Source organism: Lytechinus pictus, chromosome 13 (genome assembly GCF_037042905.1).
Source record: "Lytechinus pictus isolate F3 Inbred chromosome 13, Lp3.0, whole genome shotgun sequence".
NCBI classification, from domain to species: Eukaryota; Metazoa; Echinodermata; class Echinoidea; order Temnopleuroida; family Toxopneustidae; genus Lytechinus; species Lytechinus pictus.
In genome coordinates this window covers 26029964-26090911 of record NC_087257.1, presented here as the reverse complement: position 1 = coordinate 26090911, position 60948 = coordinate 26029964, and the positions used below count along the sequence as shown (strand labels likewise).

The following is a 60948-nucleotide window of genomic DNA, read 5'->3' as shown; positions in this document are numbered from 1 at the left end:
GATAGATATATTGATTGATATATAGATTGATAGATATATAGATATTCAGCATGTTCAGTCAGGTGAATTAAAAGAAAGGTACACATAATAGGCGTTGAATAGTTTGAAAGATATTAATGCAAACAAAAATCCCAAACCCCTGAACATAATGAATAATTATGATAAAGTTAGCAAACGCGAAAATTAAAAAAAAATCTTAATAAGAGAGAATATAATAAATGGGACTCATTGTGCAGAGAACTTTTTCTTTGATATATTTTAATATTTTTTAACAAATTACGACAGAAGTTGATTTCATTGGACCATGTATCGGACTATAACATATTTTTTTTGTATTTACATTTTATACAATATATTGTTTTCTGCCTGATACTCAGCGTGATATAAAATATACAATAATGACACATTTATAATTCTGCATAATATATACAACATGTACAAACATATATGATTTGGTTTAGGGCGCCCCGGCATTGATGACGTGCAAAACCGGCGTACAAATTAAATAATTGATACAAAACTAAACACAACTGTTTCTTTCTTTGTTCTGGAATAGACCCATTATGAAGTTCAAATTGTATATTTTCTAGATTAATTTAACTTCGCAGTTACTTTTATAAAAAGCTGCAGGTTGAAGAGTCTGGTATGAAAGACAATCTGTTTGGTCATTCGAAATAATACGCACTCTGTATATTTCAGCACGAGCTACAAATTTTTCTGGGTTACTGTCCTATTGAAATGCAATATTACTTTTAGACTGGATGTAATCTTTATCGATGTTGGTGGTTTCTTTTGGAAAAGCCATCAAATAATTCGTCCATAAAATTGATCAATGCTGCAATAATTATGCTTAATTCTGTCAACGTATACAAAGCTTGACATCAAACTTTGCGCATGCCGATTTCAGTTTATGACGAGTCAAAATAAATCACAACGAAACAACACTGTGAAATAATTCACGTCAGGGGTGGCGCCAGGATGTTTGATAGTGTTAATGGGGAGGGGGCGGGGGTGGTTAAAACAACCTAATCGCGAGGTTATTATCTTCTCAATTCAGTACTAGGGGTATTATAAAATCAAATATCTAAACCCGTCCCTTTTCTCCCTTATTCCGTTTGGTGAAAAAAAAGAAAACTACATGAGCATTATTGGGGGCGGGTCACCCCTTGCCCCCACCCCTTGCGGCACCCCCCCCCCGATCTACACCATCGTCATTTGCAAATTCTAATGCAAACAGACAAGTAATTGACAATATTTTGCACTCTTCTTCACCCTGCCCCCCTGGTAAGGTGTTTTATTAACCCTATAGCCCGGGCTATTTTGAAATTGCATAGCCGGGGAGGGTGTCAAAAACAGCCCCCTCAGATCTCGGCCGTAGATCGAACTGAAAAATGGCACGCACGTCACCCACGATGAGATATCCACAATTCAATTGTCAATTGTACCAACATTAGACAAATTTAGTTTTAATTAATTAATAATGCTAATTAATGCATAAAATATTTTTTCCAGTAAATTTCTAAACACAGTCTCCAATTTGCTAGATTTTGATTTTTGTTCTCATGTACTTTTTTCGACTTAAGGCCTATGTTTATCATTGTTTTCTTCGATTGAAATCGTCGGCAACACTTTTTCAGTCATAAATGACATGAAATCTATAGATTTTAATCAGTAAAATAAAAATAATGATACATTATACAGAACAGCTTTGGATTGTACTTTAAATCACTTTTTTGAACAATTTCGGGTCTGATATGCACTTAAAAAATGTTATGTAAGTTTGGAACCACGTGTACCCCTGCGTCGCGAAACGTCGCGGCGCGATCTTTTCGCGTTACAAATTTATGGCAAAGAATGTCGGGGAGGGGGGGGGTTGTTTTGGCCCCCATACCTGACTGGATAGGGTTCAGCCGCTCGTAAAGTTTTGCACGACTTTACGCAAGACTGGAACATGTTCTTAGGTCATAAATCAATTATACAGGGATATTACATAGCACAAAAAAGGATCACCAGTCGTGCGTACTGTCATTCGTATATTACGAACATGCAGCTTTATGAAAGGTCGAATAATTTGCTATATAGGAGGTAAAGTGCACGTGTGCCTGACAAGTAATTGAATGGCTGCACCCTCTTTTTATAAAATTTTACTAAAAAAGGAGCGCTTAAACAAAAACAAAATGTGATGTGCACACATGTAATAAGACATCTGGGTGGTCGTGTTAAAATGAATTAGTTATATATACACCGGCTGTGTCGATTTAACACCAGGGGTAGCGTGCGGTGTGTACCTAACATTTGGTAAAACGGAATTAAGGTATAATATAGGCCTATATACGTCTGACACAACACACACACACACACGCACAAAACATATTTGGAAGAAATTGACGTTTAGAGGGTGCGTCCATCAGCTCCGTAAAGTTGAATGTCCCCCTTGAAAATAATCATGCATACTTCACTATAAAAAGGATTCCCATCCCTCGTTATGGGTACCATGGGTGACTATAACTACATTGTTCTGAAATCGAATTCATCTGAACACAAAATACTTCCATTAACATATACTCTCAAGTTGTCATCCTTGTACTGGAACCATGAAGGGCGCCACCACATTCAAAACATGGTATATTTGATCAGATGATGACATGACAGAAACTGAATTATCAGCAGAAAACAAGAGGTGATCAACAATAGAGTACCGAAGTGTGACGTCACGATGTCATGACAACGAATCGACTGGTTCTAAACTGAGTCGCAGCTGCTGCATGATCGTCTATACACATTTGTATTTGCAAAAATGGCGATGTGTTTTGTCCCTGGTTGTTACCATCATTCTGAGAGTCATAAGAGGGCGCCGTTTCATAAGAGCGACTTTAAGAATGACTGGTGGTCCTTTCTTGTGGTAAACGGTATGATAAATTGGCGATGGTTGAGTCCGTAAGAAAGGATCACCAGTCTTAAAGTATAGCTCCTAACTTACGGACAGCTTTATGAAACTGCCCCCTGGTTTTAGAACCAGGCCGCCATGACACCATGACAACTGACGTCATCGCTTCGATACTCTATTGATACAAATTTTACATCCGACATTTGTTTGTAACTTTCGTGGAATTCAGACAGACAGGCAACCCCTCCAACGCTGGCACCTTGACGATGCTGACTAGTAGTGGCGTTCAAATAACCTCGTAGAAATCCCAAGAGCGATTGGAGATGCAGCTTGAAAAAACGGTCAGAGCCTTTAAATGACATGCTTACCGACATGTTCAAATTTAATGCATACCTTTCAAACAAAGGCAATTCTTGACAGATCTTTCAACATGTTCAATAGGCTTGCCAGTCACGCGAAATGTACCCCAAAACAAGAACAAATAAACGAAAATGAATTTGAAGCACAGGAATTCATTCATTACCAACAGGTTAAAGGATTACCTCGTTACAAGGTAAGGAATCTGTGTAAATTTGTATCACTCAGTAAACTTAATGAATGGTATTTGTATAGACCATCTCTCGGATAGCTGCTTTATTGCGGGATATCTAAAGCTTTGGCAGGGGGTAAAAATCTGAATTATATTGGTGTATCATACGAATTCAGTAAGTGTTGAAAATTATGTTTTTCACCCGTCGACTCTTTGTGAAAATTGTGATCAGTATGAAAATGTTTAAAGATTGATCCAAAATTGTGTAGATAAGATATTTGAAGTTAGATCAATCTCAATTAAAAATCTATCGGAACTCTTTGTAAAACAGGGCCCTGGTCCACTCAGATGATGGAAAAACATTACTGTTGTTGACACATATATAGGCCTATATGAAGAATTTTAAAATACGATTAATTTCAAAAGTTGAGATTGATTAAAGCAATCGCATCTTCTGGTAGATGGACCTTAGATTGGGCCTTATATAAAAAGAAAACTAGATACATTTATAGAAATTTTGTGAGAGTAGATATTGGAGTAACAACGGATGATTTTTTTTTTATAGCACATTGCAATTATTTGAACTGGAGTTAACACTTCAATGACAATATAAACAGGACATGACGATGCCGGATAGTAATTTCAACGTTCAATAACTTTTTTTTTCTTCAGCCAAGGTTTATGTAGATGAAAGTGCAATAAAATCTGACCACGCTGCTGGCAGGTGCTTATATACACCCGAACCTAGCATTAGTTTGTCTCATTTTTTTTTATATTTCTTTCTCGCAGCCAGTGCAAGAGTTGTTCGAGGGTTCAGTGTTATTTGTACAAGAATAAACATTTAATCCTTTCTATCAGCTAACACGTGATATGATGAGTGGTTAGGTGCTGCGTTTCATTTGATTTCAACTGATTGTTATCATCATCAACACATCTATCCTTGTCCGTGTCTCTATTTCCAATGTGAGGACTACCGTTGCTGTTCGTCTTCGGAGCTTGCCTGGCGCCCTCTACGTTCTTGTCCTCCAAAAGGGGCATTCCTTCCTGAGGTGGCAGGATATGCTTACCAGCCACACAGTCGCCATCTTTACCGATGTCTCCTTTCTCCGGCAGGGCTCCGAGTTCGTAATTCTCGAATTCGTCTGACTTTTCCTGGTTGGTAGACCGCTGCGGTAGTGACGTTACGGTCTGCGTGGTTGGTTTGTCGCTCGTTCCAACACCGCCGTTCAACGTTGCAGCCAGATCGGAATTGATTCGCCCGTTTGGGTTTGGGTTCCGAGAAGGACTCGATCGCAACGAGCTCAAGCAAGTGTTCTCGTCCGTAAACCACCTTGAGTAGGATGAATTTCTCTGGCGATTCGCTGCTAATCTTCGCCTCATGCAAGGGCAGTCCTGCTTTCTCATTATCTTCACTGTTGTGCGTCTGATAGAGCCTTTGACCTAATACAGAATGTGAGCATAATATCAATATACAGATCAAGATGGCAGCCATATTCATAGTGCTTGAAGGTGTATCAAGTGAAATCATGGTCTAAAACACTGATAATGGTACTCCAAATTGACACGAAAACGTTTCTTATTTTCGTTGCCCCAACTGATCAAGACGTCCAAAACAAACACAGATAAAACAAAGGCCGGAAATCGCAAAAAAAAAAAGATTTGCAAAATTCAGCTATAGTTGGACTACCGATGTACACAATGGTTTTTAAAAATGCCACCTTTGTGAATGGGGCCAACGGGTCTACAGGAGGTCCGATCTAAAGATATCTACTTGATTAACGTTGTTATAATAACATCTTATTATTAGAAATGGGAAAAAACGAAATTTGAATAAAATCTTATTTAAATGAAGCCTCGCTCCCAAATGTTCATCGTGCGTTCCTTTTCAAACACAAATATGAAATTTGTAAGCCTTATTTGCAAGAAATGAATCAATGAAGACAGTTAACGAATTGATAATGTCTATATTTGTCTGCATTTTTAATTAAATAGACTGTTAAGCAATAACTAATAGAATGAACAATACATTTTATTTTTCGATTATGACGGTGGAGTGAGTCATAGGCTATCAAACCTGGCGCATTGTATGAAAATAGTCATCGATATTTTTGTATTCAATAGTGATATCATTGTTTCGAGAAATTCACGATACGACAGATAAACACAATTTTTTTTTGTCACAACGTAAGTTTTGTCAATTTTTTTAAAAATTGCTAACAAATGCAACAGATTAAGATTTCTAATTCTAATATGATTTTCAAAGCCCTTGAAATGTTTAGAAAAAAATCTTAACATCTCTTATCAAATATTATTTCGTTTAGTGTTTTCGGAAACAACTTTATTTCTCAGACCTTTGAATAATTATTATGATTATTAAGACCCGACAATCTCTTAATGAATCAGAAATAATAAAACATGTAAAAACAAATAAAGAATAAATAAAACTACTAGGCAAGAGATTAATAAATTATTAATAAACACGGAATATGAAAAAATAAATAAGTAATATTGAATAAGATCAATTAACATAAATACCAAATTGGATGCTGAAGATAGCACAGAGGCCGATCTTAAGGCATTTTGATAAGTAAGCTTCAGACAGGAAAAAAAAGTATATAAATAGTGTAATACTATAACTTCGCAATAATTCCGATATTTCGTCAGAAAAAAAAGGAAATCACACAAAAAATTACATCAGACGTCAACTCATGCATCACGGCAAACCTATATAAACATCGAATATTACTCGCCAATACAAAATTTAGAAAAATATCAGTGGCGTATCCGTAAAGAATATATCTAGGGGCGGAAGGGGGAGGGTGGCTGGGAGATTTTTTTGCTACGAAAATGTCGCTTTAGAACTAAAACTATGCAATATCAAATGCATGCACCCAAGTGTTATAGTCAGGTAGTGCACATTCGTGGCCTATACTATTGTAATCTAGACCGGCAATTGAGGACGGATAGAAAGGGGTGGGTTGGGGAGGGGCTTGTCATCGACTCCGCCCCCAATGAATAGATACGTCACTGATTTTAAGAACTTAAGGTGTGTTAGTAATTGTGAAGGGGAATAATAGTTAACCATGTTATAACAAAAGTGTTAGTATGATATTGATAATCAGAAAATATTTAAAATCAAACGTCTAAACATGAAAATTAGTATTTTTTATTGACGATTTGTCACGTTAAAGGGGACAGGGTGTATAATCATGTGAGTTCATCAAGATGATTATGATGATGACGATGATGATGAGAAGAAATAAAGATGGATGCCAGTATAGTAATGGTTATATAACAGTACAGACATTTCGATTTGCACGTCCAGAAGCCTACGTCAGAATAGGAAGTTTTCGCATCGCGACGCAGAATGCTTTCGAAATCATAGATAATGTATTGTCAAATACCCTTCAAAACAACGAACAATTTGTAGAAAATTGGTGAATCAAAACGGCAGTTTTGTCCTGGACTCTGGGCAAACGACATTTGCAATTTGAAACTCAGGACGAACTGCTGTTCCGGTTCACAATTTTTTTGACAAAGACCGCTCAGTTGTTTATTGTCATTTGAAGGGCATTTTTCAATCCATTCCATGATTGTGTTCTTGAATTTGTTCTGCGACGCGGTGCAACAACTCGCTATTATCGTACTTCGTGATCACGTGATACAAATGCGATAAGGTGAAGCAACGCGCAACAATAAGCATGCCCAAACAGGGCTCCGTAACACAAAGGTTTGCGATGAATTGCAAATATGAAAGAACCGCGCTCATTGGCTCCCAGTCAGTATTTTAAACAGAGTGCGCATGCAACGATGATCTTGATTGGTCATTGGTATTTAGCGATTGATTGCAAACCTTTGTGTTACGGAGCCCTGGTCAGGGGTTTCCTGACATATCAACTGTGTCTTTCGACGGGGTAGTGGACAAGCAGCCTGAGATTGCGCATGCTCTCTGTGACGCGGTGCTTCTTTGTATACCGTGAACACAAGGCAGACGATAATGACGTGCTTACGTCACGTCCGTCCACTAGTGGCACGTGCAAGTCGAAAAGTCCCGAATGATGGAGATGGTGATGGTGGTGGCACTACGTCATGAACACATGCATGATGCTTGGTTTTTATGAAGAATACAGGAGACGAATTCAACACCATATGGACAAGAAAAATCTTACCAACTTTATGCCAATTTCGCATAGGCTTCCAAATATGACCATAAAGAGGTTTCATAATGACACGTAGCTATTCATATAATTTTAGTATAGTGTTAGAAAATAAAGTATCGATAACTCATTTGCACAGTTCAAATAGGGAAAATAATTTACTCGGTGAAAACATTGCGAAATCTAAAAAATACTTTGCCCCGAAACTTAGCATGGGCTTACAGAAGAAATGAAATTAGAATGATCATGATGATTACTGAAACATTTTTTTTTCATCTGATGCGATTTTAAATGACACCAGAAATAGTGGCATGTAAGCGCGTTGTGCCCTTATACGGATATTGAATTCATATCTAAGAGCATAATCCCGATTATAAAGAATTTTGATATAATATTCTTAAGAAGTAGTTTATAGTCACAATTCTTTCCAAGAGGTATGTATTACGTTCAGTTTTATGTGCATGTGTTCTTATTAAAACTAGCATTTTGATGGGGGGGGGGGGGGCATGGAGTACTTGCCCCTAAAACGGTTTAAGACTAAGAAAACGAAGGAAAAGTGACAAGAAAGAAAGAAATGAATAAATAAAGAAAAATAAATAAATAAAAGGAAAATCAAATAGGTTATGGTATCATTATTTTGAATACCATGCCAAAATCCTATCACATTAACATTATCATGTTAAGCAGGGCCCGCTGGTAGAACAATTTTCAGAACTGAAGTGGCTCCCCTGTGTATGACGTTATTATTATTATTACATAATTTTATTTTCATTTTATAAACTTAAGTTTAAATCGCTCGCTCGCTTGCGTCTTAAAAATGCTCCAAAATAATGTTCTATCCCCTCAATTTTTGGAGGGTGTGTGTGTGTATGGGGGGGGGGGTATTCACACCATTGACTGTGATAATTATGTGTGAGTGCTCGCGCTTGTTAGAGGGTTTATAAGATAGCGGTGTGGTGGTGAATGTATTATTACGTATACAAAATATGAATGATTCAGCCCCCCTGGTGTAATATTGGTGTAAGAGTGTATTGCCGTTGTCTCGGCCTATGGTCTTGGCAGAGAAGTTTTTACTATAGATTTCCAACTTTTATCATTATTAACTCACTGATTAAACAGTGCTTCCTAAACTACACAAACGGGGAACTTAAGTCGAAACAGTCAACATATAGGGAATAGAAAAAACATTGAATTATTTCGTCCAAGAGTTTGTAAAGTCGTCGTGTTAAAACGTTATTGTTTTGTTTTTACTTGAGAAACACAATCGCACGTTTGGGGCACCATGCCGCTTTTGTAAATATACACTGGCGCCATAAATTTGATTGCAAATGCCTTCCATCTTAGATATAGCAGTGATAACGCGAGGAATATTTTGTAGTCTGCACATTGATCATAATATTTCAATAACACAATAATAGTGAAAGTAAATAAATAATTGAATAAATGTGTCAATACGCAGTTAGAAATCAGCGGAAATTTTCACGTTATGAGCTAAGTAACCATGAAGAGAGGATGGAAAATAGGTATAGGGAAAGGATGTAAATCGCGTCCATAATTAATATCATGTAACACTGATGTGAAAAAGCGCTGTGGAGAATAGAAGCCAAAAGCTGCACGAACGTTCATACTACTGAAATTGCTATATGGTTATTGATGGTGGATGAAAAAAGCAAAATGAAAGGAAAAAGTGGCGACGATTCTTACGACCATAGCGAGAACAGACCACTGATAGCTACTGATAAGAGATGCCATGTTTGAAATGTATGGTCATGAATTAATACCCTGTTAATTGGAACTGCATGGTGGCAGCGGGGTAGTTAAGCAGCCGGGTTGTGTGCGAGTTTTTAGAGAAGCGTTGTGGACCGACCCGGATTCGGTCTACGAAGGCTTTGTCGTACCTCGCTGTTTAGGAACACGTAGATGACAGAGACTTGGATGCCCTGGGTGCTGGTGAGGAAGGTGTTGATATACTGGAGCACGAGCGTGACGGTGATCGGGAGCTGGGACTCGACGATGGGGACGATGATGAGGAAGACGACGTAGTGGACGCCAAGGAGAACCACGAGGACCATCGTGGCCTTGGCGCCCCTCCTGTGAACAAAGGGGGGGGGGGGGGGAAGAAAAGACAATCAATGGGTATATCGGAAAGCGGATCTGACTTTACTTAGAAGAACGACATAGGCAATTCGTCAAAAGTCTGCCTCGTCTTTTAACAGGAATCTAGCGATCGGGATGCGCTGTCTTTCAATTGCAGCTTTCCTGCAGTCTTAATTGTTTTTGTATGATGAAATGTGAGAATTGGTAGATGAAAAGCCGCTTAGATGATTCCATCAGGAAAGATGTGGCTCTGACTTTTAACAAGTCGCCTAATAAATCATACAATCTCACAATAAAACGCTGTTTCATTTTTTAATACAACGCTGTATGGACTTTAAACTTCGTTCCCACTGTCATGACTGTCGTGCTATCTTTTAAGAAAGCCACGATTGGCCTTTCGTAACTGATCGCGAAAAATTGTGAACCATTCAAAGTTTTTAAGATCAATATACGATTGCCACGGTTGATCTGATATGATCTGATACGATCTTATAAGATCCCTACGATTACTCCACGATTAAGTACGACGCTTGGATCGTGGCGCAAATCATGAAAGTGGGAACTAGGTTTTACAGTAGATGTTAAACAGTCGAACAAAGAAAAATATTAAACAAAAGAAGTTGATTTTTTTAATATTTAAACTTCACTAAATTAAGAATGACTGTTTAAATGACATTTTGCCTCCGACGAAGATTCTGCTAGGATCGAAAGCTTAGGCCCCTTTTGACTTTCAGTTTAAAAGAATGTAAGTTATTGTTTCTCCATATCCTCGACAAGAAAATAACTCGAGTTCGTAATAAAAGAAAAACAGTGAGAACTTTACAATACTCAGAAGAGAAGAAGGTAAGCGATTGAAATCACTTGAAACTCAAATCAAAACCAATACTTACCACGATTGTTGTTCCTCGTTTCTCATTTGTTCTCGAAGTTTTTTACACAAGCAGCGCATGATGTTAAAGAGGAATATACAATTAATCTGTAGAAAAAATGAAGAAACGTAATAATCGAGGAAAAACAGCTCATCAGAAAATACTCCCCTATTCTCAAGCACTCTCTCTCTTTTTCATCGAATTGAGTCGAAAGAGAAAGAGGTGATTATAAAAGCCTTACATCATCTACTATACCGATTCCAAGTACACGTCGCTCTAAAACGAAAAAAAGCAAGACATCGTAAGTACTTTAGACGTTGCTGCATAATTCTCGAAAAAAAATTAAGTTAAGAACAGCTTATGGCAATACTCATTAAAACAAATCGAACATGAACGTAAAATATACCAGAAAATCATGATTCTATTGTCATTAGTAATGTCTTAGTGTTAGTGTAAATAGATATATCTATATTTTAGCGCTTCAAAACGAACGGTTTTGTCAATAATTGATTTAACTGATGGGAGATTACTCGAATTTAAGCACAATGGGTATGCCTAATCTTAAATGATATACTTACAAATAAAGCCACTCCAATTGGTCCTATAAAGCAGATATAATCTTGAACACTCCCATTTTCTGATAACGGATTGGCGAATCCTCTGCAAGAGAAAAACGGAGGAGGTAATTCCAGGCTACTGTCTCTAAAAAAAAAAATACAAGTCCGATTCATTGCTACATCCCTTGTGTGACGATGTTCATAGGTTGTGAGCTTTGGGAGAGGGAAGCTGATATTTGAATATAACTTGATTTTTTCCGAAAAAAAAAAATTCTGTTTCATCAAAAACTTTTCAATATTTTGTAGGCAATAGATGGGGAATCGGATATGCTTCAATTGATTTCCAGATTCTCCTCACAAACAACATTCATACGTTTTTCATTTCTGTATTTTCATCTTGACTGAAAATTTGGATAGTAGTTTTATGTCCGATATTGGACTTTTCTTCAGTTAGTTTCATTTGGTGACGGGAAATGGCGTCGTGATTGACATCGACGCACCACACGGTGCTTCAGATAGATAACATCCGGGGAGCAGTTCATGAAGCGAATAGACAAAGATTTCTACCGACTAACTTACTCTCAGCCAATCAGATGCAAGAATGTCGGTAGCTTTTAACAACAGTCAGCGAAAATCGCTAAAACATTTGGCTCATGAAATACTCCCAAGTAGTGTATTTACTTCAACGTCGATCGGCAACCGTGAACCCCGCCACTATCTCAGCCGAATTTAAACCTGTAAGATTATCATAAATTTTTTTTGGGAATGAAACATATATAGTCTTATCCAAATGTCTAGATTTGTTTTTCATATTCTATTTGATTGCTTTTCCTGGATGAATCGGAATTAACGTCAATATTTATATAGTATAGATGTTTACCATTACCACTTAATATTCGAATGTATCATCTTTCATTTTTTTATGGACGAAGATAATGCTTAATCAGTCTCACCCTCTTGTTAAAGACGACACAATAGCCCACAGCGTCACAAAAACTGCTGGTAATACTGTAAAGAAAAGAATAGACACAAAATGCTAAAATAAAGTTACTTGGGTAAATAATTTTTTATTGAAAAAGAAAACAATGAACATCAATAGATTTACCCATTATTATCATTCATTATTGTTATTATCATTATATTATTATTGTTAGTAGTAGTATTAGTAGTAGTAGTAGTAGCAGCAGTAGTAGTAGCAGTAGCAGTAGTAGTAGTAGTAGTAGTAGTAGTAGTAAAAGTAGCCCAGTCGATCTCATAATCTTTTTTCGAGGGGCAAGACGCATACAAAATAACTAAAAAAAAGATAGAAAGAAGAAGTAAAGCAACTGAGCTTGTCACGGGGGTACTTATGCATATTCTAGACTGAAACTGAAGGGTTCAGTGCACACTTCGGTTAAAAAAAAAAAAATCAGTATAAAAATGTAAATATTCAAAATTTCGGGGGGGGGGGGCAACTGTCCCCGCCCCCTTTTTAAGGCCACGATTAGTAGTTGTTGGATTAGTAGTAGCAGCAGTAGTAGTAGTAGGAGGAGGAGGACGAGGAGAAGCATTATAGTAATGATTATGGGAGTGGTGTAACTGTTAATATCATGATAGCAGGAACAGCATACCAAGAGGGAAGATTGACCTCAATACTTACTCCATCCGATAAAGACGTAAATGAGAAAACTGATTCTGTTAGCGTCCACTCTGAGCGCAAAGACCACCAAGGTATGTAGATAAAGGCCCTCTACGAGCATCCAGAAATAGTTGGTCATCAAGGCGTAGAAATAGAGTGTATCAAGAAGGTTTTCTAACCACTATATGGAGTGACAGAAACATAAAAATAATAAATGGCGTACCTGGAAAATCTTATCAGGAGGGGCAAAAAGAAAATAAAATTATCCAAAAGATAATATCCATTTCCAGAAACATTTTCCCGTCAATAATATTCTGACCACTTAAAGAAAATGTCTTCTTGTTTTTTCAAAAAGCACGATCCTGTGAAAAAAAAGGATATAAGTTGAAAAGAAAAGAGAGGTGAAACGTCGCCGTCTTTTTTGGAATTAATTTCCCGTCGAAATCTGACAACTTGAAACAAAGATACACTAGTCTTTTTGAAATATGGAATGATATCACCAACAGATAGATAGATAACACTATACTCCTCGACATTTACCACGAATCTTCTATACAATTGGTCGACAGTTAATCATCGTTTTGCATATTAATCATTGAATATGCTTGAGTGTGATGAACCATGTAAAGTTCGTTCCACCGTCTACAAATGGGATATTACGAGAAACTATGTTCTCAATTACCTAGGCATGTCTTTAAAAAGGGACATTAATGTTATTTTCATAAAGTAGTTTAAGATGCAAGATAAAAAGCAAAATTTCGGCTGTTTGAATTCATATAATGTGATTATTGGGGCGATAATCGTTTTTCTGCCAATCCTTTCAACAGCTCCACTACAACAATGGGGGACCCTTTAAAAAGAGTTGCCTTGAAAGCTACTAAAATTCAAGCATAAGTCCCTAATATGCACATTTTATTCATTGAAAATCAAGTTGCGTTTTAATTTTAGTCGAGTGGCGATTGATTGCAACTCTTTGCGCAATGCGGGGATGGGGGGGGGGGGGCAATTGCGCAAAGTCACACTAAACACTATGGCCCGTATTCTGAAGTCGGGTTTAACTTAAACTCAGGTTTAAAGTTGTGGCTTAAGTATGGATAGCCAATTGTTACACAAATCACTAACAGTAGAAATATCATATTTCAGCTCATTTGGCTATCAAATCATTCATAATTGTCTAGGAAGTATAAATATATGATTGTCTTCACCATCGATGAATCAGGAAAGAGCACAGTAGACATAAGAAACATACAACTTAATAAAAATGTTGACACTTTTGGCTTCCCATAATTTTATTACAGAGTTAGACAATGGTAGTTAAACCTGATCTCAGAATACGGGCCTTTGTGTTAATTGTGACGTGGAGTCAATCTTAAGTGCCAACGAGCACGTGATATCTTTCGTCCAATATGATTGATTAATACGCAGTTGCGTGCGTCTTCTTTAACATGATTTGACTAATGCGGTGATGGCTTTTATCCCACACGCAAATCGGAATTTAAGTGCTACTCCAAGTCATACTTAAAACTTTGTCAAATTCCCCCAGGTCACAATGTTTTTTTTTAATTCATCCACCAGCCCCAATCATGCTAATGCCTTTAAAAAGTTTTGTTCATATCAAGTTTAGTCTCACCCTAATATTTGTAGCATTGCTAGACTGTCGGATTCCAAGAGCGATGAAATAGACGAAATAATTGAGGATGAATGAGCTGATGAGATGCCAATGTATGTGATTCCGTCTACACCAGAGTCGCCTGAAAATGAAATATAAAAAAGGGACAGTTTATAAAACTGTTCACATCATATAGCGCATAAATTGAAGACTGGACCCCGTTTCATAAGACGTGTTATAATAGAAAAATTTACAATAACAGTTGTGAGCTACTGAAATCCTTCAATCTGATTGGCTGAGAGCCAATTTGTTATAGAAATTGTGCATTTGTTATTGAAAAAGTCTTTATTAAACGGGACTCGGATCGCATGCCACATCGGCACAGATTTGAGTACAGTACATCGTCAGACTTTGCGCGTCGAAAAATCATGTGTTCAAGTTGTATATAACTTACACGCTTGTCGGCGTGGCTTATTATGCGTTCATGAAAAAAAAAATGTCTCACTAATCAATTTACCCTCCAAATCAAATGAAATACTGAACTGGGTCAGAGGTAAGGGGACCTCCATTAACAAATTAGCGTCATCAGAAACAACCAACAGACACCGCAGTGAAAACTGTTCCATCATAAAACGAAAAGATAAAGAAACTGCATTATGTATTCTTATGATATTGCAGATGATGAATTTGAAAGGTCAGGACGCGTCGTGTATTTTAGGCATAATGTCGGATTTATTTGGAAGAACAATATAGGTATTTATCAGCTCCAAGGTCTTTTTTTCGCAGAAATGACGGAGAGTGTTCTGACATTATACAAATCATGGGACAAGAGTACATTTTAAGGATTATACTCGAGTGATTTCATGCAAGGTCCCTGTGCATTTTCGTACAAGGTATTGAGTATCGCATTCTCTTTGCATTGCACTATGCTGCTCCATTTATCGCGGTAGCTGATTTTTTGTTTTGATATAATAAACTAAAGTAAACCATTTCTATTATTTAAAAAAATATCAAAAATTATGATGAGAAAAAAATGGTATGAAAATGAACTCAGCAGCACCTATACGATTATGATACTCTTTACCGCATGGATCTAACGTCAATCCAGACCGACTGTATTAAGGGACCAATTCAATTTTGGATTCAATTTAAATTGCTATTATGATCAATACAACGTTTTGAAGGATTTAAATTAAAATCTTTATGCAGTTGATCTGGATTTATTTTAAATTTCAAAGGATTTGAATTCAAATCTTAATACAGTTGAACTGAATCACTTTAAGATCTCAACGAATTTAAATTCATATCCTCGTACATTCGATCTGGATTGATTTTAACTTTCAAAAGATCGTAATTCAATCCTTGTACTGTTAATCTAGAGTAATTTTTTAAACTTAGAGATAAACTCACCTGCTGAATAAAAATATAAGAAAGGCTACAATACAGGCTAATGCTGAAAGGCCACATCCAAAAGAGTTGATTGTGAAGATAACCTGTTACAAAGGAAATCAAAACTGGGTATTTATTTAAAATTTGACGTAGAAAATGTTGATCGGGTTGCCTAACCTGGCACCAATTATGGGTTTATATTCATTTGGTCTGGTCTAATATCAATATCAGTCCAAGTGGAGGCTATTATATAAACTGTTAGGGGTTGTTGCTATATGGTCGGTGTAAAATGGCTTGGACACGAATCATCATACCCAACACCATTTAACATCAAGCCTCATCTTTTGCGTTAACACAAAAAAAAAAATTTCTCGCCTTAGATTAATCATCGATATAGCGTCGACATATAGAGAAAAAATGACTCTTACACTGCAAAAACTCCGGTGTTGATTTAACACCAGCCCGGAATCTATATATGTCCATACCACAGAAGTATTAAACAACACCAGTTTCATTTTGGTCTAATACCATAAAGGTGTTTATACAACACCAAGTAGTATTAAAACAGCATCGGTTTGATTCCAAACTGGTGTTGTTTCAATACTTTTCTGGTGTGGACATATATAGATTCCGGACTGGTGTTAAATCAACACCGGAGTTTTTGCAGTGTAATACTTACACTACAGTGAAGACATCTGCATATTTTCCCGCTCAAATACAGTTCTTGCGGTGAGATAGATGTATCCCAAGTTCCGTTCGACGTACAGTAACGGTAGGCTGAGGAGAGAAGGAGAGAGATAAATACTTGTAACATTAAGCAAAAAAAAAAAAGACTGAGGTATATGGTGTCGAGGGGGGGGGGGGGGGCAAGGAAAGGGTGAATCGAAGAAAATCGGCAAGAGACCGCGTGACAGAGAAAGATCGGAAAATGTGGGAGGGGGGGGGGGGGGTTCCATGCAGCTTGAGCATAAACATGCTATAAAGGGAGGTTTAGAAAGGGACTTTCTCATTCTTTCTAATTTTTTTTTCTCATTCCCTGCAAAACATGTAGCAGGGCAACAGTTAAATTTCATAGCATTAATGAAATAAAACTGAAGTGCAACATTGCGGCTTCCATTCGACTTATCTCATTTTCTAAGCTGGCGCCTCTATAGCGCATAAAGTGGTATAGACACGCACATAATGTATACAAAGAGAGAGATAGGGAGAGAGAGGGGGGGGGGGTGAGGAGGTGAGACACACAGAAAGGAAGGAAAGGAAAATAAATCATGCACTACCTTGTAAAGTCTTTTAAGCACACCACATTCGTGTGATGTCACAAGTGAATTTATGTTTTCTAGCAATTAATGAAGAAGAAAAAAAATCTGGTGACAAACGATGATGACGAAAATAAAGACGTCATAATGATATAGGTTACACGGGCTTAATTACAACTGGCATTCAAAAGGTATTCATTCGCGCCAGCCCATTCTCAATTTTTTAATTTGATATTGCTAATTGAAAAAAATGAATGAATATGATTGACAATTTAACACTGATTCTAGGGAGGGCACCTACTGAAGTTCCTTTATCCCAATTGGAAAGATAGCTCACCACTTTTCTGGAACTATTTTTTTCTGGCGGAAGAATAAGGGCCATTTTACTCTCTCAAGTGATGAATTTGATTCTGTCAGGTGTAGTCTTCAAATACCTATTTATTCTAAAAATGAGCCAGTCTGGGTACCCTTTTCTGGTAAGATATGGAATGTCAGACATATATCCTATCCACTGGTAGTAAACATTCAACCCTCGAATTTCTTCCTTATTTTTTATGAATTTGCCACTTTAACACACGAGTGAATGGGAAATGTTTTAGGCCTGTGATACCTATACCTCTTCTCCAGCTGATGGACAGCGATAACATGTCGTAGAGTTTGATGAATTAGCGCCCCCATGCATCGGGGAATATAGGACACTTATGATTGTGGTTTCATTAAAGAGGCAACGTGGGATTACAAATTCTTGGAAGAAAAAATATTGAATATTGTTTTACAGTGGCATCATTATGACCACGGTGAGAAGTAAAGGGGAACAACTGACAACCGAAAAGAGTAGAAGATACGAAACAATAAAGTGGAAAAAATAGATTAAAGCTACGTTAATTCATATGAATACACAAATGCGTGGATAATAAGTATTGCTTATGTACTGCTTACAAGGGGTATATAATTGTAATAATTATTCTTATTTCTGAAATCGTGATTATGACATACAGAGATGACCCCAAGTCGAATCCTATGAACTTTTTTTTTTTTTTTTTTTCGTTATTGCTTTCCTCAGACTTTGTTGTAAAGTAAACATCTATGCATAATTTTAAGTTGGTTCTTTGTAGTAAAATCAACAAAATTATTTTATGACTGATACACTGATATAATTATTTCAAAATCATATGAAAAAAAAAGAGAAATAAATTAAACAAAACTTCTTCATGGATAACTGAATGGATAGATTGCTAGACAAACTGACCCACATATACATATGAATATATTAACAAAGTTGTATGGCAATGAAGCAAAGGAATTAAATTATAAATCACAGGAATATAACCTCACCCATAGTTGTTTGATATTGGTCGGCTTCTGCGGGACATTGGAGGTATGTTGTATCCCCTGCCTTGGTTGGAGGCCAGCAAAGTATTAAATCATGTTCGACTGGACAATACAGACCTAAATGAGAGTGAAAAATTGTTTATTGTTGGTTATAATAATAATAATAATAATAATAATAATAATAATAATAATAATAATAATAATAATAATAATAGTAATAATAGTAATAATAATAATAAGAAGAAAAATAAACAATAATTTGTATAGCGCACCTTTTATATGGATACATTCAGCTGCGCTTGTTCAGAGCTCTTTTTACTTATTTCTACACAGCAAAACTTCTTAACGGAAGAGGTATATTTTTAATTTCGATTTAAGGAGAGTCAAGGATGGGCGGCTTCTTATGTCAATTGGCAGGCTATTCCATAGTTTGGGGGCAGGGCAGCAAGTGCAAATGCACGATCACCAAGTGTGACCTTTGTTTTCTTTTATTTCAAATCGGAATTTGCAAATATCACAGGTGGTGACGCAATAAATAACAATAATTATACTAAAATTTGTAATGCGCCAATATCCATCTTAGGAAGTTGTTCATGGTGCAGTAAAGAAAGGGATGAAATCAGGTCAGGAGAAAACTTCAAAGAGGGGTGTTTTATTTCCTGAAAAGCTTGTCTGAATAAACGTTTTTAAAGAAAAAAGGGAAATTGGAAATACACATTATGATAAAATGGATAAAACAGGCAAATGGATAGCACAACCTCATAATGATGTACTTTTTTAAAAAGGATTGAAGACTACGTGAATATAAAAATATATTGGAAACAATTTTAGAACGGATCAAATTCATTTTCAGCCTATTATTACCTAACAAAATTCATCTACACTGTTAAAAAAACTGTGATTTTACAGAAAAAAAGAAGATTTTGCAGAAAGCAATAACAGAATCATTCTGTAAATTCATAAAACAGGAATTTTTCTGCAATTTAACAGAACAGGTCTGTTTAAAAAGGGGAAAAGGGTGTTTTATTGAAGGAAATTTGTAAGATTCCATACACCAAATACAAATTTCCTGTAAGATTGCGCAATCTGGTAAGATTGCAGGTGTTCTCGAGACTCTGCTGCAGGAACTTCTTTTATTTTAAGGATAAATTTTCTAACAGTGTATATACTTAAATGGCATTGCAATGTTAAACAAAATATTTTAAGACTTTCTTAATACCCTTTTACAGACCACTTTCGGAGAGATTTAAGGCCATATATTAAGCCCACTGACGTCTGAATATTGTGTTTATTAACATGATGAAATTCTAAAAACAACCCAAACATGCCAAATGAATTATAACACGCAGGCAGTGACGTTGATAAGTTGTTCTTGGAATATAGGTGGGGTGACAAGTGAGTCGCAGCTAATAAGCAGTTATAAAAGAATATTTAACACAATTATGAATATTATGTTTGTTAATATAAAAAACTATATTGCAGATAATAAGCGATTAGAAAAAAATAGATAGGAATATTCTGTTTGTGAATATTATAGATTATCGTCGAGATTGTGGTATTGTGGTTCAAATCATTGAACTGACTTTGAAAGAAAAATCCCCCTTGATAGAAATATATTATATGAACAAGTGAGCTTGACATTTATGGAAAAAAGTAGTCGCGTCAAGGCTTTATTTAGATTGATCAGAGTTCACTGGAATGTGTTTTAATTGCTACTCATCTTTGCAATAGTGAAAAAGTTAAAGTGGTGTGATGAATTATAAGATACATTTAACGGTAAATTGCCAACTCGTCCATTCACCACATGGTCTACCTTCATTTAGTCTAATGTCATTTCGTCCATCAATATATTGTCTAACAACCATTTGGTCCAATCATCACTTCGTCTAATCACCATTTCGTCTATTATCATTTCGTCTAATGACCAGTTTGTCTTATATACCCATTTCTTTTCATTCCTTTTGCACAATTAAACTTTAGTTTAATTAGACCAAATGGTATATAGACTAAGTGGGTATATAAAAAAACCTGCTATGAGTCTCGGAATTGGGATTGTTGGAAACTGGAACTGCGATGATCTGAAGTAAATAACCATCACGAGTTCGGTCAAATTCGTGCTGTCCGAACTTTTATCGCATTAGTCCGACGGGTGCTCATGACGGACGGATTATATTATGCAAGTCAATTGCATGGCCTTTGCAAATTTCGTATTGATTCAATTTCCCCATGATTTGTCAGTGGCTGGGCCCTTTAAGTTCCCCGAGCGAGCGAGGTAAGCTAGCCGAAATGTCGTCATTTTCTCTCAATATTTTGTCATGATGTCCTGTAAATAAGTCACCAACTATGAAATCAAAGAGTCAGAATACCACAGTCACTTTAAACACCACCAGCTAAAATTAAAATTAACTATACAAATAAGGTTCCTATATTCACACCGAGTATGCGACATCTATTTCTGTTGAAAATCGGGACTTATGTTTATTTTTCGTATTTTGAAAATGTAAGGCGATGTGATTTAACTAATCCATTAGAAAACGAATCACTCTTATTGTTATTTGTATCTGTATATTTTTAGTTCCCTCTTAGACAAATCATCAGTTTTAGACATAAATGCAGCTATAATTGAAAACTTGATCTAAAGAATTAAGGGCCGGATATTTACTCAAGATCTTTCGATATTCCCTCGTAATGGTGACGCAGATTTAATGGAAACAGTGTCAAAATGGATAACATGTATAATGCATTATCAAACCGTGTTTGTAGGGTTTAAAGAGTATTTATGGTTCGGAAATGAAAGAATAATCGCCCAATCAAAATAGATAAGTAAAACGAATCACCTTTGTTGTTGTTTTGAACCCTCCTACATGTTTTTCTCTTTGAAAATTGAGCAGGTTTGAAAAAAAAAGTAATCGGATAGAGTGACTTATTTAGGCGAATCTTGAAATGCCTTGTCTTCAACGTCAGGTTTAAAAATATGGCAGAATTAGACGGTGATGTAACGTCCTCATTAGCAAGTGAGGATGCGGTAAGCAACACTCGATTGCAAAATGCTATTTGGAGACAAATTTTATTCATGTCATACTTTATATTGGAAGAAGCATACCAGCGATAAATTCAAAATCACATTCGCATATTATATTTCTAAGAGAATATAATGATGCAGTATCATTAAACATGTATAGTTTACTACAACAAATATATAAACGTACACACATTAGGTATTCTTTTTATAGAGTAATAGCCATCAGATAAAATGTTATGATAAATAACATATATGTCAGGTTGCAATCATATATAGTTCAAGAATTAAAATTGACCTGGGGGCCTACGGTTAACTTTGATCACCTCTTTCACTAAATTTATTCGCACTTAACAAATTGTTGAAACAACCTCGGAGAAATCCGTCCTTAGCTAAAGGGAATATTTATTGTACAGATTTCCAGTGTGAAACAAAAACAAGAATAACAATTACGTAAGCAATCAAAGTACTGACAGTCAATGACAAAATGCGTTACCAAAATTTCAATCAGCTATAATAAATTGAGTGCATCTCTCTGTACAGTGATGACTGATTATAACTACGTCCTATAGTACTCTAGATACAGTAATTATAGTGTATGTTTATGTTAGGTAGTAGGGTTGTCCTTGCGTATAGCGGGTTTTACGGTGTTGCTGGAATAGACCAATTAATTTGAAGGTCTTCGTCACACTTCTCTCATCGCCTCAATGTGTCCGTTCAGGACTGATATTTGACGTTGTACCTACTACCAGGGACGATAACCACCAAGAAAGGGTCTATGCGTATGTTAAATCATGCTAACTTACGAATAGCTCTATATGGAAGTTTGTGACTGTTATCTTTCTAAGATGTGAATCTACTATTACCATGTCAAGTTTGGTTCATTGAAACGTTACCTAAAACTACTAAATGTAAATCAATTGGGGAAGATAGTAATGGCTTTCTTTTTTGATTTCAAAGACTTTGTTTCAAAATGAGTTTTCTACCAGGATTCCACTATTTTTTCAAACATGGAATGGTTCGTGACAGTCATCTTAGTTAGATGTAGACCTAAACTATCACACTTTCTTACTTATATGAAGTAGACTCCGTTAACCGAACAACCAATGCAATTGCTATTGGACTTGAATTAGCCATACTGTAAACGTTCTCAGGAACTTTCTTGATATGGGATGGAAAGTCGGATCCCTAGGGGCTTTGGAATAACAACTTATAAATCCCTAGCAATACTATAACGCAAACACATGATAGAGCCAATGTCTGGTCGGTGGTCAGTTATTCAAAAGGGAAATGAAAGAGGATAGTGAAGAAAGATAGCTAGGGGTAGGGGTCGTATACTCGGGTGATATGGGTGTGTATGTGAGGGAGGATGTGTGTGTGTGGGTGTGTGTTGGCGCCTATGTGTAGGTGCGTATTGCAGTGGTTGCATAATGGGTAGAGGGAGAGAGAGAGAGAGAGAGAGAATGGGAAGGTGTATTTGAGAGAGGCCTGGGAGACAATTTGTGGTGTGTGTGATATGGAAAAAGAGGAGTGTTATGAGAGAGACAGATATAGATAGATATATGGATATAGATAGATAGATGAACAGACAAGTAGAGGAAGAGAGACACATATCAAAAGAAAGAGAGATGGAGAGAATGGGAGGGTGGGGGCTAAGGGGTCACCCTTAAAATGTGTATTTGAGAGAGGCCTGGGGGGCAATTTGGGGTGTGTGTGAAAGGGAGAAAGAGGAGCGTTATGAGAGAGACAGATATAGATAGATATATGGAGATATATAGATAGATAGATGAATAGACAAGTTGGGAAAGAGAGACACAGATCAAAATAAAGAGAGGGAGTGAGAGGAAGAAAGGGACTGGGGTGGAGTCTTGAGAATTAAACATCATCTCTACTCTTCGTCTCGCAGCTGAGTAAATCGGAATTCCTCTCGACCGACAGTTTATGTTTTGATTTTGAAGTTCAAGGCGACATGTTGATTGATTGCAGTGTGGCAATTATTTTGTGAAACTGCATTACCACTGATGTATTCCTCTCCTATTGGGACGTATCAATCCCGACCCGAAGGCTAAACAACGAGATTCCTCTACAACCGATTCAGGGCTATATGAATAGCCGTTGACTCTGTAAGCATAAATCATTTTTCATTTAGGAGTGAGAAACTGAATGGTTGGGGGCATGAAGGGGAGTGTAATAACCAATAAAAGGGCGAAATGATAAAAGAGGAGAGACAGAGGAGCGACAAAAAAGCAAAAAGCAGCGCTAGTGGGAGAGACAGAGGAGGGAGCCTGGGGTATTGATTGTTGGATAGTAGAAAGATAGCGGAGAGAGAAATAGAGGGGAGAGAGGGGAGGGGAGAGCGTGTGTGTGTGTGTGTGAGAGAGAGAGAGAGGGAGGGATAGAGAGGTAAAGAGTAAGAGAAATATACAGAAATGATGAGAGGAAAGCGGAGTGCTTGGAATGATCTGATCTGGAAAAAAAAATTGTAGGGAACAGTAAAAATGAAAAAAAAAAATCATAATTACGTGAAGACATAATTCTTTTTTTTTAATTAAGGAAATGAAAGCAAATTTAATTCTGATGTGTTAATGGTCATCATTTAATAATTATTTTGATCTTGCTTATCTTATGCACTTTTGATGATGATGATAATTCTTAGCTCTTATTCAAGCACAACTCATTTATTAACTGCACATGTCAATTATGTACGCTTAGCCTAGCAAGGATGAAGATAATAATGCACGAATCATATAACTCAAAGTAAGAGTGAAGGTTCACACAAATTCCATTACCACTATTGAAATGAATGCTACCTATTTTCATTAATGAAATGAGTTTTTATTGCTTTGGATGTAGATTGGCAATCTTGAATGTCACGCTCTTTATTGTGAATGATAATATACTTTATACTATCACGTGGCAATCTGCCGATTAAATTACTGTCAAAATAAAAAGTAGATAAATATTCAAGGTGAAGAAGGTTTAATTAATCCAGTATTGGTTGGAAAGGGGAACGTTAGTACATGTTGTATGTAACGTTAATACGTCAAAAGCAAAGGTTATATTTTAAAACAACAGGACGTTTTCTATACTTGTTGAAATAATGGGAAAAGCTTTCCCCATTGGCCGTCCAGTTATCCAAAATACGTGTAGCTTTAAATCTTATACACCCTTTTTATATTAAAAAGCACTGGGATCACCATCCTTTCAAATATATCCTAATCAACGGGAATGAAATTGTAATCGTCGATAGCTCATAAGCTTAGGCTTCAAGTCTCAACCACCAAGTAAAAGATTGTAAAAATTCAATATCTAATCAGCATTTGGCTTTATTTTATTTTATCATACATGGATGTTGATCCAATAATAATTAGTATAAACTTGTTTATTCCAACATGTAAAACTCGACAATGTTCGATCCACCTGACTATTTCTAATATGATTAGATATTAATAATTTTATCAATTTAGTACTTATTATAGGAGACAAAAAGGGAATGAAATTTACGAATAGAAACACTCCCATTACAAGAGAGAATGGGGATAGATTAAGACTTTTGGCGCCAACCTGACCAAAGGGACCTTACCACCTTTTCAATAGGCAACATAGAATTCAATTTGCGAGTCATCTTTACAATCGCAAATCAATAGACACAATGCAAACAATTCAATCCTCCCCTCGATTTACTTCAGGGAGGAGGATAGGAGTGGATAGGACCTAAACGTTTAATCGAAACTTCTTTGAGACACTTGAGGAATGTTTCATCGCGCGGTAGCGGTGATGGATATGCAGACACGTGAACAAACAAATGGGACTACATGAGGGCCATTTATCAGAATAGTACGGTTGCTATTTGACAGCCCTGGGGAACTAATTGCATTCCGTTGCTGCAGCAAGAAGGAGAAGCCCCTGACAAGGGTATGGTATTAATTATCCCCCGTAAAATCCCCGGACTACCAGACTTCCCAAATCGACTGGAACATATATACACGTAATGTACTGGACGTACTTGCAGACATTTGCACAGAAGAGGACTTTTAAGTCCAAACATTGAAATGGCTGAAAGGGGATACAGAGGCGCGACTAAATATTTACAAACACGGAGAAAGATTAGACGATGTTAGTTAAATCTATATGTTTAAAGCTGCTTACTCTTTACTTCCTTATGTACATGACGAAGATCTTAGTTGCAACTCTTTCTTGACAGGGACTGCCAGGATTTAAGTGATGCTTATTTCAACCCCGCCCAAATTTGGCAACAAAGGCAACTAAAACGAAAAAAAAAAGGAGAAATATCCTTCTCTCTGACAAGAAAAACGTCATTGTATGCTTGATTCTAGGCATCTGATCTTGATCTCCTTAAATATAACACTTTCATAAGGAAAACCCTGCGCATTTAGCATTTCTTTATGATTGTATCAATATCGTCGGGCGCGATGGCTCTGTAGTTGCATCGTGAATTGTAGGCCATGCTTGGGTTCGATCCCAGGCCTAGAACGACATGAACGAGAGATTAAGAAGAGATGTCAAATAACCAAGACACTGCATAATTTGCATTTATAAAACGATTTGTTGGTTGTTTTATGTAGTTATATACCTCTAAGATAAACTGCTCTTAATATAAATTATTTATTTTTCTTTTTTTAATCAACGGTTCAATCCAACTAAGTTGAAGGCAGGATCGTATTAGATGATTTAATAATCTCTGAGTCGTCCTATTTGAAAGAAATATAATTCCATTGAATAATTCCATCAACTGAACGAGATCAAAGCACATTTCATTGCACACGGTTTTATTATGGAAGTTCGAAGATCGAAAGGAGGTCAAGTCACAGATTTGTAGGCCAGTATCCTGCATGGTCTAAAAGACGCCTGCTTGAATCCTTGGAAGTACTAGAATCTTGTTGAATCTAAGGCGAGTAGTAGGATCCATTACACTGGCAAATCAACCCACTATAACGTACGGATACCATAGTTTGAGAGAGGGAGCGAAAGAGAGAAAGAAAGAGAGGGACATAGATGAAGAGATAGGGAAGGGAGGGAGAGAGATCGATGGAGAGAAACGAAAAAAGGGAGATATATGACGATAGAGGGAGGAGAGGGGGGGGGTGGTTACAGATAAAATAGGAAGGAGTGGGGTAGTTTTAGCCCACCATAGTCAAGTGTATCTGGTCTTCTCTATTTCGGTCAGATCCTTTTAGACCTTGCCTAATGCATGGATGTAGTGTTTCTAAATCCTGAACAATATCGGCATTATTAACGTGATCACCCGTCCAAATTTCCATCTACCATATACGTTATCATGGTTATATACCTTGTGTTATGTGACTACATGGAATTTGACGAAATTTGACGGAATTTGACAGAATTTGACGCACACTTCATTTCTTCATTTTTCTTCTTTCTCCTTTTCTGATGATTTGTGACGTAAGATTTTCTTCCAGACCTAGACCTATAGAATAATTGGTCTCCATGTAGCCCCTTTCCCCCTTTGGCTGCTATTACTCAAGCATTTATTTTGCTTATATAGTTTGCCACTGCATTTGTTTTTCACTACTTTGTCTTATCCTTAAATTGTATTCATGTCTAAATTTTGTTATGACACTACTATAAATTTGTCACATTACAATGTTCTTTCATGTCATACTACGATTATGTTTATGTATTGTAAATTTATTTTGACTTTACAATAAATGCAGAAACTCCTGCAAAAAAAACCTCCCTGGACAATGATAATTTTATTCATTTTCACCACTATTTCATTTAAAATCTGGATAATGAAGAATATTAAGACAGGGTGTCATTTCATCAACTTTGAATATTGTCGTTTGATTGACAGACATTGTCACATTTGAAAGCTTTTATTTGTTTTGATTGGCTGTAAAGAAACGGTGACAACTTTCAAGAGCTGATAATCTTGGCAATTTGATGCAATTAAAAAATTGTTCGTTGTTAAAAAAAAGAAAGCAATAATAGAAGACATAAAAGAAGTGAAAATAAAATAGGATATATCAAGTTTGTTGACTATACAGTGCGTATCAAAAAAAAGTTTACACTTAGAACAAATCCTGTAAAATTATACATTTGTAATATCCTGAAGATTTTTCCACATTTTAAAATTGGTACAGATCCAATTAAGCAAATGACGATATAAGTGAGTGAGCACCACTTACTATTGAAAAGTTCATGAAAATTGATTTGCGCAGAACTTTGAAATAGTTATGCGAATAAAAATAGACCTTAATCATTAAGAATACGTGGAATTTAGCTTATAAAATTGATTTGAAGATATCTTTTACCCTTTTTTTTCCTTGCCCAAAACACTTCGAAGAGTGCATTGCGCCCCACCCCACTCCCCACACACCGAGGCCATCTCGACGATATTCGCTTCACACTGAGCCATCATTTACATGAAATTGCTTAGGCTTGATTTTCATTTTGTTAATCATTGTCATTAGCTTGGAAAAAGTGTGGAGAAACAAGTATTAAAGGAAAAGTGAAATGTAAACCCACTTTAAATGATAAAAACTTAGTGAAAAAATGCTGGAGATGTCTGATATAAACTATTATTCAGATTTAGTTATGTCCTCTGATCCAGCTGGCACAAAAAAGGGTAAAGGTGGTGCTTACTAAGTGTTGAAATTTCAATTTGGGTGGCAAAATTATTGCAAAATGCTTGAATGTATCCATTTTATTTCTATTGACTAAAAGTGCAAGGGAAATGTATGAGAAATGTTTCGCAGGGTAAGTTTGATTTCACCCTTTCCCCTTGACACAGCGTGACAACGAGCATTTCTGCGCAAACAGATTTCTGCGAGTTTTACAAAAATTGACAGTGCTCACTCAAGTGTAACATTCTGTCAAAACTTTTACTTTTATTGGATAGATGAGATAAATTACCCACATCTTGTATATTTTTTAATTCCCAGGGCTTTTTCAAAGTGTAAACCTTTTTTTGATACGCACTGTATAGCTAACCATTTTACCTTAAAGAATATACATTCGAATTATATTTTATAAAGAAAAAGGAACATAATGTATTTTAAAGACGACTCGGCGATTTAAAATGATTTATTAGTCGGTGAACAATGCCAGGTCATGAAGGTATTTGTAATTTGGAATGGCGCGGTTGACGAGGTGATACGTCACAATGGCGCGCCAGCCTGTTTGGTTTATGCCCACAATGACAATAATTTGTACTGGGCGCAAGGAGCGCGCATGTTTTGGCGCGCGCGCCTAGGTGTGAAGGCGCGAAAAATCCTTCATTTTAGTCTTGGCTTTCAACGGAGATGAACGTCCAAAATATTCGCTTGTAATTTTTCTTACGACCTTGCATTTTTGAAGACGTCGTAATCTACAAAGAACAACGAAATCTACAAGAATTTTTTGTTGAAACCATCATCGATCGGGACTCACAACAATTTCGCTTATGAAGCTGAAAATGCAGTCCGAATTACTTGATGATGCTCTATTTTCTTGCCTGGCCTAACATTAACAATTATAACTCGTCTGCTTTGACTTTGAACCAAGTTTAATACGACGGGGAGCGAGCGTATCGATTACAGCAGTCAGCAGATCGGCTGGGCCCTAACTTTGAGCTGTTTGGTTTCAGCAACGATGGGAACGAATGATGAGAATGTGACTCAAGCTGCTAGGTGGAATTCAGTTAATTCGGCTTTTCATAAGCCTGGAATTTTTATTGAGTCTGAGAGTCTTGTCGTTAACGAGCAGGATTTGGGACTGGCAACAGCCAACCCAGCCAACAAAACATTTGAGCACGGGCCGTGGCACAAGGTTAGAGACTACCTACGTTAGGCCTAACGTTAGGCCTACATTGGCAACGAAATCATGCATAAGTTAGACATTGTCGGCGACGCCGTGATACAGTCGACTATGATTCATCATGATCACCCAATGATATGACTATGAGTATGAGTACCGGTATTGAATGTTTGTCGGAAGTCAGAGGTCCTACTCCTGAGGCTGAGTCCGAGCTCTCGAGTCTGCTTGTGGGAGGAGAGGCGACGGTCTGGATTGGCACTGGCAGACGGAACGGGGTACTCGTGGTCGGTACCACTACCAGACAATTCACAAGTTCCAGTCTCTACAAGACCTAGCCTATCCGGTGAGTACGAAGCAGGAATAGATCTAGGCTAGACTCAGTCTAGATTTAGGTCTACGGTTTAGTGTCAAATAGTATAGGCTAGGCCTAGTAGGTCTAACTTAGGCCTAACGTTAAGCCTACTATTGATGTAGGCCTAGGCCTAGTGCTAATAACTTAGAGTAGAAGTTAGGCTTAAATGAATCGTAGAAGAGGCCTGCTTTGTAACGAGCAGGTAGGCCTGTCTAGGCCTGGCTTTAGAAATCGAACAAAATCATGTTCTTATTGGTCAGGAGTTAATAGGCTCCGAGTCCTTTTCATTTCAATTTCATGGCCCGTCAACCCCCCCCCCCCCCCGGTTTTCACGTTAGAACGCGAAAATCCTATTACCAACCATAGGCCAGGCATAAGACTAGTTAAGGTAGTCAGGCAAACATGGTTTGATTGGGGGGGGGGGGGGCTATTTGGCTTGTTAACACAATTGGGGTTTAGATTTGAATGTAGGTCATATGTCAAGCCATAATAAGACATAGCTTGGACTTGGCCTGGAATTAATTTTAAATTTGGTCCAAGTGGTTTATACGATCATGATGGAAAAGGGAGGGGTTATCGTCATAATTCAAACACGGGCCTAGGCCTGTTCCTACTTGACGACTTGTTTAAGTGTCTGAACTAGGTCACTAGGTGTGTCATGGTGATTTTTTAAAATGAGTTCAACAATTTTATTAACGTTAATTACCGTATCGTATTAGGTGTAGGCCCTAGTTCATGGCTGTGGATTAATATGGATGTAAATACATTTTCACAGCCGGTGGTTTGGAAATTGGGGTTAGTCTTTTCAGTATATGCCTAAGCCTACATTGAGCCAGGTTCTAAAACTTCGGCCAGAATCGAAGTAGGCCTATAGGCCCTATTTACGATGGAAAATCAAAGAAAAATGAAGTCTATAGAGGCCGATACGGAATTGGTTCTAGCATTACAGCTTATTCTAGGCCTAGTGATGGGCTAGGCTAAGATGTATTTAAGACCATGATTAATTTTAAGCCGCCGTTTTTGGCAAAAATGGTGAGAATAGCTGAGGGTCTACTAGTGATTGGCAAAAAGTTCGAACTTTTTCGGTACTGATAAATAACTGAGTGAGAAATGTCACTTTGTCTTTGTTATAAATTTACAAGTAGTCTACTAATAGTACAGGTACTCGGACTACAATTTAATGGTGACACCACAGAGGAAATTAGGCTAGGTCCAACGTTAGATCTACTTACAGTAGACGCGGTTTTACACGTCTGTTTTGGGGATAAAGCAGCTGGTTCAGTTAGGCCTATAAAAGTAGTATTTGACCTCTGTGACTTTTTCTGGATATGGGCCAGCATGAGCTGTGTTCTCGGTCTAAAAATTATGTGGATAGACCGGTAGTGGAAGAGCTTATACTAGATATGTATACGTCTACTCAGTTTTTAAATGAACATCTACAGACTGCGACGGGCATGATATTATTGTTGAAACAGTCACTTGAAAAGTAGCGGATGTGGCTTAGCATTATGACATGTGATTGTATGGATTTCTTACAGTCTTTTAAAGGAAAATAACTAGAGTTTATAGTATTGAAAATAATACTATTTATTGCTGATGTTGATGATACAGTGTGATAATGATTATACATTAAATATAAATACATCCACCTTGCACCAAGCAGTTCTGTTTATACATTTACGCCTTGAAAGGGGTTGGTTTTTGGAATTCACTTTGCATGAATTGAATGCCGATGCTTGGTGGAAATGTGAGCTTCACTTTTCGAGGAAACATGGTGAAACATGGTACACGTAAAAGTAGACTTACCATGCACATAATAGTCGGATGTAATTTCGAACTAGATTGGAATCCACAAATAAGTTTAGATTGAAGTCAAGGGGTTCAACGAGCAGTTTGTTATATTATAGGCCTCCTAATAAGAAACCTTTATGTAATAGGAGTCGTTTATGTGCGATGATTTTGTGTGGATTTTATTTTGTGTAAAAGAAATAGAAATGCTTAGGCCCTATTGGAATTGAATTTAATTACTGGTTGTTATATAGCGCTTTATCTGTTTATATCAACCTCGAAGTCGAACTGCTCAAAGCGCTTCACAATTGAACCTAGTTACACCTCATGGTTCAAGGTATACATCAAATAGGCCTATTTGGCTGGTCAATGATTTGAACTGAGATAATATCGATAATATCATTTAAAAAAAAAAAAAAAAAAGATAATTATTATAGATTTGGTATAAATGATCAAGGCGGCAAATAAAAGAATAAATAATGAGGAGTTAATTCATGGAAGGCATTGAGTGTAAATGGGCATGTGTGGGAAAGTCTGAAATCTTGTAGATGCACCATGCTGTCATTCCCCCCCCCCCTTTGCTTTCGGGGGACACAATACGGATGCCTTTAATGCAATAAGCCATGTAGGTAAACTGGCCAATCAAACGAAATTTACCGATTGCACAATCAGGAACCAGGTTACAAAAGTACATCTTCTTTTTTGGAATTGTACAGCGTGTGAAATATTTTGTTGGTGGCCCGTTGAGTATGAAAATGTTTCCAATGGGCTGGATGCAGCGGTTGTACTGTAGGGAATTGGAAAATTACAGTTAAAAATGAAACATAAGGAGCAGGACTACTGATTATTCCGTGAAGGCGGTTTTCAGATGTTTCGGGAAGCTGCTCCTTTCGTGTTAAGCTCATAATTGAGTGATAAATTGAAAGGGAAAGCAGAGGGACAAACCCGTTTTGATACGAGATACAGATTTAGGTGTTCTGCCCAGGCTTTTTTTCTTGTTTTCTTTTGCAGAGTCGGCTCTTTGGATAAAATGGATTCAAGCTGACTACTGCGAGGCAAGGTAGGCTGGCAGGAAAGTTTGATGACAATTGGACCTACTATATGACCTAGAACGCTCCAAGCCTGGCTGCCAAAGAGTTTCCCTTTGGTTGGATCAAGTTCTTGACCAGATAGCCTAGAGTCCATGGTAATGGATGTCAATTTTTGCGTTAATACGCTCATGTAATAAATAGAAATGAACTGGGTATAGCCTGAGAACTATGCTGCCGGAAATTACCCTAATTGGAGCAGTGGTCAACGTCTTCATCTTCATATAAATAATTTACCGACAGGTGTGGATTTATAATACGTAGTCCAAGGAATAGAGGTTTTCTTCAGTAAAAAAAACTGGTGAACAAACATCTTAGCATTCAAGGAACTGTATTGCAGCAGGGAAAACAATTTCATGTTTGAAACATCATGATACAGTGGGCTACCTTGAATAATGAGTCCATGATATGAGGATGAGTTCATTATGATTTCATTTTCAGAGTTTTTATGAGGTCCTCCACATTGTTCACTTGGAAGGGATTGGAACTTGAACATATGAAAAAATGCCCTTTGCCTCTTTGTGCTTTTGCCAACAAGAATGTAACATATTGTTCAGGACATATATATATATATATATATATATATATATGCATGTATAAATGTATAAGGCACTTCAAATTTTATTCATTATCCTTTGAAGGACTACTCGTCGGATGTTATTTTATTTTTGAAATAAACAATTATTTCATGGATGTGGTGAAGATGATAAGCCGTCGATATGTGAATACATAATCGAAAAATGAAACATCCCCGGTAAAATTCCAGTTTATGTTCACTGGTTCTTAGTTTAGCTGCATGAGGAGTGTAGCTCTAACGGAGTAGTCCTGTTCGGGAATGTTTCATGTTCAAATTGGTTTTAGTGCCTTCAATTATCATGGTTATACTCTATTGGTTATATGGGGTTATTCTGTGGACGTTACTCTAGTTTTCAGTTTCAGTTTTTATTTTATCTCATTTCCAACAGAACAGTATTCAAAATCCATTATAACTCAGGAATGGTATGATGTGTGTTTGTTGGCATTAAGAGTGAGGTGACTAACTAAAGGCTGTGGTTGGATTTTAATTGATCGATTGTCCACAATTGAATCATATGGGTGCATGGAGTTAAGTCATGCACTGTTATAATTATATGGCAAATGGGACAACAAGAAAGTGGCAGTACCTCAGTGCGGCATGCATTGTTGGTTTAGCTATGTTGGGATGCTAGTATGTGTTAACTACTGGTTATGGTCAAACTGATGGCTTTCGGCCATCTAATTGGTTTTAGTGCCTTCAGTTATCATGGTTATACCCCATTGGTTATATGGGGTTATTCTGTGGATGTTACTCAAGTTTTCAGTTTCAGATTTTATCTTATCTCATTTCCAACAGAACAGTATATCAAATCCATAAAAAATATTAATAATGAAAAAATGAATAAAACAAAGTATGATATGTACCGTATTTGTTGGAATTAAGTGTGAAGTGACTAGCTAAATGCCGTGTTCGGTTTTTATCGATCGATTGTCCACAATTGAATTATTTGTGTGCATAGGGTTAAATTATGCACTGTTATACATGTATGGCAAATGGGACAACAAGACAGAGGCAGTACCTCAGTGCGGCATGCATTGCTAGTTTAGCAATGTTGGGATGCCAGTGTTGGTTAATTATATGGTCAAGCTGAAGGCGTTCAGCCACCATTGATAACTTATCAAAGTTAGTGATGCAATGAATTTCAATTTTGAAGATTGCAATAGATTTGTATCAAAAGCATGATACTTCAAATGGCATATTATCTTGTCTTCCTTCATATGTTTTGTTTAGTTTTGCGCATGGTAATCAGATTTTAATTGTGAATGAAGTTCTGACACGGTTATGTTTTAATGTATTTCTATTGGGAGATTTTTCCAACAGCTGAATACATTGAAGTGTTTTTCATGCTCTCATTATACTTGAGATGGATACTTGTTCATATACTTGAATTGAATTTTTCTATCTGGTTTTGGAATGCAATAAGTGAAATATTCAGGTGCAAAGTATTTGTCATTTCATGCTGGTTTAAAACGGGCTGGTATGTTGGTCAAGAATAGAAAACAGGTATACTGCATATAAAATGATCACTCTTATATCAGCCAGAATAGCTAGAGGCAAAGAATGCCAGCCTTCAGGTAACTGTGTCATGTAAGACAGCGACGTCAAGGCTGTACAAAGATTTTATACAAAGATGATATTTTATGTTAAATTCATTTCAAATTATTTGAGGGCTTGGAAGCCTACTTGACTACATATGCATGATAACTGATTTAGCTTGGTCAGCTAATGCAAAACTAGACTAAATTATGAACGAAGGCTTAAAAAATGAATGAAGTGTTTGGCGGCCGATCATATATATAAAATATATTCTCGTTTGGCGGTAATTTGTCAAATTATGCCGCCTAAACACTGTTGTCATAAGATATATTGGCATGGCATATGTTCTTTAATCCACAATGGTCACTTTTGCAAGGTGTTTAAAGCAGTGAATTATATTTTCGCCTCTAGTTATTAGATTTTCCACTTTGATGCCATGTACGTTGATTAATATTTCATATTGAATCGGGTCCTCATTCGGTACCTAGACGAAGGGGATTTATTTATAACTTTACATAGTACTTTAAGAACGCAATTGTAGATTTGAATGTAAGGGTGTCACGCTCGAACTTTCAGTTTAGGCCTCACCTGATCTCATAGGCGGGGAGGCTGGTATTCTGTATACATTTATATTTTATGTAAGGGTGTCACGCTCGAACTTTCAGTTTAGGCCTCACCTGATCTCATAGGCGGGGAGGCTGGTATTCTGTATACATTTATATTTTTCGTGAAATTTAGGCCTCACCCAAGTTCTCATGCGGGAAGGCTGGTATATATATATATGTATATTATATGATATAAGTATGACATCTGTAATCCACCGATTTGCCGGTAGCTCATAAATGTAGTTCATAGCTGTGCTGGTATTCCTGTCCGGCTAGCAGAGAACCAGTGGGAAAGCAGCTGCGAAATTTAGCGTTGAATTTTCTGGGAGGGGGGCCTTCTAGCCGGGGGTTTAACCCCCCTTCGGGGAGCTAATTCGAGGCTATCGGTTGGTTTCAGATATACATGAATGTAAGTCTCTAATCAGAGGTATTCATATCTATGTTTTATACTTATGTGATTGTGACACCAATTTCGGGAAGCGTTCATCTCTATTGAATAAAGCCACGACATAATCGCATATTATTTTGTTTTGTCATTTTGTTTGCCGAGAATAATGTATTTTAAAGACGACTCGGCGATTTAAAATGATTTATTAGTCGGTGAACAATGCCAGGTCATGAAGGTATTTGTAATTTGGAATGGCGCGGTTGACGAGGTGATACGTCACAATGGCGCGCCAGCCTGTTTGGTTTATGCCCACAATGACAATAATTTGTACTGGGCGCAAGGAGCGCGCATGTTTTGGCGCGCGCGCCTAGGTGTGAAGGCGCGAAAAATCCTTCATTTTAGTCTTGGCTTTCAACGGAGATGAACGTCCAAAATATTCGCTTGTAATTTTCCCACCTCCTCCCCAACAACCACCCATGTAAACGGTACGTTTGGGTCAAACGATGTTGGAATATTGTTTAAACACATGCGTTGGAGAAGGTCGAGAATGAAGATACGCTATACGTATCATTCAGAGTTGATTTGTGTTTTGTTGGAATTTACAGCTCGTTCAGGATGGAATAACGGGATGTAGAGCTGTCGATAATGGACATTTGAATTAGTTTACTTACATGAATATAATATTGATTTATATAACGAAACACGAATTCAAATCCGGAGGCAGTTTGCCTGGTCGCACACCAAAACAATACAAAGATCGTCGTGCATTTAGAATTGTGGGCCGTAAGGGAATTTTATCCTTCTGATCTATTTTGGACTGTACGTGGTCAGGTGGGTTTTCGCCCTTACCCGTTTTTGTGGCTGGGTGTTCGTTATATATTGGTAATTCACATGAATTGTATTGTCATATTATTGACATGGCATATGTTCTTTAATCCACAATGGTCACTTTTGCAAGGTGTTTAAAGCAGTGAATTATATTTTCGCCTCTAGTTATTAGATTTTCCACTTTGATGCCATGTACGTTGATTAATATTTCATATTGAATCGGGTCCTCATTCGGTACCTAGACGAAGGGGATTTATTTATAACTTTACATAGTACTTTAAGAACGCAATTGTAGATTTGAATGTAAGGGTGTCACGCTCGAACTTTCAGTTTAGGCCTCACCTGATCTCATAGGCGGGGAGGCTGGTATTCTGTATACATTTATATTTTATGTAAGGGTGTCACGCTCGAACTTTCAGTTTAGGCCTCACCTGATCTCATAGGCGGGGAGGCTGGTATTCTGTATACATTTATATTTTTCGTGAAATTTAGGCCTCACCCAAGTTCTCATGCGGGAAGGCTGGTATATATATATATGTATATTATATGATATAAGTATGACATCTGTAATCCACCGATTTGCCGGTAGCTCATAAATGTAGTTCATAGCTGTGCTGGTATTCCTGTCCGGCTAGCAGAGAACCAGTGGGAAAGCAGCTGCGAAATTTAGCGTTGAATTTTCTGGGAGGGGGGCCTTCTAGCCGGGGGTTTAACCCCCCTTCGGGGAGCTAATTCGAGGCTATCGGTTGGTTTCAGATATACATGAATGTAAGTCTCTAATCAGAGGTATTCATATCTATGTTTTATACTTATGTGATTGTGACACCAATTTCGGGAAGCGTTCATCTCTATTGAATAAAGCCACGACATAATCGCATATTATTTTGTTTTGTCATTTTGTTTGCCGAGAATAATGTATACTTTCATGATTATCATACTGATTCATTTCAATTAAACATTGCAGTTCATTTGACCATTCTACATAAAGTAAATCGTTCCATCGACAACATCGACAAAATCGACAACACTGACATCTTTTACGAACATCGACAATAATACTAAAGGAAACAAACACTTTGGTATACGATCAAGAAATGAAGGTAAAAATCTGCAATTTTCAATTTTGGAATTTCCCCTCCAATTGTTTTTATACTGGTTTTTATTGCATTCGGACCAAATATAGACTGGGGACAAAGAAAGATTATGATTATCTTTTTTTGGGATAGACTTAAAAGGAGACCGCAGGGGAAAATTGTCAAAAACGAAATGCGCTTCTCGGCGAAAACACGATTGCCCATCGGGGCAAATGATTGTTACTATCTGCTATGGCTTACGGAGTTGATGGAATTGCCAACACTATCATGAAAATTGCTGTAGGGGCTAGAGCCGTATTACAAAATTCAATAAAACATGAAAAAATAATGCTTAACTAATCTACCCTACTCAAGTTTCAACGTATTCTAGCAAGCTTTGGAAAGGCAATTTGAGAAATAATCAAGATCTATAGACTACTGGCAAGTGATATTAGTACACTTAGGTTACTGAAATTGTCAATTTTGACTATTTTCCTCGATTACGAAAGAACTGTGCAATATGACAGAGCTAGAGCAGATTGGCGAAACATTGCATTTGTCGCAAAAGTATTAAAAGAACAAACAGATCAAAACTACACACACAAAGAAACATTGGAAACTCTATTTTACCGTTTCTTCTTTCATATAACGTCAATCAGTTATAAAAACAATACTTGGAATATTCAAGAAGCAATAAGAGGTATAATTCTTCAACCCTGCATGCCTATAAGGAAATTATAAATTCACTTATTTTTCTTCTTTTGCTTCAACATGTTCAGTGACAAAACGTATAAAATACAAATTTACTTTGAGAGGGAAAAACTCTAGAATCCAACATTTCCTTCCGTATCATATTGACATTTGTAAGTTTCAGAGCACTCTAAGAACCTAGCTGCATTTGATCCAATGATTAAGTAACTCAAGATGCTTAGAGATACGCAAAAATGCACTTGTGAAGAGAACAGAATGACACTGCACCGCATTTCCTGCGCGATATTGCTGTGCTATATGAAATGACTCCTATATGCAAATGGAAACTATATACAGTTGAGATGGCGATAACGTTTTGATGATGAGACATTAACATCGAAAAAAATTGTCTGTTCGTTATACACATAATTATTAGATAGGTCCATCAAGACGTAGAACTTCTATGGAAATACAGGATAAAGAAGCAATTTAAGGGGGGGGGGGGGGACATTTACCAAAAGTGTAAGAATCATCGGAGGTAATGACAAAATTATGATGGGGGGGGGGTACCAAGCGGTATAATTTTCATTAAGATATTTCTCTATGGCATCTATGGTATTTAATTTGGACCGAGACATGATATAGATATGGATCATTTCTTGAGCTGGTTATGGTTGTATCAGTAAAATTTCTGGACTCATGCCACTTATATAGATACCAAGTCCGAACAGTAATAAATTTTCAATTTTCCAATGATTAAAGTTATTATTTCTCCCTTTCATTCTCCTTGCGTTATGAAAAAAATCTCATTATAATGGTTTCGTTTTTTTTTCATGATGATACCACCGGTTTGTTTTTATTGCAAATTTCGACAAATAAAACTGAAGTCGTGCATCTCCTTAACCTATCCGAGACCAATGCACTACTGCATCTTATGTATAACATTTCCCCGGATCTATTTCGCACACAGGCTTTCGTCATGTAGAACATGTAGAAGATGCGTGGTATACCACAGTGACTTCTATTGTTACTATCAACTTATTTATATTCACTGCGACATTCTTATTACGTTATAAAACGAAATACTAAAATAGACCTATTACCCATGCGAATGTGTGTATTTTCAAATGTATTTCATTGATTCAAATATAATCACAATATTCAGAAATTATTTAATACACAGAAGCAGAAAATATATTGCCCGTTTGATCAGAAGTTACATGCTTCTCAGAAGTATCCAAGCAATGTTTAGACGGCCTTAATTAATATCCGAGGGACTTAGATGGTGTTCAAAATACAACAACTGGGACTACAAGTTTCCAGACGGTTCTAGTACCCTATCTTCCCTTTGCATTTCCTGATGTTTCATATCAGAGGATATTATTTTCAGTTCTAAAAAGTAGGCCTACAAACTATTCACTTTTCGTCATGTTCGTAAAAAAGTGATTTTTAACGAAGTGAATGGGTACAGAGATGGAATATATAATGCACAGGATTAATGACAGCGTCGAATACATTTTTATTGAATACGTTTTTATTTTTCCAGACTGCGGCTCTGGTTTCAACGACAAAAATTGTTGTCCCTTATTTAGAGAAGAATCATGTGCAAAGGTCTATTAGTGTAAAAAAAGGATATCAATCAAACACAGAAACGAAGTAAAAGATGACCATCTGTCTATTCTGGCCAGTTTGCGTTTACTTTGATGAATTAATTTGCCTTTTTCTATTTCATTGTTCTTGGTAACTAACCCATATTTTACATTTGTGTTTACTTCTTTATATACGTCTAAACTTTCAAGGGAGGTAAATCATATATAGACAATCAATCATATTGCGTATGCATTGTCTATATTAGAAAAGTCGTCTGGTAACAAAAGCTCATAAGAAAGTTTATAAGGTCGTGTCCTTACGAACCCTGGATGTTTTTCCATTTTCAGTCACTTACAAATGCTACAGTTACACAGGCAAAACCGACTCAAGACTGACAAAAGATATTTCGTTATCACCAATGGAATACCATCCGTTTCGTTCGTTTCGTTGCTGTGACTGTGACTGGTGCATAAAATAAAACTAAGAAACCTATTCTGGTGGCTATCAGCAAACGTCGTTTTCTACAAATGCGGAAATACAGGGTTTGATCGGCTTTCGATCAGAAGTGCACCCATTTGAAGACATACTTACAGATCTCAAGTACCGTACAGATCCACATAAAAACAACCCAATTGCATCATATGCAACATATCCCTGACAAGTCATGGTCCCAGCACACATACGATTAATGATGCAATATAATCTTTTTGAGGACCAGGTGCAGCGATACACCGGGCAATGATAATAATTCAGCACTAACTAACACCCTCGAAATATCCAAGAGTGGCACCATTTTATTGTTTCCATGTAATATTCCCAGTTCTTACACTTGAGATGGAGATTAATTGACGGTTTCATGCTTTAAAATGAGTTTTACAATCCTTTAGTAAGTTCGCCTGAGTGCACAAGACTGTTATCTAATAAGAAAAAGAGCTTGAAGGAGCTGGGAGTGCGGGGAGGAACAGAGAAGAGAACTAGGGGAGGAAAGAAGATGAAGAAATTGAGGAGAACGAGTAGAAAGGGAGATGGAAAGAGAAAGGGAGAAGGACAGACAAGAAAGATGGATAGATAGAGACATACAGACATATAGAGAACAAAAGCGAGATGGACAGGGAGAGAGAGGGAGAAAGGGGGGGGGGAGGAGGGGTGGGGGGTGAGGGGGGGGGGGTAGGGAGGAGGGGGAGGGGGCTGGGAGAACCGGAAATGCAGCATCTTTAACTATATGAACTGTTGTGAAAATCATCCCGAATAACAATTTCTAAACCTTATGTTTTTAATACAACTTATTATAGATAAATCGATATACATTAAGCAATATTGTTGTTCGAATAAAAAAACAACTTTCTATTATTTTGGAAAGATTTAGTGAATTTAGACATTTAGATTTAGGACGCTCCTTATTTCAGTATCAACGGCCGAGGATTATGAAAGCCAAAAGGAGGTTATTGCAAAGGTCGGCGGGTACGGGTATGGAATGACTTTATCATCAGAAAGAATCCATTTATACATTCTTGCTGAGAGGCATTCTATAGCGATCTATTTGGATTTGCAATAACCTAATTCTTAGGATAAAGCCATCAACCCAGTTTTATTATCCGACATATCAATATTTTGAGTTTTTAAAATCTTGAGATGAAAATGGAAAATAATGAATGGGTCAGTTTGATTATGTTTCAACGAGGAGAGATGAGATGATATCATATTATAGCCTACACCTGATAACATTATATTAAAAAAAAATGTTTCATAATTAAGTGCTTTTGTATACCACTGGTAAAAAAAAATCCCCAGTGCTTTGTTAAATATTACCTGTCTGAGATTAAGCTTGGAAATAAAGTCCAAGTTGAGCCAGTGTGATATTAGGTAAGAACATTCATAATGTTCAGACTGTCTGGAAATGAACATTTCTAATTGATCATTAGTATAAACCATTTATTTTACGTGGAAGCTAGTTCAACTAGAAATGCTAACCTTATTCATATTAAAAAAAATATGTATCATTTCATTCATTCTTGATTTCAATTTTTTTGCAAGTAATCTATTAACATTATAAATGATATACTTTCAAGCACTACCGCCCTGTTCGATTGATTTGACAATTTTACATGGAAGGTTCGACAAGAAATGCTAACATACATAATCTATACATCTACACATCAATACATAATCTCAAGCTCAACCGCCCTGTTCAGTCATCTACTTTTTTTAATTCCATGCGATTTTCACTCAACGCTAGTTATATGCTTATTTACTACTAGCCACGGGCGGAAATCCCAGGGGGACAGGGGGGACGTGTCCCCCCTACTCAAAATAGTAGGGGGGACACAATATCAAATGTACCCCTACTATTTGTGGTCTTTTATGATGGTAAGAAATACATCATTCAAAATCGAAATAAAACATGTATTTTAGGTCGAGATGACCTTACTTTTTGATAACCTTTTTTTTTTTTGCTTGTCAAATTTATTTTCGTCGGAATGACCTTAAATTTGGGGTGATAACCTTTTTTTTTGCTTGTCAAATATATTTTCGTCGAAATGACCTTAAATTTTGGGTGATAACCCTTTTTTTTTGCTTGTCAAATTTTCCCGCCCCTTGTTCCCCCTACCTTTTGGGAGAGATTTCCGCCCCTGCTCCTGGCAAGTCTATACATATCTCGCCACAAATCAATACAAGCGGCTTCTTGGTAAAAAAAATGTCAATTGGTTCCGGCTCAAATTGAGCGCCAAATTGAATTTGCCTCTTGAAGACACCATGAATAATGAATAATCCTATATAGTCAAGTCCAAGGACAAAGCATCCCGAACACCGAGGCGACCATCCTTCTCCCTCCGTCCCTCTCGCGGTGCCGGTGATGAGGGAAAAAGTGTGAGTAATCACATTTTATGGATATCATTTCACGGTCAATACAGCAGTGATAATTAATCCCAGTTATGTAAGCATGGTCTGATTTCAATTACGCACACCAAAACGCGCGCACGTGACTCGTGTTTTCTGGGGCAATCCATCTCTACTTTCGCAAGTGCAAAACCACAATGCACTTTTATGACGCTATCAAACGCACTTGAATATTAATCAAATATGAAGAATGTTAAAATGAGACCACACATCGAACGTGTGGTTTTGATAATAATAGACCTCAGAATCACACATCCCTGTTAGAAATGTGTGAATTCCTGCCACATTTCGAAATCACATTGATTTCAATGAAATTAAATCGAAAGAGTCGTTAAACAAATGAAATCATAATGTCCTCCAAAGGTGGCAAACGGGCATTCCTGACACCGCCCCCCCCCCCGTTTTCTCGTTAAATGGGCCACTAGAGAGAGACTTGGACTGAAATAGACAAAAGTAACAGAAAAACCCATAATTTTCTTTCCCTCCATATTCTGGTTGAAATTTTCACTTACAAGACATTGTTGGGGGGTGGGCAAACTCAATGTACAATACAAGTTTCAAATTTATGACAAAAAATAGTTTAAAAACATGATTCTGCTGGCTTATAACTCCTATGAATTACATTGAAGTGGGGATTCAGGGAGGGATGACCCCCTCCCTCACGTACAGTTTTACAATGTAATTTTAATTTTTCCATAATATACAAATTTATTACGCAATTGTGCTTGTTGCATGCAGCTTGCTGCCTTACACCGATGATCTTTAACCAATTCCTAGTAATACTTCAGTCACATTTTGCTCTACAGCGGCCATACGGCGAGTCGAAAACAGCCGTTTCATTCCTTTATATTCAAACCACCTATATTTAGCTGGTACAAAACAAATGTTAAAACGGCTGTTTTCGACTCAGCGACGGCCATCGTAGAACAAATGTGACTGAGGTATAATTCATTAATGATGTTTATATAACATTTTTCACGCCTCTGTCTATTTCAGCAAATTGCTTCGCTGTTTCTTCGTGCTTGTGTCAATGAAACATAATCAGAAAAAAAGAAGAATCATGATATGAATTTTTTTCGTTGTTGTTGTTGCTGTAAGAAACCATCAATCATCTCCAGAATCTGTAATGGAATAAGCACGATCGACATTCTAGAACTGATCATTGTCTGGAAATCTAGGGGCATTTTAAAATGTTATCACCCCTTGGGATGGATAGCGCTTTCAGTCACCGATGGTGATCAGTAACATGCCGTTCACACGTTATCATCGCCTGGAATAGATTGCAACAGACGATCGGTAACACTTCATTCAAATGTTATCATTTCATGTCTTCCAAAACAAGGCGCAATACTTGCAGGGATGTTAGTTACTTGAAGGGAATGTTCACGAACAGGACTAAATGGATGCTCCGGGCTGGAGATATTTATATTTCAATAAATATAGTGAAATTCACAGAGCAAAATGCTGAAATTTGATCACAATTGGATAGCAAATAACGAAGTTATTGAATTTCAAAGATTTGCATTATTCCGGTGAAACAGATCTAGGCATGTCTTTACGAATATTTATTAGATGGGCTGTTTATTCAAAATGTTCATAACAAGAACTAAAACAATTGGATTGGCAACTGATTAAAAGCATTAGTTGTTTCTTGCTGCAACTTATTTCATAATAATGGAGACACATCATTTACACATTTATGCAAAAATGAAACAATTATGAATCCATGTTTTAACATTAAAAAAAAGGGAAATCGGGAATGTGACAACATCAGCCCACCTAATGAATATTCACGAAGACATGCCTAGAACTGTTTCACCGGAATAATGCAAATCTTTGAAATTCAATGACTGTTATTTGTTATCCGATTTTGATCACATTTTCAGCATTTTGCTCTGTGAATTTTACTCCATTTATTGAGATTCAAATGTCACCAGCATGGACCATTCCTTATGAACGACTGGTGATCCTTTCTTGTGCTAAATGATATTCACCATTAAATGTTCATTGGAGATTATTATTATTATTAGATTTCAATAACTTCGTTATTTGTTATCCGATTTTGATGAAATTTCCTGCATTTTGCTTCGTGAATTTTACTCTATTTCTTTAGCTAAAAATATTTTTCAGCCCGGAGCATCCCTTTAATGGAACAAAAGTGATTAATCAAATTGATTTCAAACCACGTATATAATGATATTCTTCTTCAGGGCTGTTCTTTTATTTCATGGCGTTATTCGGAAAATTAGTTTTCCCACGATGCACGACGGATTCGGAAAATAAAAGAAGGTAATGTCAAGTGCCCTTCATAACAATCATGATTTTGACGGAAGCTGGTGAATCGCGACGGCAGTTTCGTCCTGGACTCTGGACAAACAACAAGTTTGCAATTTTTCGTCAGCTCCGAAACTTAGGACAAGACAGCTGTTCCGGTTCACCAATTTTCGACTTCGATCTCCCAGCTGGTCATAGTCATTCAACAGGCATTTTCAATGCATATGCCGTGTTCTTCATGCATGGTGAAAGCGAAAAATCCCTAAAGAGCGTGGGGTACTGGGCAACATAATCTTGGTCTATATACCTAGCGTGGAAATTCACACGTAAAACCTGTACGCGCATGCTCGACTGCACACGTTTTCGGGAACATTCCCGTCATTTCAACGTAAAGTCCCTAAAAAGGACGAATAATGTAGATTGCCAAGAAATGATTTGAGCATGCTCAGTTAACTCACCTGAGTACTGAGCATGCGTATATCAAGTTCCATCTGTATCTTCCGTTCTCTTTGTCTTCCCTCTTAAATCAAATGCCCGTTTTTTCATGAACAGTCATTGGTCTTACCATTATAAGGTGGTTCCTCGTCTGAGAATGTGTAGTTGATGTAACTATCAAAACAGTCTTGTTCGTTCCTCAGCAGTCCTTCATTCACGAACGAGCTTTCCATGTCTTGTGAGGTGACTGGCGGCACTCCCAAAGCCATTACCGCAACGGTGATCAACGCCTGCAACATCTATGGAATGAAAATGAAAAGAAAACATGGTTTAATGAGATATATAATGGGATCAAACATGACGAAGATTGTGTTTCGTTACTGCACATAGCTGTTTCTGAACAAAAGACTTACATTTTTTTTTCTGCTGTAGCTCATTTAATGATACTTCTCAGCAGTCAATAGCGAGTTTCCTCCGTGAAGTTTCCACCAATCAGAGACGCGAAAGATCCAGCGAGGGTATATATCAAAGAATATCGACCATGCAGAAGGTTGGATTGACCTGAAAGGCACATAGGGCATGTGTTACATATTTGCCTTTCATGAGGATTTAAGCTTGATATTGGATTACCCATGATTCACCGCCCGACGCCAAATATCCGGGTCACCACTACAGCATTGCGACCATGCTTGCATCACCCCAGATTAAGACTGCCCATAGTACTAAACCTCCAAGGAATCAATCCAAAATCGATGGGAATTCTCGAGCACCAGTAACGATTTGAAGCTACCGGAGATACTCTTTTGATGGTTTTAAGATTCATACAATCGTTTGATGTACACAAGAGCAGTTTGGAACTGGATGCGTGACGTCCGAAACTCGTCTAAGATATTTCAAAGGAAGAGTCCATTTTATGAATGGTATCTAAATAATACATCAATTCCTCTCTTAACCATTCATGTTTGGTATGATGGATTAAACGTCAAAGCTATAACTTCTTAGGGGGTGTTAATTGCAAGAAAATATTTGCAATCAATTGCAAAACCTAGGTAGAAATTAACAAGTGATAGATCAATTCTAACTAAAGCCTGTCTCACACTATGCGATTCGTTGCGATCCGAATTTCAAATTAATTGTGATAATATTTGATATGCATATTCCAACTAATAAAATATTACGGATCAGAGTTCAGAATAAAAGTAGGACTACTGAAATCGAAATTCAGTTCATTTAGAGCCTCCCTGAATTAATAAAAACAAATTCGATTCCAAATCGTTATGACGTCATCATTGGCTGCGACTTGAAGCCGACTTAGACTTTACTTCGACCATAGGGCTTGCTGCAAAGTAAAAATATGATTTTAGTTCTCCTAACAATATGCCAAACTTTAAATAAAATAAGTTTACTTCTTGTAATTTTTACATTTAATGCAAAATGCGATTTCTTGAAAAATCGCGTCGCACTGGATCGCATAGTGTGAGACGGGTTTAAAGCAAATCGATTTATATTTGCTGAAGCAAGGAGCAGACCATCAACCCATTGTAAATTTGCAATGAAGTACATGACTTTCAATAATTGATTTGTGGACCTGAAACTGACTTCAAGATTCTTGCAACACCCCATTAGATATTAAAGAAATGCGTTCATTCGTCCAATCAGGGATATGATAACGAAGGTTTCAGGTTATATACGGCACGTTTCGTTTATCAAAGATAAAAGATGAAGATGATGATGTAATAGAGAAAAGGAAACATATACGTTAAGTGTTTATTTGCAATGTTTAAAGTTTTACTTTCTATTTTCATTCGTTAGGTTTTGCCTTTGCCATGTTTGCCCGTTCTTGTGTTTTGCTCCGAATAGTTCAAATCGAAACTCGTTCAAATCTTTATTCAATAATTGTTTTAGATTAACACTATGTAAGCTTCAGTTTGAAGGAATTAATCCCTTTCGTTGAATTTGACCAAGAAATGGAAACTATGTCTAACACACCTGCGATCAGATTTATGAGTAGGCCTACTGACAAATGAACAATGTGGATCATCAAGGTTCAAACAGTAATTGTTTCATCAAAACTGTAACGAAAGACGTAACAACCTCTTAAGATATAAAGAGTGTGCCAAACCAGACTGTGAGTGATCTGATCAAGCAGACATATCAGAATGTTCTCTCTAAAGGTTAACGTTAAATAGGGCAAGTTCTAAACCATCAAACGAAAATAGATCACGCCGCAACAATTTCCAAGACCCATCGCGACCATCAAAGATATAACTTTCATCTTAAGAAAGTATGCCTGTATTAATGATCACCTTATATCAAAATAAGCCGACGTAATCATGTACTCTCTCATCACCTCTCTCTTCTTATCTGGAAATTCAATTAAATGCACCAAGTTCGTGATTATAATCTACCAGGAAATATTGAGAGTTATATAAGGTGCAATCATTACCATGGTTATGATGGGCGAAGGTTCGAGCAGCTTGCATTTTGAGCGAAATGTGGAGGGGTGGCTGGATTTAATTGCATGGGCTAACAAAAATTAATGAAGTATAGGGGGCTTTATCATGTTTAATATGTGCACTATGATCAACAGCGCTGCAGACCCGAAGTCTGAACGCTTCATGCTCTTGAGTGAAAAATGATCTCAGTCATGCCAATGTGGCGCTAAGACAAACAAGACTAATGTTTACAGAGAGAATTTCAACGAAGAAATCTTTCATGATTGGTGAATTTTGATGCGATTACCAACCGCCATCGGTCATTTTGAGAATTTTCATATTTTATTACTCTTAAGTATGTTTGTCATATTATGAGTTTATTCAAAAATAGAAAATTATATTACGCATCGAACGAAGGAACTATAAGAGGCAGCTATAAGCTAAAGCCAAGATAAAATCCTCTAGAGAAGCGCCATTATTTTTCTCTTTTCATTCTAACTTTCTTGTGAAACTGGTGAAACTCAACATCTCTTTAAGACTAAACAAAAACAAATTTGGAAAGCAGAAAAAAACAACGTGGCAAACATATGCCTTTGAAGTCGAATGACAAAATGGAGCTCATTTATATCAATACTATCGTGATAGAATTATGATTAGCTCTGAATTTATTTTGTCAAAAGGGGGTTATAGGTACCTGCAGTAGCGTAATAAGCCTCAAATGTTGAGGGGCCAGACATGACGTAATGGGCGGAAAATCTAAAAAGATGTGAGCGAGCGAAGTGAGCCAACAAACGCTTTGATCTTTATATTAATATAGCATTTCACCCCCTTCCCTTCCCTGTTATTGTTTTTCTTTCTTTTTTTCTTGTTCCAGAAATTTCATTCGGGATCCATGCTCTGCAAGCCACTCTTCTGTATACACTAGTGGATACCTGTATAATCCTTTGTTCCTTACTTGAGACAAATATTGAGTCCAGTCAATTTACAGACGTATACCCCGCTGCAGTATGTAGCAACATAGGCATATTTCCCAAAAAACACATTACCTTAGGGCATTGGGCAAATTTGCAAAATGTAATACAACGTGATGTCGAGGAAGCATATAGGATGTACTGCCGAGGGCAAACAACTTTAAATAATAATCAAATCTATCGGAGATGGTTTATTGGAAATATGAAACTTGGCGCACCAATGGGTATACGAAAGATGACACCTTACTTATTGGGTATCGGCGAGTTCATGTCCTTCATGTCCTTGGAAAAATATCACATTTTCTGGAATATAATAATGATCACCATGTTTGTGTAGATGAAGTTGTTGCATTCATCTATACATTAACGATGAGATGTTCTGGCATTGTTTGATTCGAAGTTGCCAATTTAGCAATTTATCATTTTAATTAGTGTTTTTGTTCGTTATTATTATTATTATCAGTATCATCATCATTATTATTATTATTAGTATTTGTAGTAGTAGCAGTAGTATAATAGTAGTAGTAGTAGTAGGAGTAGTAGTAGTAGTAGTAGTATTATTGTTGGTATTATCATTATTTGTTTGTCATTATCATTATTGCTAATATAATCTTGTTCATCATCATCATAATCATCATTATCAAAATTCTTAGTATACTATTTCCATGCTCATTAATAATATACTTATAAACAAATACATGATCTAATAAAATATTTATCGCCCAATCCCCAAGAAAAAAAGAAAAATATCAATAAAATATTCCATGAAAATCCATACTCCTAAAAACGGATATAGAGAGATGACAAAAGGAACCGAATATAAAAAAAAATAATGGCGGAGAACACAAACATACATACAGGGCAATGAGAAACCAAGAACATGGTTTAACAAGACGTCTGTGTTCGTCGAACGATTGGCAAGGATGTTTATTCAGGGTTCCCGGGCTGCTCTCCCCCAAGATACGATCTCTTGCAACACCAGGGCCCCTGGGAGTGGCTGGTCTTTTGACAAATCAAGTTTATGATGATCATGGCAGTGGAAATCACTATAGATCTATCGTCTCGTTTCTGATCTCAAAGCTATTTATATCGGAGAAACCAAAAGCCGAGGATACAGTTAAGATTCGGAAGAGTCCATGCCACTGACTTTCGGAAGAGCCACCACAAGATGATATTATTTGAAATTAAAACGTGTCGATTTGATGGAAAAGACGTCCAATAAACATGATGAAATCGCGCAGAGAAATCAATTACCACATTTTCATATTGAGTAGTAGCGTGATGAGGAAATTATGTCGAGGGTACTCAGTTATGGGTACGTTACGTTATTACTACCTATTTTCAAACTAAACAAAGGAGAGCCAATGAAATAGAAATGACTAAAACAACAACAACCAAAATGTTACGGATGTTGTATGTCAAAATTCAAATCGACTAAATACTGAACGGAATAAAATAAAACAATAAAATAATCACCCTTTTTTTTGAGGGGGGGGGGGAGGGGGGGGGGGGAGCTTTACTAATACCTGAATATCGATTGGATGATTTGAAACAGAGATTTTGCCTTACCTTGCAATAAGTCACAATTCTCTCTAGAAACGAGCGATTAAACGCCTATTGCATAATATAGAATATTAAACGCGCGAGTTATTCAACAAACATTATGGAAGAACACTACGCAAATTAAGTCAATAAATAAATAAATAGATGAATAAGTAAATAATAATAATAATAATAATATAGGGCATTTATATTGCGCACATTTCCACCTTGTTAGGTGCTCAAGGCGCTCCTATATTACCCGGCTAAGCTAGGCGTTCATAGCGCACACAGCTAGACTAGTAAATGAATAAATTAAAAAAAATGAATTATATAAATGAATAAATAAGCAAAAATACAATAAACTATATTTAGTATGTTCACATCTACGGTAGATGATAATTTTCGGAAGCGCGTCACAAAGCGATTTGGCGGTATGTTTCACTGAAAAATCTGTTATAAGCTACGGAAATCGACGTTTCTGATTGGCTGAGGGCAAATTCATCGAGGAAAATCAAGGAAGTGACGCAGCATTAAAAGGCACCAATCGTGTCGTGGGTAAATTGCCACTTGGTCTACTGTACAAACCTTCTGTGTACTTCCGTTTGGTCCCCTCCCACTTGGTCTAATCACTCTCGTCTACAACCAGTTCATCTACTAATCATTAGGGGTAATTGGCATCTTGTCCATTTACCGCTATGTCGAATTTCAAGTTAGGCTACACTCATTTCGTCTAAAGCTACTCTTGATCTAACACCACTTATAGTCTATACATGTATGGCTAGCTGAAATGTTTAGGATACATATTTTGATTTGCAAAATAATTAGGAGAGGAGTGGAAATGGACCATCTTGGCACTAGAATAAAAATCAGCTTTTATAATGAGTGAACTTTAGAACAAACGATGGTAGGGCGAAACAGGAATTAGACAAAATTGACAACAGACAAAATGAGTTTAGCAATGATAGTGTTACACGATCAGACAATAAGACCACATGCTGGTACACCAAGCGGACAGACCATGTCGCCGCGCATTACTCTAGTTATAAGCAAAGACAAGAAAAATGTCTCCGTTTGCTTCCGTTATTTTGTTTAGGATTGAGATACTCATGAGGTCTTCTTTATTATTTCAATTACTGTTTCCGATTTTTTGTTTCTTTATCATTCTGCGGTGAAGTGTTTACTTTATGTGTATGATGTGGTGCGTCTGAACGTCGGCGACGTTTCCTTGTTGACTGCATTGTTACATTAAGTATGCTGGGCTACGTGCAATTTCATCGTCTCTCTCATCTTGGAACAACATGTCGCCAGGTTTAGATTTTTATGAGTCCTGCGTTTTAGCCTCAATGTAGGCAACGGATAAGATAGTTATGGTTTGGAGCGCTAACTAAACAACACCGGCTTATTTCTGTTTTGACTGTGTGGCGACCGTGATCATCATGATGATACTATCCGCAGAAGTGCAGCGACTCGATCGGACATGTCGGTTACTTCTCCGTTGCGTATGTTTACGTCTACCTAAGTAAACATGGCGATCCGGTACCGGATATTATGACATCTTGTTGACAGATATCTGCAGGTGTATCCGACAGAAGGAAACAATTCGAGCTTTAAACAGTATCAGTGGCATTGGCAAACAGATGGTGCGAATCACAGCAGTTGACATCTGTTGCAACGTGCCAGTTTTCATTGTTTGTAACCAAAAAATCAGTCTGTTTGAACCAATTTGGGTCTAGGTAAAGTTTCATGAAATTCCTATTGATATCAAGTAAGGCAAAAAGCTCTTGGAACTCTAGATTGACTAAAGCAAATGTGTCAGAAATATGTGGCTTTTAAAACTGATAAATGGCCGAAGAATCATGGAAGCAAGGCCAAAAAATTGACAACTATGGTAACAATATTAAGACGGCCTAACCAAATCTAACCCAATCGGTTTATTTCCGCGAGATTCGCTTCTGAAAGCTTGGTATACACACACATCTACTCTGGAATGAAATGAAAGTTTGTCCCAACACTTTCACCAACAGGAGCCATGTTCTAAACAACCGATACAAACTGGAATCATACATGATTAAGTCTGGTCATAGACGTCATTATAAGGTCGAACAACTGATGACAAGTCATAGCACGCACAAAGCGGAACCCTTGCAACAGGCGCAATGGGGGAAAAGGAAGAAACGAATACGCAATGGCGGACTATTAAAAGATAGACTGACTGACGAGGGATCGGGAGTTCGAGTTCGAGTTTCAAAGGAAGAGAGGAGAGCTTGTACAGGTGTAGAAAAAAAGAAGACACACCGGAGCATCACCTTCCTCGATTTTCCGCTCCCGCAACCTTTCCGCTGCGGCGCAATTCCTTTCCGTATCGTTGAAACCGGAGCGAAGCTATTGATTTTGTTTTTCCTCTACCGACCACCTCTCGTTTGACCCACCTTCCGCGCGGACGACATCTATACACGTGATAAGCGAGGAGGACGCCGTTTCTTCCCCCTTTTCTTCCCACCAAAGGTTGGAGGGATGAAACCTTAACGAAAGGCTTGGCTTACCTCCTACCGATTGACTAAGGCACCCTATGCAATCAGTAATCCGACATCGTGGCTGAATTAAAGGATGACTTCGTTTAAGTATCATCGCTGGGTGAGAGGTTACGCTGCTTTCGCAAGCTCTTCAGAGATTAAGTCTGAACAATATGATCTCAGAGGCTGGAAATAAAACCAGAGCTAAATCTATTTTTGAAAGACCGTCAAGCGGTGAATTGGAGAGTTACCCGCCGGTAGGAATCGATTTCGCAATCAACAAAGTTTTGGGCGAGATAAGAAAAGAAGAGTTTAAAAAGAGAAGAATGATTCTAAAGTTAGATGGCACGCAAAGAGTGAGCTCCAGACATGTCAACTCTAAAGCTCTATAGTCAACTCTTAAGCCCCAAATTTGATAATGCTTTTGCCAACGTCAACGCCAACCCATTTTTTTTACATTAAACTTAAGGCGGAAAGACCTGATGATTATACAGAGATGGTCATCATCAACCAGCAAAAGATCGGATCTTAAATCGAGGAAGAGCGTTAAGTGATGGGTAAAATGAAAAAGGCAAACACATCTATTGAGTGAATGACACCTGTGTGGATCTGGTCTGAATATAATTGGAGACCGTAGATTCCTACATCCGAGGGGGTGAAATCGTTGTTTGATGAGTAAATTGATTCGGCCAGGGAGAAGGGTGGAGGATCATGAAATGGCGCGATTTTAAAAGAGGTGAATTACGGGAGCGGGATAAGAATGGAGGCAGCAATAGACTGGTAAAGAGTTGATATTGCAGGGATACAGAGAGAGGAGAAGAGAGAGAGAGAGTAAGAATAAAAATAAGAAAAAATGGGAGCAGGGTAAAAACGACTCTTTGAAAAGGTCAAGAAGAAGTAACAAATGAGAAGAGAGAGAAAACTGGTAAAGCAAGGCAAAATAGAGCTAAAATGACAGGACGGAGGATAAATGGAGAAGAGAACAAGAGTGACATAATTAATCAAACCTTAAAAGCCCCACAAATAAAAATAAATAGATAGATACATACACATTAAAGAATAGATAAGAAAGCCTATCCGATCGATAATCGCGTTTTTTTTTCGCATCATCGTTTATTTTTCGAAGATTGCACGTATTATTGTCCCTCCCCCGACAAAAACAATCAAAATATATATATATAAATATGCGCGCTGCCTTGAAAATGAAAGAAAGAAGGGCCCTTAAGATGGATTGGGGGGGGGGGGGGGATGAGACGATGATTCTCATACAGCGATGACACTATCATAACTATAAGATATGGAAACCGCATATTTGCGTTCTCCACTCCTTCCTCCCACACGACATCAATGCAAATAGATCGAAGTATCCTTGTAAAGGTGAAAACAATCTCATCATTCAGAAAGTCAGTAAGGCGGCACTACACCAGTACTAACAGGTGGAGGGGAGGGGGGGGGGGGGCTGGACAATACCGCTTTCGTCACAATGATGGGATTTCATAAGAAATGCTAAAATATCAAAGAGAGTAGATAGTTGAATAAGCACGGGGCTGTATGACTGACCCCCGGGGCCTAGTGAAACCTGCGCATTCGGGTCCCGATATCATTACATACCAAATAAAATCAAGATATGTCTAATTTAATGAGTTTGTTCTAATCGAGGTCTTTTCTAATTAATGTCAAATAAAGCAGTTAAAAGTTTGAAAATTCCATACATTTACATTTAACATTTTTTTAATCGTCATTGCTTTTACGAAATTGGTTGATATACTCATGAAAGAAGGGGCAATAGCCTATCACTTATACCCTTGAGCGGCTCCCTCAGACGTCAATGAACGAAAACATGAGAGAATACGGATATCCCACCCCATTATCACAGGAGAAAGCAAGCAGTGATAATTTCAATTCTGCCTCAGGGAAATACCCTTCTCGTATTTGAGAGAACAAAAATGTTCTACAGTAATACGACGATTCATATCGCTCTGGGAATTTCTCCTCCTCATTCTTCTTTTTTCAGGCAAGCATTTTTATGTTTTCCCCATCACCCTTCCATTCTATCTTTGTCTCTCGAAAATATTTGTTTTTGCGATTCATTTTCATGTTGGCCTCTGTTAGGAATTTGCATGAAGATTAGTGTCCAACCTAAAGAAAAATAGCCTATGACGAAAATGGGAAACGCGTTAAAAATGTTGGTTAGACAGATAATAATGGCTAAGTGAAAATGTCTAATGGCACAATAATTCTTGCTCGCTTTAGACGTTCGACCATGGAGCTACTAACACGTTAGTAGCTCCATGGTTCAACGATTAACATAATTCAGGGATGTGAGTGGTCACAAATAAAAAGATCAGAAAAAAGCTGAAGAGTGTTGAAAAAGGATAACAGTAATCAACGTCAAATGATACAGACGAAATATAAAACCCTATACTGACCATCAATAACTTCTATACAACTAGGGAAAACAAATAGGGAGCGTGACTAAAAGTCTATCGCATCTATTTAAACGAGGACGCCCTAGTACAGGAATCAAATCAAAATCACATCTTTCGTTCGGAAAACGCATTTATCATTTCCTAACTCGCAGGCATATAAAGACAGTGGAATAAACAGTACCCGAGATAAATCTCGTTATAAAAACATAAAACAGGAGCCGTAAGGGCAGTTTAATCAATACTAGAAATAAAGCTCACTATAAAAGACAAATAAAACAGAATCCGCAAGGGCAGTTTAAGGTTTGTATCTCAGCAGTGGGCTTTTGCCCGAGATTGGAAAATGGAGACAGAACTCGTGTCGATTTCGGATGCGGACATAAATGCCTCTTATTTTCGACAGTTTCCTATCTGATGCGGAATGGTAAACAGAAAAAGCTCCTAGCAATTCTGAAAGAGATGTATATTTAACCGATCTGGCACGCCAATGTGACCCATTTATTGCATCAGTTGATACGTTCTTTATAACTTAATGCAGACTATTGGTATCCCCCTTTAGCCACGTGGACAATTTTTTCCCGTTTATGTCGTTGTTTTTTTCGGGACGCGGCCGCGCGGTGGCCTTTGTAAATGCTATACACATGTAAACAGAAATTAACCGCCTCCGTGTTTTTTCTAGCAGGTATAGAAACGACGTTCCGATACTTAATTGTTTGTTTACATGAACATTTTAGTTCGGACAGTTTTGTTCCGTTAGTAATTATATAGGGTCGATGTGGTGCTGATAGTTGCGGAAGCTACTTTACATCAACTGAATAAGATATTAATTCCTCGTAACTCTTACGTTTATAACCATGACCAGAATGTCATTCCTGACAATTAAACGGTTAACCGGTTAGTTTAGACACCGGGATACAATGTTGGCCGATTCGGTAGAGCATCCAGCTCATGAGACATGAAGAGTCATGGGTTCGATCTCTGGCAGGATGACCTACGACTTTACAAAGGAATCATTTGCTTTCGAGCCAGGCGTTCGGCATCTTATAATGCAGAAATGTAAATTATGCAGCGCCCTCTGGTAATATAAAATGCAATAAGAGCTGAAGGGCTACACTTGACCCTGGGGAAATATGACGTTATTATTTTCATAACTTAAAAAAATCTTTAATCTGGGGTGAAAGGATATGTCCAAGGGCAGATCCAACGCCTTCACCTGGCTCTCAAAATTGATTTCAATCCTATTTATTTTGACATCAAAATAAATTTCCCTATGTCTATCCAGTAGTGATATTGGCGAAATTAGCCATATCTTTCTGTCTGACGCAAATGAACAATTGAAATACCCAACCCTCACCCACCCCCCGAAAAAATACATAAAAGACATGAAAGATATGAATGATTAATACTCTGATAGTTTTGGTTTGTAATCGGGACATTGATTTGTCCGTTGCTAAATATAATAGCAATGAAGGTGATGCAAAATATAACATGTCACAAATTATAAAAGATAAATACAATGACTTAATTGTAATGACCCTTTATGTTTATCGGCGATTTATACCCTTCCAGACTGATGTACAAAATTCTAAATTGGAGGAAGGGGAGGGGGTGGGTGAGGGTGTCATGTCACGTCCCCCGTCCCCCGGGATCACAGCTCATGGTGTCCACACATCTCTAATTTTGGCCAAGTTCATTTGATGAACCTCAGTCATTCAGGGTTGATGGATGGATCAGGTGGTCACCGCTGTCACCTGACAGTGTGGTTTGACTAACCGACCTTGTGCGTGGTCACGTGCCTAGCATGACGTCACTCAAAGATATTTGGCCCAGGGGCCTAGAGTCCCTTTAACGACAATTTATGATTTAACCGCCATGGACTGAACGGAAGTTTGTCAACGAAATAAAAAAAAATGATAGAAGCTTCCAGATAATAGCTTATAACTTCATAAGCCTACAGTTGTTATTCAGACACAATTTCCTCACTCCGGAAACTATAGTAAAACATTGTAAAATAACAACATCTACTTGAAAAGCAAAAGGCGCCAACGAGACTAGAAAATTCAAAAAAAGCTCATGTTTCTTATGATGCTTAGCGTGAAAGTTGAAAGTAAAAAGTCTAATCTGAAACGGAAGTGTCTATAGGAGAAAAACATTCTCGAGCGTGTGTGCATGAGCAGTTAACCCGTTGGCTGATAGTAAAACGTAGAGAATAAATAGTACTTGGAATTATAAAATTCAGTAGATATCGATTTATAAAAGAGTGCGTGCAAAATTAGAGGGAATGCTTTAAAGCAGGACAATATTACCATAACACTTTTTGTGCTCTTAATTTTGTAAATGTTAATCCATTCTCTCTACCACGACATGGTTATCTGTCACAGTGAAATACGTATTACAGTCGTCAAGAATACGAATATGCACAAACTAGCAAGGGAAATTCCCGCGATCGGCTTTATTTGAAATCAAATTCTAGAACTTGAAGGAGGAAAGCCAATTAAAATGTTAATACGTTCTTAATTGCAATATTTGAAATGGATTGGTGGGGAAGAATGTAAATGTATGAATTTTCATTTGATAAACAAGATAAGCAAGCAGTTGTTGCGATTAATCTCAAATGATGGACAGCTGAAGTAAGTTAAATCTCTGACTGAGGGGGACGGGGGAGGGGGCTTTAGGTCAAACTAATTTGATTGATCTATAAAAAACAATATACATAAAAGAGAAGGCCTATTAAGATGATAATTTAAGAGTTGATATTTGCATAGCTTTACATGAATTGAACAAGAAAATGTAAGGAAAAAGAGACCGAAAGAACAAAATAATTTTAGGGCGTAGATTAGTAAAAAGAATAAGAACTTGCTATAACTATTAAGATAATTTTACATAAACCTGTCTGCAGCAAATTGTTATTGAAGACAAAGTTAAGAAAAAATAAGTTTAATTACAGAATTGATTTCTATATTGACGTGAATCTCTTCCTTTTGCCCGTGTTCGTGTCTTAAAGATTTGTAATCTATATCACGGCCAATCAAAATAGCTATGCCATCCACATTGTTCGACATAACCACCATCAGTCTGATCAGAATTACTGACTGAAATTGGTAATTGAGCAGAACTTTGTGTCAGTAGGACGTTAGAGGCTTGGACGTATAGGGCCAGATTGCGCTGTATTATCGGTAAAACCTACCGGTTTGTTTGTTTGTTTTATTTCCGTCATAAAAAAATAACACATAACAATATATACATGTAAACAAACACAAAGAATAACATATACAAACATAATGTAATGAATCCTAGATATTGATTTACTAGAATGTGGTGCAGCTGATTTGATTTTCATTTCCAAACAGTTATGATTAATATATAAACCAGGGGGGGGGGTGTTTCACAGAGCTTTTCGTATGTTAAGCACGACTTAACGCACGACTGATTATGACTGTGCCCCTTTATTGGGTGCTCTCAGATTCTCGATTTGTATTCACATCAGCTGAAGACGAAAGACTAAAATTAGAATGACATTAAACTTCTGGTTGAAAACAAGCGTTGGATAAAAAAAATTATTTGTCAATGTTTTAAAAGGGCTATGCATGGGACTATCGGAAATTCAGTGCTTATACCCCCTCCCCTTCTTAATGATAAAAAGAAGAAAAAAACTGGGAAACATGGGGTAGCTCATAAAATCAGGTTTAGGCCATTTCTTGAGTAAACCTGTGCGTAACATACGGAGAGTTATATTCTGGTTAGTAATAATACTCATTATGAGTACGTGCTTTGCTTGATACTCCGCATATATTCACATCAGAGTAACCGCAGCTGCCACAAAAGATGAAACATTTGCATAAAGATTGAGATTAATCGATTTCTTTGGTGTCTTGCTGTCGTTAGCAACAAAGGCGATCGAAGGAGAGGACCGAATATGGCAAGCTAACCATGGTTACTGTGACATAAATATCAAAATAGAAGAAGTTGAAGTAGTGAAAAAAAAACCAGAAGTAGTACTACTACTAGTAGTAGTAGTAGTAGTAGACAAAATAAATGAGTGTTATTATTTATCAATATTATGTTCTTATTATCGTTTTTATTGTTACTATTATCGTTAATTCTATGATTATTATTATTAAACTAATTCATAGTAGTAGTGGTATGGTAGTAGTAGTAGTAGTAGGAGTAGTAGTAGGAGTAGTAGTAGGAGAAGTAGTAGTAGTAGTAGTAGTAGTAGAAGTAGTAGTAGCAGGAGTAGTAGTAGTAGTAGTAGTAGTAGTAGTAGTATAGTAGTAGTAGTAGTAGTGGTAGTAGTAGTGGTAGTAGTAGTAGTGGTAGTAGTAGTGGTAGTAGTAGTAGTATAGTAGTATTATAGTAGTAGTAGTAGTAGTAGTAGTAGTAGTAGTAGTAGTAGTAGTAGTAGTATAGGAGGAGGAGGAGTAGTAATAGTCGTTGTAGTAGTAATGTCATTAGCATATTAAGTTAAACTAAGTGATGCCTTGCAAACAGCGAATCAACATGCATGGAGAGGTCAACAACCAAGGACTAAACAACAAGGGTTAATTCATTCGAATCCGCATTCACTGACGTTCGGACATGCACGTTCAGTCAACTTTGCAAGTCGCATGACCAAGAGGCGAAGCCTATCAAAGTTTAGATGCTTTCAATTCGCATGAAGTAACTAAATAAATCAGACGTTTCCACACCTTCGCAATGATCGCAAGGGTCTATGAGAAACTGGGATTTCTCCGCCATCGTCTTCTTCTCTTGCTATCTCCTTGTTGTTTTTATATCAGATGGAGAAACCGCGTGCGCACACCCTTGTGGGGATTATAGTAAATAAAACATGATTCACAGACTTCCTTTATATCTTCCATCGCAAGCGTGGTATAATCAGAGTTGATTACCGTATAAGCGTGGCTTATTATTAAAGGGCACTGCATATTATTATTTAACCCTGTTGGCCTCTGTCCAGGGGCATGGATATAACCTTTTTTAATCATGAGGAATGATGAGATATAATGTACTATGTGTCCGGGGCTATTTACACAGGACGGTATGAAAACACTGTAAACATGTTAAAGGAAACATCTTGAAAGATTATCCGAGGTATTCCCGAGGTACACCCTGCCGATGTGGTCTTTGTATTAGTGTTTCAAACTGGAATATGACATTTTGTTGAATATTAAGGTATAAAAGCTGCTTTGTGACATTCGAGAAAAAAAGGGGGAAAACTACTAGCAACTTGATGATTACATTGTGACTAATGTAAAGACGATTCCATCACTTTGAGTGTACTTGAATAATAAATTCATCATTTTACAGGTACGCTTTCCCTCGGGGAGGTAATGAAAATACAAAGATATCATACATTTTTTCATTAAAATATAATTTTGAGTAAAGATATTGAAATGCTATGACGTTTAACTATTATTATTTATTATTGGAGCAAATGGAGCATCTATCAAAGACATTTTCATAAAAAATACAATATTATCAATGCTTGTAAAATTTGTTTAAACGTACACCTATCTGGTTCTTAGAGCTTTGGCTTGGAAACCACCTTTTATTTATTCATTTATTTATTTATTCATTTTCTTATTAATGATTTATTTATTTATATAATTATTGGTGTTGACAAGGTTAGATTTGGCTTTTTTGTGTTAAGCTTTTCAAAGCAACGTCAACAAAAAAGTGGTTCACCATTACGACGGGATGTATTAGCCAAATGTTAAAACATAAAACTCCCGGATGTATAGAATGATAACGAATATGACATCCCTGCCAAAGCTACGCTTCTCGATGTAGATTGACCCATCTATTTGTGCTACAGCCAGTTAACTGAAACATCAACATGAA

General features: G+C 37.1%; 1 protein-coding gene across 1 annotated transcript; it reads right to left on the bottom strand.

Annotated features, from left to right (window-relative positions):
* Window positions 1-232: 232 nt before the first annotated feature.
* LOC129274263 (corticotropin-releasing factor receptor 2-like) lies at window positions 233-18412 on the bottom strand. The gene is made up of 10 exons (XM_054911100.2): window positions 18304-18412; window positions 16392-16489; window positions 15734-15816; window positions 14345-14465; window positions 12736-12895; window positions 12050-12104; window positions 11118-11199; window positions 10561-10646; window positions 9472-9664; window positions 233-4856 (listed from the first exon to the last, which is right to left on the bottom strand). The coding sequence occupies exons 1-10, from the start codon at window positions 18305-18307 to the stop codon at window positions 4275-4277; spliced, it is 1464 nt and encodes a 487-aa protein (XP_054767075.2). The 5' UTR covers window positions 18308-18412; the 3' UTR covers window positions 233-4274.
* Between the last annotated feature and the right edge of the window lie 42536 nt (window positions 18413-60948).

What these genes read in the sequence shown, in the direction of transcription:
- LOC129274263 (XM_054911100.2), bottom strand. An exon ending in GCAGATGTCTTCACTGTAGT is followed by an intron (nt 15,817 to 16,391) that starts GTAAGTATTACA and finishes CCTTTGTAACAG; the next exon opens with GTTATCTTCACAATCAACTC. An exon ending in TTACGTCTTTATCGGATGGA is followed by an intron (nt 12,105 to 12,735) that starts GTAAGTATTGAG and finishes TTTTCTTTACAG; the next exon opens with TATTACCAGCAGTTTTTGTG.